We start from the raw sequence: 72,089 nt of genomic DNA on the forward strand, positions 1-72,089 counted from the left end.
AGTTAGAAAATGTATGGAAGTATATATGGAGATAGTTTAGTGCCTAAAATAAGGGGATAAATACATGTCCAAAAAAATATACATTGCCTTCAGAAAGTATTCAGACCCCTTCACTTTTTCCACATGTTGTTACGTTACAGCCTTACTCTAAAATGGATTAAATAAAAACAATTCCTCAGCAATCTACACACAATAACCCATAATGACAATGCAAAAACAGGTTTTTATGCAATTTTCAAATGTATTAAAAACCAAACAGAAATCCCTTATTTACTTAAGTATTCAGACCCATTGCTGTGAGACTCGAAATTGAGCTCAGGTGCATCCTGTTTCCATTGATCATCCTTGAGAATTTTCTACAACTTGATTGAAGTCCACACGGGAGATTCAATTGATTGGACATTATTTGGAAAGGCACACACCTGTCTATATAAGGTCCTACAGTTGACAGTGCATGTCAGAGCAAAAACCAAGCCTTGAGGTTGAAGGAATTGTCCGTAGAGCTCAGAGACAGGACTGTGTCAAGGCACAGATCTGGGGAAGGGTACCAAAAACTGTTTGCAGCATTGAAGGTCCCCAAGAACACAGTGGTCTCCATCATTCTTAAATGGAAGACATTTGGAACCACCAAGACTCTTCCTTGACCTGGCCGCCCGGCCAAACTGAGTAATTGGGGGGAAAGGCCTTGGTCAGAGAGGTGACCAATGACCCGATGGTCTCTCTGACAGAGCTCTAGATTTCATCTATGGAGATGGGAGAACCTTCCAGAAGTTCCAGAAGGACAACCATCTCTGCAGCACTCCACCAAACAGTCCTTTATGGTAGAGTGGCCAGACGGAAGCCACTCCTCAGTAAAAGGCACAGCCTGCTTGTAGTTTGCCAAAAGGCACCTAAAGACTCCCAGACCATGAGAAACAAGATTTTCTGGTCTGATGAAACCAAGATTGAATCCTTTGGCCTGAATGCCAAGTGTCACGTTTGGAGGAAACCTGGCACCATCCCTACGGTGAAGCATGGTGGTGGCAGCATAATGTTGGGGGGATGTTTTTCAGTGACAGACAAATTTCCTTTCGATAATTTTTTTTTTTACTATTTGTTGTTCCATGTAGTGAATCTGTTATTCAATGCGTTTCTATTGGCTAATAGCAGTAATGCCAAATTCAATGTTTCATCCAATAATTATATTATACATTTTTTTCTAAATCAAATAGCTAAAACAATTCCATATGTTATCTTAGAACCGCCATCCCCCGGCTTTGACAGGGCTTAGACTCTAGAGGGTTAACAACTGTGTTGTTATGAAATGTAACCCACCCATAACATGTCTCTAAAATACAATCAAACATAAAATTCCCCCCAGAAATATTCAGTTGTATATCAACAACTTCATATCTAATCCAGCCATCCAGCCAACTGTCTTACTGTACATAAAAACAACATTTCTGCAACATTTCCATCCCTTGCCTGCTCCCAGATCTGTTTGTGTTGTCTTGCCAACTTCTGTGATCATTGTGGCATAATAAGTGATGACAATCACTTATCACGAAACAAACAGATCTGGGACCTGGCTAGTTCATCTGGTGAATGACAAAGAACTCGGGATGACATTATCCACTGAAAATAAAAAGTCACTATTTTAACATGAAGGGAGAGAGACAACTCCTTGTATTGTAAGCTAGCTCCCATGATAGTGTCTTTTTAATGGCAAGCTCAGGTCACATTTTGTGGTTTGTGTAGAGTTCTGATCATGACTCCTTATTCCCTCTTACAACACCATGTTGACAACTCACGGGACACTGCTCTCCAAGTTAATAAAGATGGCTGTCTGGTGACCTACAGCTTGTCGTAAGTGACTGCCTACTAAATAACTCTACATCACCCCAGAGAGGTGGGAAGGGGATAGGCCTCATCACCCCAAAGAGATGGGAGAGGGATAGGCCTCCAGAGAGGTGGGAAGGGGATAGGCCTACCCCTCTCTGTTACAGTGATATCAGACTATGGTTATGTCCCAAATGGGTCAGGATGCTCTCGATGGTGTAGCTGTATAACTTTTTGAAGATGTATAACTTTGTAGAACTGTCACGTCCTGACCCTTGTAAGATGTCATTTTCTATAGTAGAGTAGGTCAGGGCGTGACAGGGATGTTTTTGGGTGGTTTTCTATGTTTAATTCTAGGTTTCTATTTCTATGTTGTTGTTTTTGGGGTTGATCTCCAATTGGAGGCAGCTGGTCCTCGTTGCGTCTAATTGGAGATCCTATTTAAGTAGGTTTTTTTTTCCACCTGTGTTTGTGGGCAGTTGTATTCTGTTTAGTCTCAGTTCCTGACAGAACTGTAAGTTGATCGTTTTCCGTTTGTTATTTTGCTTCAGTATTTTGAGTTATAATAGATTATCATAATGAGCACTCAACACGCTGTGCTTTGGTCCCCTCTATACGACAGCCGTTACAAGAACTTTGGAGAATGTATAACTTTTTGAGGTTCTGGGGACCCATGCCAAAATGTCTCCTGAGGGGGAAAAGGTGTTGTCGTGCCCTCTTCATGACTGTCTTGGTGTGTTTGGACCATGAGTTTGTTGGTGATGTGGACACCAAGGAACTTGAAACCCTCGACCCACTCCACTACAGCCCCGTTGATGTGAATGGGGGCGTGTTCGGTCCTCCTTTTGCTGAAGTCCACGATCATCTCCTTTGTCTTGCTCATGCTGAGGGAGAGGTTGTTGTCCTGGCACCACACTGCCAGGTCTCTGACCTCCTCCCTCCAGGCTGTCTCATCATTGTCAGTGATCAGGCCTACCGCTGTTGTGTCGTCAGCAAACTTAATGATGATGTTGGAGTCGTGCGTGGCTAAGCAGTCGTGGGTGAACAGGGAGTACAGGATGGGACTAAGCACGCACCCCTGAGGGGTCCCCATGTTCTGGATCAGCGTGGCAGATGTGTTGTTGCCTACCCTTACCACCTGGGGGCGGCCCTGTCAGGAAGTCCAGGATCCAGTTGCAGAGGGAGGTGTTTAGTCCCAGGGTCCTTAGCTTAGTGATGAGCTTTATGGGCACTATGGTGTTGAACGCTGAGCTGTAGTCAAAGAACAGCATTCTCAAATAGGTGTTAATTTTTCCTGGTGGGAAAGGGCAGTGTGGAGTGCGATTGAGATTGCGTCACTTGTGGATCTGTTGGGGCGGTATGCGAATTGGAGGGAGTCTAGGGTTTCCAGGATGATGGTGTTTAATGTGAGCCATGACTAGCTTTCAAAGCACTTCATGGCTACCAATGTGAGTGCTATGGGGCGGTAGTCATTTAAGGAGGTTACCTTCGCTTCCTTGGGCACAGGGACTATGGTGGTCTGCTTGAAACATGTAGGTATTACAGACTCGGCAGGGAGAGGATGAAAATGTCAGTGAAGACACTTGCCAGTTGGTCGCGCATGCTCTGAGTACACGTCCTGGTAATCCGTCTGGCCCTGCAGCCTTGTGAATGTTGACCTGTTTAAAGGTCTTGCTCACATCGGCTACGGAGAGTGTGATCCCACAGTCGTCCAGAACAGCTGGTGCTCTCATGCATGCTTCAGTGTTGCTTGCCTCGACGCGAGCATAAAAGGTATTTAGCTCGTCTGGTAGGCTTGTGTCACTGGACAGCTTGCGGCTGGGTTTCCCTTTGTAGTTCGTAATAGTTTGTAAGCCCTGCCACATCTGACGAGCATCAGAGCTCGAGTAGTAGGATTCAATCTTTGTTCTGTATTCACGCTTTGCCTGTTTGATGATTCATCTGAGGACATATCGGGATATCTTACAATTGTCCAGATTAGTGTTCCACTCCTTGAAAGCTCTAGCCTTTAGCTCAGTGCGGATGTTGCCTGTAATCCATGGCTTCTGGTTGGGATGTATACGGTCACTGTGGGGACACGACGTTGTCAATGCACTTATTGATGAAGCCGGTGACTGAAGTGGTATACTCGTCAATGCCATTGGATGAATCCTGGAACATATTCCAATCTTTGCTAGCAAAACAGTCATGTAGCATAGCATCCACGTCATCTGACCACTTCCATATTGAGCGAGTCACTGGTACTTCCTGTTTTAATTTTTGCTTGTAGGCAGGAATCACGGGGATAGAATTATGGTCATATTTGCCAAATGGCGGGCGATGGAGAGCTTTTTATGTGTCTCTGTGTGTGGAGTAAAGGTGGTCTAGATTTTTTCTCTGGTTGCACATGTGACATGCTGGTAGAAATAAGGTAAAACGGATTTAAATTTATCTGCATTAAAATCCCCTGCCATTAGGAGCGCCACTTCTTGGGGAGCATTTTTCTTGATTGCTTATGGCCTTATACACCTCATTGAGTGCGGTCTTAGTGCCAGCGTTGGTTTGTGGTGGTAAATAGACGGCTATGAAAATTATAGATTTTTCTATCTAGATAGTGTGGTCTACAGCTTCTTGGAAAGATAGTGTGGTCTACAGCTTATCATGAGGTACTCTACCTCAGGCGAGCAATACCTCGAGACTACCTTAATATTAGACACTGCGCAGCAGCTGTTATTGACAAATAGACACACACCCTGCCGATGCACGGAAAACCCAACCAACTGTATATTATCAGTGTCATCGTTCAGCCACCACTCATTGTAACATAAAGATAATGCAGATGTTAATATCCCATTGGTAGGATAGTCTAACACTGCGCTCATCCAGTTTATTCTCCAATGATTGCCCGTTGGCCAATAGAACGGATCGTAGAGGCGGGTTACCCACTCACCAACAAATTCTCACAATTTGATCTGTGCCCCCGGTATCTCCTTCTTTTCTTCATGTAAATGACGGGGATTTGGACCTTGTCTGGGAGCAACATTATATCCTTTGTATGAAACTCTTAAAGAAAAAATCGTTGTCCAGTTTCAGCTGACTAATCGCTGTTCTGATATCAAGAAGCTCTTTTTGGTCATAAGAGACGGTAGCATCAACATTATGTACAAAATAAGTTACAAACAATGCGAAAAAACACACAAAATAACACAATTGGTTAGGAGTCCGTAAAATGCCAGCCATCCCCTCCGTCGCCATGAACCCTAAGGTGCCATTTGGGATTGCACCCAGTGATATCACACCATGTTGCTCAGGAGAATGCAGCAAGTATAAAAAACATGTGTCCTGATAAAAAACGATTTCTGATTAATTTAGAAAATGTGATATACTACTGGGTATACAATGGCAGGTCAAAAATGAAGATATTTTGCAAAGCACAGCAAATCTTGCAAACTAAGCAATCTTATACATCATTGCGACTCATTGCCTCAGAATAATGATAAAACATTTTTGGATTATAAACGTCACATAAATGCCATCTTTCCAGCAGGGACTGGAAAATGGTTAAAGGGTATGTTTTACAGCACTAGCCATCCTCGCCAAATGTCATTTACTGGTGTGACTGAATCGCTGGCGTAGTCTGCATTAAGGAGCAATTCATCTAATATTATTGCATGGTTGTAGTCTTGCTTTTTGGGTTACTTCATATTTGATGACTATGAGTTGACCTAAATAATTCCATGTCATGTGTCTTCAGATGTCACTCATCCTCTCCAATAGCCTGGTTAAACCAAACTGAATGCTGCGCTCAATGTGGATTAAATGGTGAACTCAATGTTCTGTCTCATTTAACCAGACTACCTCTCCAATGATCTGAAGTGCAAAACGTCTACAGTAGGCAGTTTCTGTGAAAAACACACATGGACTCTTATGATGTTACTGTTTGGAAGGAGACAACAAAGTGACAGCCATCATCGAGGCCTTGCCATGAAGAGGGAGGGGGGAGAGAGAGAGAATGGGGAGAAAGAGAGACAGAGACAGAGACAGAAAGAGGGTGAGAGAGAGAAACTGCTGATGTGATGTTTGCTCAGATCACAGTTTCTCCATGTTTCCCAACTTTAAAATGTGTATCTCTGCGGTGCACTAAAAAGACATGTGACTAGTGGACTCCAGCTGTTAACTGGCTGTACCAAAGCGAGTTGTTTCTAAAAAGTAACTAGGGGAAAGATGAAAACCAAAGCCCAGCATGTCTATATGATCTGGGTCAGACAGACAATATCACCACCAGAACACTGCTAAGATTCCTGATTCTCTGTCTTTCTCTTTCATTTAGTTATTCTCTTCATGACACCAGTATAATAGTAAACTCAGCAAAAAAAGAAACGTCCCTTTTTCAGGACCCTGTCTTTCAAAGGTAATTCATAAAAATCAAAATAACTTCACAGATCTTCATTGTACAGGGTTTAACTCTTGCATCTAGACGTTCCGCTAGCGGAACGCCTCACCAATATCCAATGGTAGAGCGTGGCGTGAAATACAAAAACCTTAAAAATGCTATAACTTCAATTTCTCAAACATATGACTATTTTACACCATTTGAAAGATAAGACTCTCATTAATCCAACCTCATTGTCCGATTTCAAAAAGGCTTTACAGCGAAAGCAAAACATTAGATTATGTTAGGAGAGTACACAGCCAAAAATAATCACACAGCCATTTTCAAAGCAAGCATATATGTCACAAAAACCCAAACCACAGCTAAATGCAACACTGACCTTTGATGATCTTCATTAGATGACACTCCTAGGATATTATGTTATACAATACATGCATGTTTTGTTCAATCAAGTTCATATTTATATCAAAAAACAGCTTTTTACATTAGCATGTGATGTTCAGAACTAGCATACCCACCGAAAACTTCCGGTGAATTTACTAAATTACTCATCCTAAACGTTGACAAAATACATAACAATTATTTTAGGAATTATAGATACAGAACTCCTTTATGCAATCGCAATGTCAGATTTTAAAATAGCTTTTCGGCGAAAGCACATTTTGCAATATTCTGAGTACATAGCTCAGCCATCACAGGCTAGCTATTCAGACACCCGCCAACTTCGGGGCTCACTAAACTCAGAATTACTATTTGAAAAATGGTATTACCTTTGCTGTTCTTCGTCAGAATGCACTCCCAGGACTTCTACTTCAACAACAAATGTTGTTTTGGTTCCAAATAATCCATAGTGTCACAGAAGTTGTCATGGAGAGAAGAGGACCAAGGCGCAGCGGGATTGTGGACACTCATGTTAATTAAATAAAACACGTGAAGCATCCACTTGAAAACAACAATAAACAGTACTTCCAACAGCAACAGTCTTGCAGGCACATACAATGCAGTGCAAGGACAACCACCCACAACCCCAAAGAAAAACACACACACCTATATAGGACTTCCAATCAAAGGCAACTCAACACACCTGCCTTCAATTGGAAGTCCCAATCACCAACACAACATTTAACAAACACAAACCACCTGCCACATCCTGACCAAGATTAACACAATTACGCCCTCTGCTGGTCAGGACGTGACAGTACCCCCCCTCAAGGTGCAGACCCCGGGATGCACCTAAAAAAAGAAAAACACAAGAAAATCCCCAATACCCCAACAAAACCAACAAACAATAACCCCTAAACAATAAGGGAGGGAAGGGAGGGTGGCTGCCGTCACCGACGGCACTGTGCTACACCCTCCCTCCCCAACCCACCTATCCTGGAGGGGGCTCAGGTGCAGGACGTGGACCTTGCTCCACCTTCGGTGTCGCCCACTTCGGTGGCGCTGCTAGCTGCGCCAGGCAGACGGGCCACTTGGGCTGACCCTGGCAGACGGACCACTCGGGCTGGGCCAGAGGACAGGAGGGCCACTCGGGCTGGGCCGGAGGACAGGAGGGCCACTCGGGCTGGGCCGGAGGACAGGAGGGCCACTCGGGCTGGGCCAGAGGGCAGGAGGGCCACTCGGGCTGGACCGGAGGGCAGGAGGGCCACTCGGGCTGGACCGGAGGACAGGAGGGCCACTCGGGCTGGGCCGGAGGGCAGGAGGGCCACTCGGGCTGGGCCGGAGGACAGGAGGGCCACTCGGGCTGGGCCGGAGGGCAGGAGGGCCACTCGGGCTGGGCCGGAGGACAGGAGGGCCACTCGGGCTGGGCCGGAGGGCAGGAGGGCCACTCGGGCTGGGCCGGAGGACAGGAGGGCCACTCGGGCTGGACAGGAGGACCACTCGGGCTGATCTTGACTGACGGGCCACTCTGACAGCTCCGAACAGGCAGGGCACTCTGGCAGCCCCGAACAGGCGGGCCACTCTGGCAGATCCGGACTGTCGGGCCACTCTGGCAGATCCAGACAGGCAGGGCACTCTGGCAGCCCCGAACAGGAAGGCCACTCTGGCAGTTCCGGGCAGTCGGGCCACTCTGGCAGTTCCGGGCAGTCGGGCCACTCTGGCAGTTCCGGGCAGTCGGGCCACTCTGGCAGTTCCGGGCAGTCGGGCCACTCTGGCAGTTCCGGGCAGTCGGGTCACTCGGGCAGTTCCGGGCAGTCGGGCCCCTCGGGCAGATCCGGGCAGTCGGGCCACTCTGGCATCTCCGGGCAGACGGGCCACTCTGGCAGCTCCTGACTAGCGGGCGGCTCTGGCGGCTCCTGACTAGCGGGCGGCTCTGGCGGCTCCTGACTGGCGGGCAGCTCTGGTGACTCCTGACTGGCGGGCAGCTCTGGCGACTTACGACTGGCGGGCAGCTCTGGCGACTTACGACTGGCGGGCAGCTCTGGCGACTTACGACTGGCGGGCAGCTCTGGTGACTCTTGACTGGCGGGCAGCTCTGGTGACTCCTGACTGGCGGGCAGCTCTGGCGACTTACGACTGGCGGGCAGCTCTGGCGACTTACGACTGGTGGGCAGCTCTGGCGACTCTTGACTGGCGGGCAGCTCTGGTGACTCTTGACTGGCGGGCAGCTCTGGTGACTGTTGACTGGAGAGGCTGGGCTGACGCACTAGACTCCTGATGCGTGGGGCTGGTACTGGACGTGCCAGCCTGGAGACACGCACCTCAATGCTAGTGCGTTTAGCGGGAAACACCGGACCGTAGAGGCGCACTGGCGGTCTTGAGTGCAGGGTTGGCATCACCCCTTCAGGCTCGATGCTCACACTCCCCTGGCACATGCGGGGCGCTGGTACTGCGCTTACCGGCCTGAAAATGCCAGGCCTCACCACAGCACCTACCCCAAAGCATGGGACCTGTCCAGTGTGTTTTCTTCCAAAAAGGGTAAGGGGAGCTGGCCTGGGTCTCCCATCTCGCCCCGCCAAACAGCCCTTGTGCCCCCCCCAAAAAATTATTGGGGCTGCCTCTCGGGCTCTACCTGCCTCCCAGGCAGGTTGTCGCAGTGCACCCGCAATTGCTCCCATGTCCAGTCAATCCTCTCCTCCAGTATTTCCAGCGACCAGGAATCCATCACCTTCCGAGCGCTGCTTCACAATTTCCCTCATGTGTGGCTTTCCTCCTGCTACTTCGCTGCTTGGTCCTTTTGGTGGTGGAGTGGTTCTGTCACAGAAGTTGTCATGGAGAGAAGAGGACCAAGGCGCAGCGGATTGTGGATACTCATGTTTATTAAATAAAACACGTAAAGCATCCACTTGAAAACAACAATAAACAGTACTTATAACAGCAACAGTCTTGCAGGCACATACAATGCAGTGCAAGGACAACCACCCACAACCCCAAAGAAAAACACACACACCTATATAGGACTTCCAATCAAAGGCAACTCAACACACCTGCCTTCAATTGGAAGTCCCAATCACCAACACAACATTTAACAAACACAAACCACCTGCCACATCCTGACCAAGACTAACACAATTACGCCCTCTGCTGGTCAGGACGTGAAACATAGTTATATCCAAATACCTCCGTTTTGTTCGTGCGTTCAGGTCACTATCCGAAGGGTAACGCGCGAGCGCATTTCATAACAAAAAAATTCTAAATGTTCCATTACCGTACTTAGAAGCATGTCAAATGTTGTTTAAAATCAATTTTTATGCAATTTTTCTCTCAAAATAGCGATAATATTCCAACCGGACAACGTTGTATTCATTCAAAGAGGGAAAGAAAAAAATTGCGAGGTCTCGTGAATGCGCATCGCCAGTCTCTCTGTCACCAGGCAGACCACTGAGAAACTGCACTGCTGTTATCTGCCCAGAGACAGGAGACACGTCAATCCGGTTTCTGAAGGCTTTAGATAGCCAATGGAAGCCTTAGAAAATGTTACGTAACAGCACAGATACTGTAATTTCGATAGAGATGCAACAGAAGGACTACAAATTGTCAGACAGGCCACTCCCTGCTTGGAATCTTCTCAGGTTTTTGCCTGCCATATGAGTTCTGTTATACTCACAGACACCATTCAAACAGTTTTAGAAACGTTAGAGTGTTTTCTATCCAAATCTACTAATAATATGCATATTCTTGTTTCTGGGCAAGAGTAGTAACCAGTTTAAATCGGGTACGTTTTTTATCCGGCCGTGAAAATACTGCCCCCTATCCCAGACAGGTTAAACACTGTTTCCCATGCTTGTTCAATGAACCATAAACAATTAATGAACATGCACCTGTGGAACAGTCGTTAAGACACTAACAGCTTACAGACGGTAGGCAATTAAGGTCACAGTTATGAAAACTTAGGACACTAAAGAGGCCTTTCTACTGACTCTGAAAAACACCAAAAGAAAGATGCCCAGGGTCCCTGCTCATCTGCGTCAACATGCCTTAGGCATGCTGCAAGGAGGCATGAGGACTGCAGATGTGGCCAGGGCAATACATTGCAATGTCCGTACTGTGAGACGCCTAAGACAGCGCTAAAGTGAGACAGGACGGACAGCTGATCATCCTCGCAGTGGCAAACCACGTGTAACAACATCTTGCACAGGATCGGTACATCCGAAAATCACACCTGTGGGACATGTACAGGATGGCAACAACAACTGCCCAAGTTACACCAGGAACACACAATCCCTCCATCAGTGCTCAGACTTTCCGCAATAGGCTGAGAGAGGCTGGACTGAGGGCTTGTAGGCCTGTTGTAAGGCAGGTCCTCACCAGACATCACTGACAACAGTGCCTAACAGTGCCAGATGCCTATGGGCACAAACCCACTGTCGCTGGACCAGACTGGACTGGCAAAAAGTGCTCTTTACTGATGAGTCGCGGTTTTGTCTCACCAGGAGCGATGGTCGGATTCGCGTTTATCATCGAAGGAATGAGCATTACACTGAGGCCTGTACTCTGGAGCGGGATCAATTTGGAGGTGGAGGGTCCGTCATGGTCTGGGGCGGTGTGTCACAGCATCATCGGACTGAGCTTGTTGTCATTGCAGGTAATCTCAATGCTGTGCGTTGCAGGGAAGACATCTTCCTCCCTCATGTGGTACCCTTCCTGCAGGCTCATTCTGACATGACCCTCCAGCATGACAATGCCACCAGCCATACTGCTCGTTCTGTGCGTGATTTTCTGCAAGACAGGAATGTCAGTGTTCTGCCATGGCCAGTGCAGAGTCCGGATCTCAATCCCATTGAGCACGTCTGGGACCTGTTGGATCGGAGGGTGAGGGCTAGGGCCATTCCCCCCAGAAATGTCAGGGAACTTGCAGGTGCCTTGGTGGAAGAGTGGGGTAACGTCTCATAGCAAGAACTGGCAAATCTGGTGCAGTCCATGAGGAGGAGATGCACGGCAGTACTTAATGCAGCTGGTGGCCACACCAGATACTGACTGTTACTTTTAATTTTGACCCCCCCTTTGTTCAGGGACACATTATTCCATTTCTGTTAGTCACATGTCTGTGGAACATGTTCAGTTTATGTCTCAGTTGTTGAATCTTGTTATGTTCATAAAAATATTTACACATGTTAAGTTTGCTGAAAATAAACGCAGTTGACAGTGAGAGGACATTTCTTTTTTTGCTGAGTTTATAAACACATCTGCTATGGAGACAGTTAAAACAACATGCCAATCTTTCTTTGTGCTACCTTGCATGCCATCAGTTTGTGACTTACATCATAGGCAGGGGTCTGTCTATGACTATGATCTTGCATCTGGGCCCCTAAGAAAATGGTCCGCTGTGCATGTGCTAAGACCAGGGCCGGCTCCAGCCATAAGCGACACAAACGGGTGGGATGGTGTTCTGGGGAGTAAGGGGCGACTAGTTGCTAGGGAGGGGCATGGTTTTTGAGAGTTGGAGGTTGGATGGAGACATGTTGGCTGGGTGGGGTTGGGGGAATGGGATGAGAGATTGGGGGTGGAAACATGTTGGCTGGGTGGGGTTGGGGGAATGGGATGGGAGGTTGGGGTGGAGACATGTTGGCTGGGTGGGGCTGGGGGATGGGAGGTTGGGGTGGAGACATGTTGGCTGGGTGGGGTTGGGGGAATGGGATGGGGAGGGGAGGTTGGGGTGGAGACATGTTGGCTGGGTGGGGTTGGGGGTATGGGATGGGAGGTTGGGGTGGAGACATGTTGGCTGGGTGGGGTTGGGGGGAATGGGATGGGAGGTTGGGAGTAGAGACATGTTGGCTGGGTGGGGTTGGGGGAATGGGATTGGAGGTTGGGAGTGGAGACATGTTGGCTGGGTGGGGTTGGGGGATGGGAGGTTGGGGGTGGAGACATGTTGGCTGGGTGGGGCTGGGGGATGGGAGGTTGGGGGTGGAGACATGTTGGCTGGGTGGGGTTTGGGGGAATGGGATGGGAGGTTGGGGTGGAGACATGTTGGCTGGGTGGGGTTGGGGGAATGGGATGGGAGGTTGGGGTGGAGACATGTTGGCTGGGTGGGGTTGGGGGAATGGGATGGGAGGTTGGGGGTGGAGACATGTTGGCTGGGTGGGGTTGGGGGAATGGGATGGGAGGTTGGGGTGGAGACATGTTGGCTGGGTGGGGTTGGGGGAATGGGAGGTTGGGTGGAGACATGTTGGCTGGGTGGGGTTGGGGGAATGGGATGGGAGGTTGGGGGTGGAGACATGTTGGCTGGGTGGGGTTGGGATGGGAGGTTGGTGGAGGAGACCCACTTCTTTTTTTGTTTTATTTACCTGTATAGACAATGTATTTTTACTTCATCTTTATAATATGATCAAAATTATCAATACTGTAGTTATGTAACATTTTCTCTCCTCCCCATGACATAATTTGTTGAGCTGCAGAAAACTTGCTTTAAAACTGCTAAAATGTCTCTCTGCCCCATGGTAAAATGAGTAGAATTGTATGAAATGTGTTATAAAACTGCAACATTTTCATTTTCTCTCCACCCTGTGGCAAAATGTGTAGAACTGCAGGAAATTAAAACAAATGTTTTCTCTGCTGTCAAGAGGGGGCCACTAATAAGATTTGACCTGCTTGTTGAGGTCACCCCAACCAAGGGCCCCCAAAAGGCTATGGGTAAGACTAAGAGTAAGCTTCAACCTTTCTATAGCGCACCTGGCAACTGCAGGGGCATCAATCAATTTGTATTTACTGGCATTCTGTGTGGAAACGGTGGCATGCCAAAGACTGGCTGGATTCATATATCCTTTGATTGGAATAATATGCCTATAACTGACTAGTGTACTAAAATGCTAGAAACATGCTAGAAACCAACACCTCAAAAACATGACTAAGACTGACATACTTGGCTACTCTTTCCTTATTAGAACATTCCTCAGTTATTACTGCCCTATTGGCTATTTTGGTAAGCTACTGTCCGTTCTGTTTCCCTGCGTATTGTTCCTGTCAAAATAAGACAAGGACGTCTCTAAATGACGCGCGCTTCATCTATCTCCATCTATTGTTTGTTTTATGACCCCTCTCCATGAGCCAACCGAAACCCCAGGAACGAAGGAATGTCAGTGGAATATACGAGTCATTCCTATCTGACAACATAGAGGGGAGCAGAAGTAGAAGGGAACTACTTATTTCCAGACCAGATACAGTACTACTTGCCAGCAACGCGGGAGCATCCACATTCCTAAAAACACACAACAGCCAGTGAGTCGGTCGCGGTCGGGCGTTTTAACCCTCAAAATTGAAGTCAGTCTGAACAGTCAGTGTCCTAAATGACTTTGACTAAATGATCACGCGACACATCGCTAGAGGATCAGTATTCCCCCATCAGTAAGCAGCGCGTTGTGTCCCGCCCATGTACTGACCATAGTGGATCAGTGTGAATTGCTGACTTGATTTTGGTGCCTAAAGGTGATATTTAACGAATGAAAAATTATTAGGCTATAGGATACAGATATTATCTAAATTTGACAAACGAATGTTACAGAAGCCACATTAATTCACTGTACACTTGAACAGGCATCGGTGAACTATAGCCTAATATAATGAATGCTGGTGGTCTGGTCTGATTAAAAAGTAGAACAAATCCTATACTGTAGTTTGAATAGGTAGGCTGCAGTTGATGTGCTCGCTTTAAGAATTGTTAAAATTCCGAGCTATTAAATAAACTAACAGAAAAACTTGTGTGTAAAAGTTTTGGGAACGTTTTGAAAAATACTGCACTCCAAAGACTATATGTTATAGAGCGGATATATTTGTAATTTACAGCCACATGGAAACCGTGACCAAGCTTTGCGCTCCCAGACAGAGGAGTGTCCAGAACATGTTGAATGGGGTGCCGCTTTAAACATATATAAACAAATTACGCTATCAGAACGGAATTATGTAATTCCGCCTTAGAAATCTGATCCAAACATTGTTGAATGGGGTGGCAAGGTGGGGCACAGACCCAATTTAGGGGGGCCATAACATGTTTAACCTTAATCGATGCATGGTGGGTTTTTTCAAATATAATTATGATGGGTCAACGCATTAAATACTTCAGCTTAGGTCAGGTTAAAATAATTCATAAATCATTTCCAAAAGTCTTCTTACAAAATGGATTAACTTTTAATGTGTCATGAACACAACCAGTCATGATGTTTTCATCTGATTGTCAAACAAAGTAATTTCAAAATGTAGGTTAACTAGGTTACTTGCGCATGTTCTTCTACTCCAAAATATATCCAGCATCCAAACAGTGCACTCTGCACCCGCCATTTAAATGGAAAGAGACATCTATTACTAACACCATAAGTGTAATGACATTCAGCCTACAAAGTTTCGTGTATTCATGGGTGCCCAAAATGTTTAACCCCAAATATAAATAAACAAACGTATAAAATGATTTGTGATTTTCCTGAGTTACAGTTCATATAAGGAAATCAGTCAATTTAAGTAATTTCATTAGGCCCTTTTAGGCCAAACAGCATCAGATACTTGGGCTACACATATGAAAACAGAGAGCCGCTGTTTCGCTCACTCAGATGCTTTCTCTGGTGAGATTGATTAGTCTTGCTGTCTGTACAATAATTTCTGGGGGGGAGGGACTGGGGTGGCCAATCAGAATTCAGGGGGGCCGTCACACTGGGCCACCACCTGGACACACCACTGCTCCCAGACCTAAAAGCCAGCGCAAGCCTTACATCCGACCTCGCTGTTGCGTTTTCTCCATCAATAACTCCTCCCCGAAACCCGATTCCGTTGGAACATCGGTAATGAAGTGGGCTTGATAGAGAGGTTGGATTGGGGAACGAGAGACCGCGAGGGAGGGGCCCCGGGACCGGTAAATGCCGCTTTAAACAGATATAAGCAAATGACGCTATCAGAACGGAATTATGTAATTCCGATTTAGAAATTGAATCCAAACATTTCATACTTAAACTTGACTGACAGGGTCATAGTGAGGAGTATATAGGAGGGAGGGAGACTGGTGCCTAAGCCACTATCGCTCGAGTCCTCCTTACATAATGTAGATCTAGTGAAGTAAACCAGCGGGCTTTACATCTTACGCACCAGGTTACAGGAGTTATTCCGTTTTCATTACACTATTCATATTTGTTTGAAAATATATATTTGTTATTACCTTCTTTTTTATTATTGGACATCTAACGGATTTTTTTAAAGGGAATTTGCACTTTCACCCGGTAAATTGTTGCATTCCAATGTGCATGGGGAATTGTTTTGCATTTTCAAAAACAATCAGCAATGTTACCATAAGTTTCAAATTTACTGCTAGTCAGAATAATTTAGTTAAAGAATGTAGCACACATATTTTGTTATGTGATTGATTCGTTTTGTTAAACGTTATGCATTTGCAGAAATGTTGTTTTAGAAGTAGTGTATAATTGTTTCCCAATAGCCTATAACAGCCCACATACAGTATGTGCACGTTGTAAGGTGTAAGGTGTAAGGTGTATTGTATCTTCCTCGATAAACCTGTGTTAGTTTTGGAGACAGTTAGGCTCCTTCATAGCGTTGCTATTGTTGAAGCTTGTGGCATGACATGACTGAGAACTTCACTATTCACAGTTGCAATGAACTTGGTGTCGCTTTGTGACAGCTGAGCAGAGGGCGAATACAAAATAGATAGCCTACAAAGATTTTACTTATGAGATAGTCATTACAATCGTGATGAAGCTAACAACTTTCAATTTGCCGTTTCCCTGGATAATAATCAGCGTTTGTGTCTCTTGTGTTTTGAAGGAGATATGATACTCAGAAGTCTCAACTTGCTGCCGATTTTATTACTTTGCTCCTCAGCGCTACCTCAAGGTAAATCTACTCATGCATAAAGTTTATACGACTTTTCATCATCATTATCATAACCTCAATGCCATTTCATTTTTATTGTTAAATAATGATGTGATGTATGTTTCATACTAATTAGATTTTTGAAAAATGTATCATGAGTGAATATGATACTGTCACTTTTCCTTGTGCATGAAAGCATACCCAGTTAAGTTATAGCCAGCGCTCTCCAACCCTGTTCCTGGAGATTTTAATACCAACCCTGTTCATGGGGAGCTACCTTTCTGTTGGTTTTAACTCCAACCCTGTTCATGGAGAGCTACCTTTCTGTAGGTTTTAACTCCAACCCTGTCCTGGAGAACTACCTTTCTGTAGGTTTTAACTCCAACCCTGTCCTGGAGAGCTATCTTTCTGTAGGTTTTAACTCCAACCCTGTCCTGGAGAGCTACCTTTCTGTAGGTTTTAACGCCAACCCTGTCCGTTTGAGCTACCTTTCTGTAGGTTTTAACTCCAACCCTGTCCTGGAGAGCTACCTTTCTGTAGGTTTTAACTCCAACCCTGTCCTGGAGAGCTATCTTTCTGTAGGTTTTAACTCCAACCCTGTCCTGGAGAGCTACCTTTCTGTAGGTTTTAACTCCAACCCTGTCCTGGAGAGCTACCTTTCTGTAGGTTTTAACTCCAACTCTGTCCTGGAGAGCTACCTTTCTGTTGGTTTTAACTCCAACCCTGTCCCGGAGAGCTACCTTTCTGTAGGTTTTAACTCCAACCCTGTCCCGGAGAGCTACCTTTCTGTAGGTTTTAACTCCATCCCTGTCCTGGAGAGCTACCTTTTTGTAGGTTTTAACTCCAACCCTGTCCTGGAGAGCTACCTTTCTGTAGGTTTTAACTCCAACCCTGTCCTGGAGAGCTACCTTTCTGTTGGTTTTAAATCCAACCCTGTCCTGGAGAACTACCTTTCTGTAGGTTTTAACTCCAACCCTGTCCTGGAGAGCTACCTTTCTGTAGGTTTTAAATCCAACCCTGTCCTGGAGAGCTACCTTTCTGTAGGTTTTAACTCCAACCCTGTCCTGGAGAGCTACCTTTCTGTAGGTTTTAACTCCAACCCTGTCCTGGAGAGCTACCTTTCTGTAGGTTTTAACTCCAACCCTGTCCTGGAGAGCTACCTTTCTGTTGGTTTTAACTCCAACCCTGTCCTGGAGAGCTACCATCCTGTAGATTTTTTTGCTTCAAACCTAATCTAGCACACCTGATTCTAATAATTAGATGATTGATAAACCGAATCAAGTTAGTTACAACTGGGGTTGGAACAAAAACCTACAGGAGAGTCGCTCTCCAGGACAGCCAGGTCACCCATGATACAAGTCAGTATTCAACATCGTCCATCTATGTCTGAGGACGTTGGGAGACGATGTGGAAACCACCCACTAGGGGCGTTGTTACCTTCAAGAGGTTTCAGTTTTCCTAGGGTGTTGTGGAAGGCGACAGCGGATGGGTATAAGCATCTGTCTCTGATTCTAAAGGTTGCAAGTTTGAATCCAGTGACAGAAAGTTGTTTTTTATATTTTAGTTTTAAGCCTATCCCAACCTTAACCCTTACCATAACCATTTGGATTTTGGGGTTAATGCCCTAACCTTAAACATTCCTAAACTTAATCCTAACCTTAAAAATTCAGAGTTAATGCCTAAACTTAGACTTTTGAAAATTTGACATTTGCAACAACTTCGAAATTTGACTTTTGAGAAACATGGATGAACGTCTAATTCTGATGTGAGACTTTGACAGCTGGTTGCAGCAGGAACAGGGTAGGTGAGCCCCACTATAGACTTAGCTATAATCACTTGGTCAGATTTTCTTCGAATGCTTTGCTGTTTCATCAAGCTAATTGGCTGTACACGTTCTCCTCTCCCTATCTATCCCCTGTACGACTGATTGAAGATGGCGAGGTCACATCGGATGACGACACAACATTTGACCTGTTTGATATTAGCGGTATCACACGCAAGACTCTGGGCGCCAAGCAATTCCGCGGCCAAGACACAGACAACCCTGCTTACCGCTTCATCCGCTTCGACCATTTGCCCTCAGTGAGCGCGCCCGTGCTCAAACAGATACTTCAGCAAATCCAGAACAATGAGGGCTTCGTGTTCGTGGCCAGCATGCGCCAGGACCGCGGATCGCGAGGAACCCTCATCGCCATGGAAGACGCCAACGGCCAGCGGCAGTTTGAAATAGTCTCCAATGGTCGTGCCAACACGCTGGACCTTGTCTTCTGGGTGGACGGCTCCCAAAATGTTGTCTCCTTCGAGGATGTTGACCTGTCTGACTCGCAGTGGAAGAATATCACACTTCATGTTCATGGCGAAAACGCAAATCTGTTTGTGGGCTGCAGTCTCATCGACAGCTTCATCTTGGATGAGCCGTTCTACGAGCACCTGCAGGCGGAGGGGAGCCGAATGTTCGTCGCTAAGGGATCCATCCGTGAAAACCACTTCAGGGTAAGAATTACTTTTGTCCAGAAAAGTAGTGCACCAGATATAGGGAATAGGACACCATTTCAGATCTTGCCCCTTAAGTCATTCTGCATCTAATGTTAGCCAGTAAGACTAACTCATTCTGTATTTTTTTTACTTGACATACAAGCTCAAGGTAAGTGAATAGTAAAGAAGTTGTTCCTGGCTGCTAGTCCAATGTGACACATAAGAGCCTCTTGTCTTGTCACACAGGGGTTACTGCAGAACGTTCGCTTCATGTTCGACACACCCGTGGATGACGTTCTTAGGAACAAGGGCTGTGAAGTCACTAAGCCAGGTAAGAGACAGTTGGATTTTGGCTAACATTACTGTACTGGTCGTGTTTATTAGGCACCAAATGGAGAGAAAAAACTGTTTGAAACAAGGAGGGACTACCTGGACTTATCCATTGAGAGACACTTGTTTCTGTTAAACAGGAACGGACTACCTGGACTTGTCCAATGAGAAAGGATCATTTTAGTTTTCCATTGCAAAAAAATTATAGAATGTTTTCTGTTGTGTGCCCTAAGAACATGCCCCTGTAGTTTAGATAGACTGAGACCTACCAATAGGGGGCGATATGATATGAAGGCCTAAAGATATTTCAAGGACATAATCTCAAATCTAATGTTGTATTATGTTACAGCAACTGTCCTTTATTAACCTTTTCTCAAACCGGTGTGTGCTGTTAGCCAACTGTTATGGTCCTTGTCATCCCAAGTTTGGCAACATAGAATGATCATAGAAATGGCCAAGACAGCACAAACAGATCTGGGACCAAGCTGGTCCTTTTTGGGGATCTGTGCTATTGTTTTCATGCTCTAAATATCCTGATGACGTGACCTCAATTTGTCATTCCCGATCTGCTTCAAACTTACTTTTAAGCCCCATCCAAAGCAGATGCGACTGAACCAACCATCCTGCTGCCTTACTGGGTGCATCCCAACTGGCACCCTATTTCCTATTTAGTGTACTTCTTTGGTCACAAGTACTGCACTACATAGGGAATCAGCGGGAATACGGTGCCATTTGTGACGCAGTCACAGTCACATGCAACCTCTTACAGCTCTGTGGTTCTGCATTTAATTTAGATAAAACCATATCACATTTCCCCAACAGACCAAACCTCTTACAGCTCTGTGGTTCTGCATTTCATTTAGATAAAACCATATCACATTTCCCCAACAGACCCAACCACTTAAAAATATGGAGTTCTTCCTTATATCCATTGTGTCTGGTTCTATCACTTTTTTGGGTCTTTCATTTTAGTGGGTCATAGAAAGATTGCAGATGTGGAGATATCTGACAGTATTACATCATGTTAACGGAAATCACTGTGTCAGTGTGGTGGCGTGAGGTCAACCTGTGTGTGTGTGTGTGTGTGTGTGTGGTGTGTGTGCGTGCGTGCGCTGCGGTCAACAAACAAAAGGACATTTGTTTCCATTGACAGTGGACTGGCTGGGTAATGATGGTTGAGAAAAACAGAAGGCTAATGTTTGGGGAGGAAAATAAAAGAGTAATGATGGGGAGGAAAATAAAAGAGTAATGATGGAGGATAACAGAAGGGTAATGATGGGGGAGGATAACAGAAGGGTAATGATGGGGAGGATAACAGAAGGGTAATGATGGGGGAGGATAACAGAAGGGTAATGATGGGGGAGGAAACAGAAGGGTAATGATGGGGGAGGATAACAGAAGGGTAATGATGGGGGAGGATAACAGAAGGGTAATGATGGGGGAGGATAACAGAAGGGTAATGATGGGGGAGGATAACAGAAGGGTAATGATGGGGGAGGATAACAGAAGGGTAATGATGGGGGAGGATAACAGAAGGGTAATGATGGGGAGGATAACAGAAGGGTAATGATGGGGGAGGAAAACAGAAGGGTAATGATGGGGGAGGATAACAGAAGGGTAATGATGGGGGAGGATAACAGAAGGGTAATGATGGGGGGAGGATAACAGAAGGGTAATGATGGGGGAGGATTACAGAAGGGTAATGATGGGGGAGGATAACAGAAGGGTAATGATGGGGGAGGATAACAGAAGGGTAATGATGGGGAGGATAACAGAAGGGTAATGATGGGGAGGAAAATAAAAGAGTAGTGATGGGGAGGATAACAGAAGGGTAATGATGGGGAGGAAAATAAAAGAGTAGTGATGGCGGAGGATAACAGAAGGGTAATGATGGGGGAGGAATACAGAAGGGTAATGATGGGGAGGATAACAGAAGGGTAATGATGGGGAGGATAACAGAAGGGTAATGATGGGGAGGATAACAGAAGGGTAATGATGGGGAGGATAACAGAAGGGTAATGATGGGGAGGATAACAGAAGGGTAATGATGGGGGAGATAGATTGGTAATGATGGGGGAGGAAAATAGAAGGGTAATGATGGGGGAGGAAAATAAAAGAGTAATGATGGGGAGGAAAACAGAAGGGTAATGATGGGGGAGAAAAACAGAAGAGAAAGCCAAATGCTGTGCTGGAAGGAGTAGGGACTGGGAGTTGCCACTTTCCCTCATGGACACACACAGGATATTAGCCTCTCCGCTACTGAAGCTGGGTATGGGGCCCTGTAATCCTCAGTAGGGTCTTCTGAGAATGTCCAGAAACCCCAGTGTGTGTGTGTGTGTGTGTGTGTGTGTGTGTGTGTGTGTGTGTGTGTGTGTGTGTGTGTGTGTGTGTGTGTGTGTGTGTGTGTGTGTGTGTGTGTGTGTGTGTGTGTGTGTGTGTGTGTGTGTGTGTGTGTGTGTGTGTGTGTGTGTGTGTGTGTGTGTGTGTGTGTGTGTAGCTCCACTGTTGACACAAGTGTGTTTCCATTCTAACTGAGTGAGCAGATTTTATGTTTGACAAATGTCACCGAGGCTTCCCAGTGAGTCACTGGAAAAAGCCTAGATGCTCCTACCAGCGAAGGTCTGACCCTGGTTCAGAAAGCTCTAATGTTAGCTCAAAAGTCACTCATAAAATATAAAATTTTAAACTGCCACGTTGTTAAGTTAACGATAAGCATTTGGAATATCATATGTTTCTTCCCCCCTATCTCAATCAAAAAAAAGAGAGGAAAAAAGGGAAAGAGGAGAGGAAAGAAGAGAGGAACGAGGAGAGGAAAGAAGGGAAATAGGAGGGGAAAGAGGAGAGGAAAGAAGGGAAAGAGGAGAGGAAATGAGTCATGAATAAACCAGATCCACAGACATGTTTTAAAGGCATACACACACACACACACACACACACACACACACACACACACACACACACACACACACACACACACACACACACACACACACACACACACATAGCAACAGCTGGAAACATATTTGGAAGATTTGCATGAGTCCACCAGACTTTAGGGGGGGAAAGGAAGTAAAACATCTTTGTCCAATTTGGCCGCAGTGGGACACCTTGTGGTTAAACAGGGCCAGCCTGACTTGGACCTAGCCTGATTTACAGCCCCTAACCACCAATTCATCTCTGACCATTTACATGGCTGACCAAGAGACAACTACTGCACATGTCTAATGGCACACACACACACACACACACACACTCACGCACGCATACACACTCTCTCGCACACACACACACACACACACACACACACACACACACACACACACACACACACACACACACACACACACACACACACACACACACACACACACACACACACACACACACACACACACACACAAACACACACGCCTGGCTGGAGATGCTGCGTTCCTCAGGACTTTCCTCACCAGGACCCCCAATCTGACTCACCAGTCTGTGGCCACTCATCAATATAATGTTCTATCGAATTGATCATGTTTAAGTAGCACTACTGTTAAGCAGATATATGTCATATCTATGGACAGTTTATCATGTTGTAGGACTTCCTAATAGTCTGTCACTTGTAGTGAGACCTTTGTGATCCATTAAAACCAGAGGATTATGAGTGAGACAATGTGGATCATAGAAGAGATACATATTGCATAGTGATTGTAAACTGCAGGGACTGTTGACACAATACAAAAGAAAGCAAGTGGTCATAACAAAAGCATTATCTGTGTCTATGATACAATGGTCATGACAAAAGCATTATCTGTGGCTATGAAACAAACAAAGCATGCAACAAATAGAGCAGAAAAACCTAGCCTTGCCATAAGAGTTGGCAAGACAGCACAGACAGACATGAACATAGGAATTGGCATGACAGCACAGACATATCTGGGACAAGGCTAGGTTTCTCCCCTTCACGTGTTGGATGTTTTCCATCCCATCCTGACCTGGCCTGTGGGTGGTCTACTACCAACTGTGCTAGAGAAGAAAAGCTGGCATTGAACCCAGCATAGTGTAATTGTGTTGGACATGACCAGGCTAAGTGTCATTGTGTTGGACATGATGACCAGGATCAGTGTCAGTGTGCTGGACATGATGACCAAGATCAGTGTCAGTGTGTTGGACATGATGACCAGGATCAGTGTCAGTGTGTTGGACATGATGACCAGGATCAGTGTCAGTGTGTTGGACATGATGACCAGGATCAGTGTCCGTGTGTTGGACATGACCAGGCTCAGTGTCAGTGTGTTGGACATGATGACCATGATCAGTGTCCGTGTGTTGGACATGATCAGGCCCAGGGTCAGTGTGTTGGACATGATGACCAGGATCATTGTCAGTGTGTTGGACATGATGAGCAGGATCAGTGTCCGTGTGTTGGACATGACCAGGCTCAGTGTCAGTGTGTTGGACATGATGACCAGGATCAGTGTCAGTGTGTTGGACATGATGACCAGGATCAGTGTCAGTGTGTTGGACATGACCAGGCTCAATGTCAGTGTGTTGGACATGATGACCAGGATCAGTGTCAGTGTGTTGGACATGATGACCAGGCTCAGTGTTAGTGTGTTGGACATGACCAGAATCAGTGTCAGTGTGTTGGACATGATGACCAGGATCAGTGTCAGTGTGTTGGAAATGATGACCAGGATCAGTGTCAGTGTGTTGGACATGACCAGGCTCAGTGTCAGTGTGTTGGACGTGATGACCAGGATCAGTGTCAGTGTGTTGGACATGATGACCAGGATCAGTGTCAGTGTGTTGGACATGATGACCAGAATCAGTGTCAGTGTGTTGGACATGATGACCAGGCTCAGTGTCAGTGTGTTGGACTATGACCAGGCTCAGTGTCAGTGTGTTGGACATGACCAGGCCCAGTGTCAGTGTGTTGGACGTGATGACCAGGATCAGTGTCAGTGTGTTGGACATGATGACCAGGATCAGTGTCAGTGTGTTGGACATGACCAGGCTCAGTGTCAGTGTGTTGGACACGATGACCAGGATCAGTGTCAGTGTGTTGGACGTGACCAGGCTCAGTGTCAGTGTGTTGGACATGACCAGGCTCAGTGTCAGTGTGTTGGACATGACCAGGATCAGTGTAAGTGTGTTGGACATGATGACCAGGATCAGTGTCAGTGTGTTGGACATGATGACCAGGATCAGTGTCAGTGTGTTGGACATGACCAGGCTCAGTGTCAGTGTGTTCGACATGATGACCAGGATCAGTGTCAGTGTGTTGGACATGATGACCAAGCTCAGTGTTAATGTGTTGGATATGACCAGAATCTGTGTCAGTGTGTTGGACAAAATGACCAGGATCAGTGTCAGTGTGTTGGACATGACCAGGCTCAGTGTCAGTGTGTTGGACATGACCAGGCTCATTGTCAGTGTGTTGGACATGATGACCAGGATCATTGTCAGTGTGTTGGACATGATGACCAAGATCAGTGTCCGTGTGTTGGACATGATGACCAGGATCATTGTCAGTGTGTTGGACATGATGACCAGGATCAGTGTCAGTGTGTTGGACATGATGACCAGGATCAGTGTCAGTGTGTTGGACATGACCAGAATCAGTGTCAGTGTGTTGGACATGATGACCAGGATCAGTGTGTTGGACATGACCAGGCTCAGTGTCAATGTGTTGGACATGACCAGGCTCAGTGTCAGTGTGCTGGACATGATGACCAGGATCAGTGTAAGTGTGTTGGACATGATGACCAGGATCAGTGTCATTGTGTTGGACATGACCAGGCTCAGTGTCAGTGTGTTGGACACGATGACCAGGATCAGTGGCAGTGTGTTGGACGTGACCAGGCCTTAGTTTCAGTGTGTTGGACATGACCAGGCTCAGTGTCAGTGCGTTGGACATGATGACCAGGATCAGTGTAAGTGTGTTGGACATGATGACCAGGATCAGTGTCAGTGTGTTGGACATGACCAGGCTCAGTGTCAGTGTGTTGGACATGATGACCAGGATCAGTGTAAGTGTGTTGGACATGATGACCAGGATCAGTGTCAGTGTGTTGGACATGACCAGGCTCAGTGTCAGTGTGTTGGACATGATGACCAGGATCATTGTCAGTGTGTTGGACATGATGACCAGGATCAGTGTCAGTGTGTTGGACATGATGACCAGGATCAGTGTCGGTGTGTTGGACATGACCAGAATCAGTGTCAGTGTGTTGGACATTATGACCAGGATCAGTGTGTTGGACATGACCAGGCTCAGTGTCAATGTGTTGGACATGACCAGGCTCAGTGTCAGTGTGTTAGACATGATGACCAGGATCAGTGTAAGTGTGTTGGACATGATGACCAGGATCAGTGTCAGTGTGTTGGACATGACCAGGCTCAGTGTCAGTGTGTTGGACACGATGACCAGGCTCAGTGTCAGTGTGTTGGACATGATGACCAGGATCAGTGTAAGTGTGTTGGACATGATGACCAGGATCAGTGTCACTGTGTTGGACATGACCAGGCTCAGTGTCAGTGTGTTGGACATGATGACCAGGATCAGTGTAAGTGTGTTGGACATGATGACCAGGATCAGTGTCATTGTTTTGGACATGACCAGGCTCAGTATCAGTGTGTTGGACACGATGACCAGGATCATTGTCAGTGTGTTGGAAATGATGACCAGGATCAGTGTCCGTGTGTTGGACATGACCAGGCTCAGTGTGTTGGACATGATGACCAGGATCGGTGTCAGTGTGTTGGACATGATGACCAGGATCAGTGTCAGTGAGTTGGACATGACCAGGCTCAGTGTCAGTGTGTTGGACATGATGACCAGGATCAGTGTCAGTGTGTTGGACATGATGACCAGGCTCAGTGTTAATGTGTTGGACATGACCAGAATCCGTGTCAGTGTGTTGGACATGATGACCAGGATCATTGTCAGTGTGTTGGACATTATGACCAGGATCAGTGTCAGTGTGTTGGACATGACCAAATCAAATCAAATGTATTTATATAGCCCTTCGTACATCAGCTGATATCTCAAAGTGCTGTACAGAAACCCATCCTAAATCCCCAAACAGCAAGCAATGCATTGAAGACACGGTGGCTAGGAAAACTCCCAGGAAAAACTCCCTGAAAGGCCAAAAACGATGACCAGGATCAGTGTCAGTGTGTTGGACATGATGACCAGGATCAGTGTCAGTGTGTTGGACATGACCAGGATCAGTGTCAGTGTGTTGGAAATGATGACCAGGATCAGTGTCAGTGTGTTGGACATGATGACCAGGATCAGTGTCAGTGTGTTGGACATGACCAGGCTCAGTGTCAGTGTGTTGGACACGATGACCAGGATCAGTGTCAGTGTGTTGGATGTTTCCAGGCTCAGTGTCAGTGTGTTGGACATGACCAGGCTCAGTGTCAGTGTGTTGGACATGATGACCAGGATCAGTGTAAGTGTGTTGGACATGATGACCAGGATCAGTGTCAGTGTGTTGGACATGACCAGGCTCAGTGTCAGTGTGTTGGACACGATGACCAGGATCAGTGTCAGTGTGTTGGACGTGACCAGGCTCAGTGTCAGTGTGTTGGACATGACCAGGCTCAGTGTCAGTGTGTTGGACATGATGACCAGGATCAGTGTAAGTGTGTTGGACATGATGACCAGGATCAGTGTCAGTGTGTTGGACATGATGACCAGGATCAGTGTCAGTGTGTTGGACATGACCAGGCTCAGTGTCAGTGTGTTCGACATGATGACCAGGATCAGTGTCAGTGTGTTGGACATGATGACCAAGCTCAGTGTTAATGTGTTGGATATGACCAGAATCTGTGTCAGTGTGTTGGACAAAATGACCAGGATCAGTGTCAGTGTGTTGGACATGACCAGGCTCAGTGTCAGTGTGTTGGACATGACCAGGCTCATTGTCAGTGTGTTGGACATGATGACCAGGATCAGTGTCAGTGTGTTGGACATGATGACCAGGATCAGTGTCCGTGTGTTGGACATGATGACCAGGATCATTGTCAGTGTGTTGGACATGATGACCAGGATCAGTGTCAGTGTGTTGGACATGATGACCAGGATCAGTGTCGGTGTGTTGGACATGACCAGAATCAGTGTCAGTGTGTTGGACATTATGACCAGGATCAGTGTGTTGGACATGACCAGGCTCAGTGTCAATGTGTTGGACATGACCAGGCTCAGTGTCAGTGTGCTGGACATGATGACCAGGATCAGTGTAAGTGTGTTGGACATGATGACCAGGATCAGTGTCAGTGTGTTGGACATGACCAGGCTCAGTGTCAGTGTGTTGGACACGATGACCAGGATCAGTGGCAGTGTGTTGGACGTGACCAGGCCTTAGTGTCAGTGTGTTGGACATGACCAGGCTCAGTGTCAGTGCGTTGGACATGATGACCAGGATCAGTGTAAGTGTGTTGGACATGATGACCAGGATCAGTGTCACTGTGTTGGACATGACCAGGCTCAGTGTCAGTGTGTTGGACATGATGACCAGGATCAGTGTAAGTGTGTTGGACATGATGACCAGGATCAGTGTCAGTGTGTTGGACATGACCAGGCTCAGTGTCAGTGTGTTGGACATGATGACCAGGATCATTGTCAGTGTGTTGGACATGATGACCAGGATCAGTGTCAGTGTGTTGGACATGATGACCAGGATCAGTGTCGGTGTGTTGGACATGACCAGAATCAGTGTCAGTGTGTTGGACATTATGACCAGGATCAGTGTGTTGGACATGACCAGGCTCAGTGTCAATGTGTTGGACATGACCAGGCTCAGTGTCAGTGTGTTAGACATGATGACCAGGATCAGTGTAAGTGTGTTGGACATGATGACCAGGATCAGTGTCAGTGTGTTGGACATGACCAGGCTCAGTGTCAGTGTGTTGGACACGATGACCAGGCTCAGTGTCAGTGTGTTGGACATGATGACCAGGATCAGTGTAAGTGTGTTGGACATGATGACCAGGATCAGTGTCAGTGTGTTGGACATGACCAGGCTCAGTGTCAGTGTGTTGGACATGATGACCAGGATCAGTGTAAGTGTGTTGGACATGATGACCAGGATCAGTGTCATTGTTTTGGACATGACCAGGCTCAGTATCAGTGTGTTGGACACGATGACCAGGATCATTGTCAGTGTGTTGGAAATGATGACCAGGATCAGTGTCCGTGTGTTGGACATGACCAGGCTCAGTGTGTTGGACATGATGACCAGGATCGGTGTCAGTGTGTTGGACATGATGACCAGGATCAGTGTCAGTGAGTTGGACATGACCAGGCTCAGTGTCAGTGTGTTGGACATGATGACCAGGATCAGTGTCAGTGTGTTGGACATGATGACCAGGCTCAGTGTTAATGTGTTGGACATGACCAGAATCCGTGTCAGTGTGTTGGACATGATGACCAGGATCAGTGTCAGTGTGTTGGACATGACCAGGCTCAGTGTCAGTGTGTTGGACATGATCAAATCAAATCAAATGTATTTATAAAGCCCTTCGTACATCAGCTGATATCTCAAAGTGCTGTACAGAAACCCATCCTAAATCCCCAAACAGCAAGCAATGCATTTGAAAGAAGCACGGTGGCTAGGAAAAACTCCCTAGGAAAAACTCCCTAGAAAGGCCAAAAACCGATGACCAGGATCATTGTCAGTGTGTTGGACATGATGACCAGGATCAGTGTCCATGTGTTGGACATGACCAGGCTCAGTGTCAGTGTGTTGGAAATGATGACCAGGATCAGTGTCAGTGTGTTGGACATGATTACCAGGATCAGTGTCAGTGTGTTGGACATGACCAGGCTCAGTGTCAGTGTGTTGGACACGATGACCAGGATCAGTGTCAGTGTGTTGGATGTTTCCAGGCTCAGTGTCAGTGTGTTGGACATGACCAGGCTCAGTGTCAGTGTGTTGGACATGATGACCAGGATCAGTGTAAGTGTGTTGGACATGATGACCAGGATCAGTGTCACTGTGTTGGACATGACCAGGCTCAGTGTCAGTGTGTTGGACATGATGACCAGGATCAGTGTAAGTGTGTTGGACATGATGACCAGGATCAGTGTCAGTGTGTTGGACATGACCAGGCTCAGTGTCAGTGTGTTGGACACGATGACCAGGATCATTGTCAGTGTGTTGGACATGATGACCAGGATCAGTGTCAGTGTGTTGGACATGACCAGGCTCAGTGTGTTGGACATGATGACCAGCATCAGTGTCAGTGTGTTGGACATGATGACCAGGATCAGTGTCAGTGTGTTGGACATGACCAGGCTCAGTGTCAGTGTGTTGGACATGATGACCAGGATCAGTGTCAGTGTGTTGGACATGATGACCAGGCTCAGTGTCAGTGTGTTGGACATGACCAGGGTCATTGTCAGTGTGTTGGACACGATCAAATCAAATCAAATGTATTTATATAGCCCTTCGTACATCAGCTGATATCTCAAAGTGCTGTACAGAAACGCATCCTAAATCCCCAAACAGCAAGCAATGCATTTGAAAGAAGCACGGTGGCTAGGAAAAACTCCCTAGGAAAAACTCCCTAGAAAGGCCAAAAACCGATGACCAGGATCATTGTCAGTGTGTTGGACATGATGACCAGGATCAGTGTCCATGTGTTGGACATGACCAGGCTCTTTGTCAGTGTGTTGGAAATGATGACCAGGATCAGTGTCAGTGTGTTGGACATGATTACCAGGATCAGTGTCAGTGTGTTGGACATGACCAGGCTCAGTGTCAGTGTGTTGGACACGATGACCAGGATCAGTGTCAGTGTGTTGGATGTTTCCAGGCTCAGTGTCAGTGTGTTGGACATGACCAGGCTCAGTGTCAGTGTGTTGGACATGATGACCAGGATCAGTGTAAGTGTGTTGGACATGATGACCAGGATCAGTGTCACTGTGTTGGACATGACCAGGCTCAGTGTCAGTGTGTTGGACATGATGACCAGGATCAGTGTAAGTGTGTTGGACATGATGACCAGGATCAGTGTCAGTGTGTTGGACATGACCAGGCTCAGTGTCAGTGTGTTGGACTCGATGACCAGGATCATTGTCAGTGTGTTGGACATGATGACCAGGATCAGTGTCCGTGTGTTGGACATGACCAGTCTCAGTGTGTTGGACATGATGACCAGCATCAGTGTCAGTGTTTTGGACATGATGACCAGGATCAGTGTCAGTGTGTTGGACATGACCAGGCTCAGTGTCAGTGTGTTGGACATGATGACCAGGATCAGTGTCAGTGTGTTGGACATGATGACCAGGCTCAGTGTTAATGTGTTGGACATGACCAGAATCCGTGTCAGTGTGTTGGACATGATGACCAGGATCAGTGTCAGTGTGTTGGACATGACCAGGCTCAGTGTCAGTGTGTTGGACATGACCAGGCTCATTGTCAGTGTGTTGGACACGATCAAATCAAATCAAATGTATTTATATAGCCCTTCGTACATCAGCTGATATCTCAAAGTGCTGTACAGAAACCCATCCTAAATCCCCAAACAGCAAGCAATGCATTTGAAAGAAGCACGGTGGCTAGGAAAAACTCCCTAGGAAAAACTCCCTAGAAAGGCCAAAAACCGATGACCAGGATCATTGTCAGTGTGTTGGACATGATGACCAGGATCAGTGTCCATGTGTTGGACATGACCAGGATCAGTGTCAGTGTGTTGGACATGACCAGGCTCAGTGTCAGTGTGTTGGACACGATGACCAGGATCAGTGTCAGTGTGTTGGATGTTTCCAGGCTCAGTGTCAGTGTGTTGGACATGACCAGGCTCAGTGTCAGTGTGTTGGACATGATGACCAGGATCAGTGTAAGTGTGCTGGACATGATGACCAGGATCAGTGTCACTGTGTTGGACATGACCAGGCTCAGTGTCAGTGTGTTGGACATGATGACCAGGATCAGTGTAAGTGTGTTGGACATGATGACCAGGATCATTGTCAGTGTGTTGGACATGACCAGGCTCAGTGTCAGTGTGTTGGACACGATGACCAGGATCAGTGTCAGTGTGCTGGACATGATGACCAGGATCAGTGTCAGTGTGTTGGACTTGACCAAGGTCAGTCTCAGTGTATTGGACATAATGACCAGGATCAGTGTCAGTGTGTTGGACATGAACAGAATCAGTGTCAGTGTGTTGGACATGATGACCAGGATCAGTGTCAATGTGTTGGACATGACCAAGGTCAGTGTCAGTGTATTGGACATGATGACCAGGATCAGTGTCATTGTGTTGGACATGATGACCAGGCTCAGTGTCAGTGTGTTGGACATGATGACCAGGATCAGTGTCAGTATGTTGGACATGACCAGGCTCAGTGACATTGTGTTGGACATGATGACCAGGCTCAGTGTCAGTGTGTTGGACATGATGACCAGGATCAGTGTCAGTGTGTTGGACATGACCAGGCTCAGTGTCAGTGTGTTTGAGATGACCAGGATCATTGTCAGTGTGATGGACTTGATGACCAGGCTCTGTGTCAGTGTGTTGGACATGATGACCAGGCTCAGTGTCAGTGTGTTGGACATGACCAGAATCAGTGTCAGTGTGTTGGACATGATGACCAGGATCAGTGTCAGTGTGTTGGACATGACCAGGCTCAGTGTCAGTGTGTTGGACATGATGACCAGGCGCAGTGTCAGTGTGTCTGACATGACCAGGCTCAGTGTCAGTGTGTTGGACACGATGACCAGGATCAGTGTTGTGTTGGACATGAACAGAATCAGTGTTAGTGTGTGGGACATGATGACCAGGATCAGTGTCAGTGTGTTTGACATGACCAGGATCAGAGTCAGTGTGATGGACATGATGACCAGGATCAGTGTCAGTGTGTTGGACATGATGACCAGGATCAGTGTCAGTGTGTTGGACATGACCAGGCTCAGTGTCAGTGTGTTGGACATGATGACCAGGCGCAGTGTCAGTGTGTCTGACATGACCAGGCTCAGTGTCAGTGTGTTGGACATGATGACCAGGCTCAGTGTCAGTGTGTTGGACATGATGACCAGGCGCAGTGTCAGTGTGTCTGACATGACCAGGCTCAGTGTCAGTGTGTTGGAAATGACCAGGCTCAGTGTCAGTGTGTTGGAAATGACCAGGCTCAGTGTCAGTATGTTGGACATGATGACCAGGCTCAGTGTCAGTATGTTGGACATGATGACCAGGATCAGTGTCAGTATGTTGGACATGATGACCAGGCTCAGTGTCAGTGTGTTGGACATGATGACCAGGCTCAGTGTCAGTGTGTTGGACATGATGACCAGGCTCAGTGTCAGTGTGTTGGACATGATGATCAGGCTCAGTGTCAGTGTGTTGGATGTGATGACCAGGATCAGTGTCAGTGTGTTGGAACAACCAGGATTATTTTCAGTGTGTTGGACATGATGACCAGAATCAGTGTCAGTGCGTTGGACATGATGATCAGAATCTGTGTCAGTGTGTTTGACATGACCAGGATCAATGTCAGTGTGTTGACATGATGACCAGAATCTGTGTCAGTGTGTTGGACATGACCAGGCTGCTTTGGCTTCCTGCTGTAGATCAGTGCTCCGTCCATGAACAGAGAACACAGAGAGAGAAGATGGAGAAATCTAGGGACGCGTCCCAAAAGTCATCCTATTCCCTATATATTGCACCCTACGGGCCCTGGTCAAAGATTGTGCACTACAAAGGGGATACGGTGCCAGTTGGGACATACTCTGTTGCTAGACAGGCTGAGGCCCCATGTTAAAAATAAAATGGAAGTGGATGATGAAACAGAACAATGTGCTTCACATTGAGGACTCTACTGAGTGCCCTCAATCTCTGGGGTCATGAAGATTTAAGAGGCATCACGTTGTGAGCAGACAGCTCTATTAGGAGTTGTTTTCTACACCTCCTCAGATTCTGTGTGCTCTCTGATGATATAGTTCACATAGATGGAAGACTTCATTTCCTAAAGTGAAACATGTGCAATCCCTCAATCTCCATGCTGTTTCTGCTCAATGACATCTGCTTTAAGGACTCATTAAGACGATTTAACAGATAGGAAAGACTGAAAATAATTGAATTATGTGATGAAGTTCTTTGTGCTTTCCTCTTCATTATGCTCTTGCATCAGCAGGGTTCATCACATGTAATGATCATCAATTCTTCATCCATTCTCTCTCTCTCTCTGTCCATCTGTACCCCCCGTCCACATCCCTGTCCCCGTCCTCCTGTCAGAAGAGGCCAACACGGTGGTGAGTGAGAGCACAGACATGGTGGATGTGAGTTCCTCCACCGCCATCACCACTAACTTCATTGGCCAGAAGACAGAGAATCTGGGAGCAGATATGTGTGAACGATCCTGTGAGGAACTCAGCACCATGTTTCAGGAGCTCAAAGGACTGCGGGTTGTAGTGGGGAACCTCATTGACGGCCTGCAGAAAGTGGTATGTACAGATGTCCTCTGATCATGGGGGGGTGCTCCATACTTTCTGTCTTGTCTACTATCAGTTTGTCTTGTCTACTATCAGTTGGTCTTGTCTACTATCAGTTTGTCTTGTCTACTATCAGTTGGTCTTGTCTACTATCAGTTGGTCTTGTCTACTATCAGTTGGTCTTGTCTACGATCAGTTGGTCTTGTCTACTATCAGCTGGTCTTGTCTACTATCAGTTGGTCTTGTCTACTATCAGTTGGTCTTATCTACTATCAGTTTGTCTTGTCTACTATCAGTTGGTCTTATCTACTATCAGTTGGTCTTGCCTAGATCAGTTGGTCTTGTCTACTATCAGTTGGTCTTGTCTACTATCAGTTGGTCTTGTCTACTATCAGTTTGTCTTGTCTACTATCAGTTTGTCTTGTCTTCTATCAGTTTGTCTTATTTACTATCAGTTTGTCTTGTTTACTATCAGCTGGTCTTGTCTACTATCAGCTGGTCTTGTCTACTATCAGTTTGTCTTGTCTACTATCAGTTGGTCTTGTCTACTATCAGTTGGTCTTGTCTACTATCAGTTGGTCTTGTCTACTATCAGTTGGTCTTGTCTACTATCAGTTGGTCTTGCCTAGATCAGTTGGTCTTGTCTACTATCAGTTGGTCTTGTCTACTATCAGTTGGTCTTGTCTACTATCAGTTGGTCTTGTCTACTATCAGTTGGTCTTGTCTACTATCAGTGTGTCTTGTCTACTATCAGTTTGTCTTGTCTACTATCAGTTGGTCTTGTTTACTATCAGTTTGTCTTGTCTACTATCAGTTTGTCTTGTCTACTATCAGTTGGTCTTGTCTACTATCAGTTGGTCTTGTCTACTATCAGTTTGTCTTGTCTATCAGTTGGTCTTGTCTACTATCAGTTGGTCTTGTCTACTATCAGGTGGTCTTGCCTATCAGTTGGTCTTGTCTACTATCAGTTGGTCTTGTCTACTATCAGTTGGTCTTGTCTACTATCAGTTGGTCTTGTCTACTATCAGTTTGTCTTGTCTACTATCAGTTTGTCTTGTTTACTATCAGCTGGTCTTGTCTACTATCAGCTGGTCTTGTCTACTATCAGTTTGTCTTGTCTACTATCAGTTTGTCTTGTCTACTATCAGTTTGTCTTGTTTAGTATCAGTTTGTCTTGTTTAGTATCAGTTTGTCTTGTCTACTATCAGTTTGTCTTGTCTACTATCAGTTGGTCTTGTCTACAACCAGTTTTCTATGGAACTGTGTTTGTGAACAAATTAGTGCACTCCATGAACTAATGTTACCAGTTACCTTGATTCTTTAAAATAATGTTTATGGAATGATAGACTGTTGTTAGGTGTAACCGAGAAAATTAGGGAACATTTGGGAGTCGGTATAAATAGTTTGAAGTCTTCTTTGGGGGTTAACATGAGAGACTTTCTAGAGAGATGCTGGTAAAGCAAACCAAAGACCCTGTTGAAGTCATGAAGCAAGGCATGGTAGAACTACTAAAGCAGTGGAGCTAACTGTGTGGTCAGAGTCAGAGTGTGAATCAATGAGGCTGGTTTTATGGCACGTAACATGTGGATATAGGAAGTGTTCCCAACTTCCCTTGGCTGTGATTGGCTTCAGCTAGCGGCTCCTCTCAAGCCTGATATCTGGCTGGGTTTAAACAGACCATGTGCTTCATTCTCCTTCCTCTGTGTGTGTGTGTGTGTGTGTGTGTGTGTGTGTGTGTGTGTGTGTGTGTGTGTGTGTGTGTGTGTGTGTGTGTGTGTGTGTGTGTTCGACTGCTCACTGTGAACAGCTATGGTCCCCAAGGCTCTTCCAGACCAAGTGGTGTCTCATAACACTGAAGTGGAGCTACACTACCCTCTGTGGTATCACACACACAATCTCACACACAAACACATAATCACACACACAACTTAATAAAGTGACCTCACGTGTTGCCTTCCTTGAAGCAGTAAGATTGTCAGGAGCAACATGTACTGTAGCTCCCTATGGCTTCCTCCCAGATGGAGGGAGGTATGAAGTTATTCTATGTGTCTGTCTGTTGGGGTCTCCTCAGACAAAGAAAACAGGCTAGCTCCATGCGTCTTCCTTTCATATGGATGGAGTTATGCATCCTATGTGCTTTTATTGCCATTTTATTTGCTTTAAGAAAGCTTTTTGACTGTAGGCTATGTCTTTCTGGCTGTCGTATCCTCAGACAGGCTTTTACTCTAGAGCAGGGGTGTCAAGCTCGTTTTGCCCCGGGGCCGCATTCGCTCTTCAATGAGGTCCAGAGGGTTTTACTGAAAATGTGTTGTATCTCCTCACTGTCAACATTTTGACTCAAACCAACCCTGCTGTAGAGTCTAGACTATGTGTATCTGTCTGTCTGTATCCTCTCTCCTCAGGCTGAGTAAAAACCCATGATGAACTTGTCTGTCTGTCTGTCTGACTATATCTGTCTGTCTGTCTGACTATATCTGTCTGTCTGTCTGACTATATCTGTCTGTCTGTCTGTCTGTCTGTCTGTCTGTCTGTCTGTCTGTCTGTCTGTCTGTCTGTCTGTCTGTCTGTCTGTCTGTCTGTCTGTCTGTCTGTCTGTCTGTCTGTCTGTCTGTCTGTCTGTCTGTCTGACAATGTCTATGTGTCTGTCTCCTCTCTCCAGACCGAGGAGAACACAATGATGAAGGACACTCTGGGAAAGATAAAGACCTCCAAGGAGAAACACATGTGCTGGCAGGATGGACGGATGTTTGAAGATAAGGAGGACTGGGTGGTGGACAGCTGCACCACGTGTACCTGCCAGGTAGGAGACATACAAACCTCCTTAAATGGAGAGACATGACAGACACAGAATGTCATAGGGTGGATATGGTTTTGATTGATTGATAGATTTGTTTGGTTAATTGGTTGGTTGGTTGATTAATTGATCCCAAATTAATCAGTCATAAACCTTTGAGAAGTGCCCAGATCCTGAGGTCTTACAAGAAACTAATTCATTCATAGGTCACCTATAGCAACTAATGTCCCCAAAAAATGTTTTTTGGCGCATGACAGGACTCAAAGATCGTGTGTCACCAAATCACCTGTCCCCCTGTAGCCTGTGCTAGCCCCTCCTTCATCGACGGAGAGTGTTGCCCTGTGTGTCTGCGTAAGTAGCCACTCATTCTATACACCATTCTATCATTAAACCCTTGCAACAGCCTAATCCTGACTCATAACCATTGAACGGAAGGAAAAATAGCAGAATGTGGCTTTAATAACTGTTTCCATAATCTTTACAGGAGGTATCGCAATTAGGAAACGTACTGAAGTGAAAACGAGACTCCTGAGCCCTGTAAAAACAATGGCATCACATTGATCAATAAACAATTGCTTACCTCGCTTAATTTCACATCTAGCTGAAGATTAACAATTACTATAACACGTATTCTCTCGCAAACACACTTCGCTTCATTTCACATCTGGCTAAAGTCCTTTCTAGAGCCAAGGCCTCTGATGCCAGATCTGAGTACCAGAGAAACAACGTTTCCATGCATATTAAGTTTGAATAATAGAGCCGTGTTATTGTTGTACAGCTGGTTGGTCTGTAAAGGGACGACCACGTTTTAATGTTCTACATGAAAACAGCAGCACTACAGGCTGCCATACTCTGAAGTGCTGAAGTGGTCTCTGTGAACCATGACGTCATATAAAACCTAAGCATCAAAACAGACTGCTCTCCAGAGCTTTGTTTCTCTGCATCTTTTGAAGCGTTCCTAGTTCCAACAATGACACAGAGCAACTGTAGACGAGATGGTGTGGTGGGGAAACATGCAATAATGCAATGAGTTGACTTCATCGTAGAAAGATAGCTTTGCGCGTTTATTTTGTTTAAGGTTTGTTACATTTTATTTACATTTAATTGAAATAATATACATTCATCTAGATAGCAGGGTTTTCACTTTTCAGAGGCAGCACATGATGATTTGTCATTAATAACCCTTTGAGTTTCCCCCAGCCAAGGACAGTGAGGACGGCTGGTCCCCCTGGTCAGAGTGGACAGAGTGTACTGTCACCTGTGGGACAGGTACTCAACAGAGAGGACGCTCATGTGATGCCACCAGTAACCCCTGCTCTGGACCATCCATCCAGACCAGGAAATGCAGCCTAGGAAAATGTGACAGCCGAGGTGAGTCAACGTGTCTGCTACAGTCTACTTTGTGTCAACCTACCTTGACCTCTATTGGTTAGACTGTTTCCACTCTGAAGCTTGTTGCCATTTTAAATACACTTTATAGAAAGTTTGATTTAATATGATTTGATTAGACCAACTAAGGACCTTTGGGTGAACATGATGGTACCTCTCTCCCATCTCATGATGGTACCTCTCTCCCATACCATTACCACTGAGAAAGAGAGTAGTTTTAGCCAAAACAGCAGTGTGATGTTTTTACAGACAAAAGACAACCACATCATAAATGTAGTATTTTCCTGCAACTGCCAAGTGAGAGTGTGTGTGTTTCTGTGTGTGTGTGTGTGTGTGTGTGTGTTTCTGTGTGTGTGTGTGTGTGTGTGTGTGTGTGTGTGTGTGTGTGTGTGTGTGTGTGTGTGTGTGTGTGTGTGTGTGTGTGTTTTTGCATGTGAGGGTTTGTGCGAGTGTATGTTTGTGAAAGGATCAAGAGAGAGGATGATGTCGTTAGAAGCAGCTGTGTAATGATGGAACAGGGGACAAAGTGACTGAATAGACATATAGTGTACTGCTCTGCTAGGCTGGAGATGGCTGGACAGGGACCTCATCCCACTCTGACTCAAAATACTTCTCTTACTCTCTCTCTCTCTCTCTCTCTCTCTGTCTGTCTGTTTGTTTCTGTCTGTCTCTGTCTGCTGTGGGAAATAGGTCACGTACATGGCTGTAGAGGGTGTGTCCATCCTGTTAGCCTAAAGGACTCACTAGTACCCACCAAACAACGTCACCCATAGCGACCTACATATTAGTGGTTTATTATACTGTAACCAAATTACCCAGAAATGGATAATAAAGACATTTAAATCTGAAAAAATAATATATGCCATTTAGCAGAAGCATTTATCCAAAGCCACTTGCAGTCCTATGTGCATACTGTACATTGTTTACGTATGGGTGATCCCCGGGATCAAACCCACTATTCTGGCGTTACAAGCGGCATGTTCTACTGCACTAAAAAGGACTACCATATTACATGTATGTATTTTCCTATACACTGCCTTGACTGACCTGTGTGTATTCAGTTCGTCAGGATGGTAGGTGGAGCCTGTGGTCTCCATGGTCATCATGTTCGGTGACGTGTGGCGAGGGTCAGATCACCAGGATACGCCACTGCAACGCCCCCACACCACAACTGGGGGGCAAAGACTGTGAGGGCCAGGGGAGAGAGACACAGCGCTGTGAGGCCAAGCCCTGTCCCAGTGAGTATGGTGGCCCAAGAGGAACAACACAGACAGACAGGCACATTGTCCATACCAGACCTGGGTTCAACATTTTAGCTGTGCACTGATTGAGCTTGCCTCTTTCTTTAGAAAGAGAACTACTTTGAACCCGGGAGTTTGATCTGATTAATAACCACTAACCTGGATTTAAAAACAGGCAGAATGAGACGTTTTATAGCTCGTTCCACTCACATAGGATGGGGCACCATTCACATGCTAAACATTCTGTCTGTCTTTTATAAAACTACTGCGGTTAAAGCTTCCAGACCGCAACAGGGCTGAGAATTGAATGACCCCTAGGAGATGTGTAGAGTGGTTTGTGTGTGACTGTAGGCCTTCAACTACTACTGTAATTCACTTTCTTACAGTAAAAGAGACTTGATAAGGCAGTAATGTAAAGTAGTAAAACCTCCCCAATGTGGAGGTAGCCCCCAATGTGATCTAAAAGAGATCCTAACAAACAGTGTGATGGTCCACTAACTGCTTATTTGTTGTCCATGTGCAGTTGACGGTGGTTGGGGACCGTGGTCGCCATGGGCGATCTGCTCGGCAACCTGTGGGGGTGGAGTTAAGGGTCGGACCCGTGTCTGTAACAGCCCCAAACCCCAGTACGGAGGCAAGAAGTGCCCCGGGGAGACCAACGACAGTAACGCCTGCAACAAACAGGACTGCCCTATTGGTGAGTGAGTGTGCACGTGTGTGTGTGTGTGTGTGGACTGTGTGTGTTTGTGTGCGTGCGTATGTGTCGCACCCAGCACCTCCACCAGGTGCTGGGTGCGACAGTTCATTCTAGCATTCCTGTTTAGTTATTATACCTCATTTCAACATTCCTGTGATAGGTGCTCTTAGAATGGCTAATTTATTCACATATTTGTGCTGATAACAAAGTCTGGGAGGATGTGTTTGGCCTATTATGAGAAGGAAGACATTAGCTAATGCTAACATTGCTCTGAAAGCACTGAAACCTGCTAACTTGGAGAGAAATGAAGGAAATGAAGGAAGCAACCTGAAGGGAGCAACCTGAGCAACCTGGAGAAGCTAAATGTCAATATCGAAATATCAATACACAAATGTCCAAACGTAGCTGCATTAGGCATGTCCTGGTTCTCTTCATTATCATAACCGGTCGCCATGTTTCTTTCACATGGCTGTTTTAGTTATAGCTCTTTTATATTTCTGCTAACCATGCTAATCCCTGTCAGATGGCTGTCTGTCTAACCCATGCTAACACCTGTCAGATGTCTGTCTGCTAACCATGCTAATCCCTGTCAGATGGCTGTTTGTCTAACCCATGCTAACACCTGTCAGATGGCTGTCTGTCTCACCCATGTTTTATTGTTCCCTGTCAGACGTCTGTCTGTCTAACCCATGCTAATCCCTGTCAGATGGCTGTCTGTCTAACTCATGCTAATCCCTGTCAGACGGCTGTCTGTCTAACCATGTTTTATTGTTCCCTGTCAGACGGCTGTCTGTCTAACCCATGCTAATCCCTGTCAGACGGCTGTCTGTCTAACCATGTTTTATTGTTCCCTGTCAGACGGCTGTCTGTCTAACCCATGCTTTGGGGGAGTGGACTGTAACAGCGGCTCTGACGGATCCTGGGAGTGTGGACCATGCCCCCTTGGTTTCCGTGGCAACGGCACCCACTGTGAAGATGTCAACGAGGTAAATTAGGGTTAAAGAAGGTTACACAAGTTAGATACTTTAACTAATGATTAACCCTAACCTTAACTTTAGCTCTAATCATAGCCCTAAATTAATGTAGATCACCAGGCTATGCCTAACCCTAACCATTAGTTCATCCTGAACTCATTCATAGTCTTGACCTGTTACCCTTTTATAATCTGACCCTACTTCTGATCCTCTTCTTCCTCAGTGTGACATGGGCTCTGATAGATCAATATGATCGATTGATTTGACCTGATCCTCTTCCTCCTCAGTGTGACATGGGCTCTGATAGATCAATATGATCGATTGATTTGACCTAATCCTCTTCTTCCTCAGTGTGACATGGGCTCTGATAGATCAATATGATTGATTGATTGTTTGATTTGATTTGATCTGATCCTCTTCCTCCTCAGTGTGACATGGGCTCTGATAGATCAATATGATTGATTGATTGTTTGATTTGATTTGATCTGATCCTCTTCCTCCTCAGTGTGACATGGGCTCTGCTTTCTGACTGATGAGTTGAATTAATTTATTTGATATGTTTTTTTCCCCTTCTCAGTGTGACATTGTGTCAGATGTCTGCTTTAAAGCAGGTGGAGCATTGCGTTGCGTCAACACAGACCCAGGGTTCCACTGTCTGGCCTGTCCACCCCGCTACAATGGAACACAACCCTTCGGTGTGGGGGTGGAGGCTGCCAGCAAGAACAAACAGGTACGTCTGTGCCGGTTTTAGACCTAGTGTATTCTTTAGACAGCGTATTAGTGGAGGTTGTATGAGGCTTGGTTTACAGTATTAGTAGAGGTGGTAGGAGGCTTGGTTTACAGTATTAGTAGAGGTGGTAGGAGGCTTGGTTTACAGTATTAGTAGAGGTGGTAGGAGGCTTGGTTTACAGTATTAGTAGAGGTGGTAGGAGGCTTGGTTTACAGTATTAGTAGAGGTGGTATGAGGCTTGGTTTACAGTATTAGTAGAGGTGGTAGGAGGCTTGGTTTACAGTATTAGTAGAGGTGGTAGGAGGCTTGGTTTACAGTATTAGTAGAGGTGGTAGGAGGCTTGGTTTACAGTATTAGTAGAGGTGGTAGGAGGCTTGGTTTACAGTATTAGTGTAGGTTGTATGAGGCTTGGTTTACAGTATTAGTAGAGGTGGTAGGTGCTTTGAGGCTTGGTTTACAGTATTAGTAGAGAAGGTAGGTGGTATGAGGCTTGCTTTACAGTATTAGTAGAGGTGGTAGGTGGTATGATGCTTGGTTTACAGTATTAGTAGAGGTGGTATGAGGCTTGGTTTACAGTTTTTTACATTTTATTTTATTTCACCTTTATTTAACCAGGTAGGCTAGTTGAGAACAAGTTATCATTTACAACTGTGACCTGGCCACGATAAAGCAAAGCAGTGCGACACAAACAACAACACAGAGTTACACATGGAATAAACAAACGTACAGTCAATAACACAATAGAAAAGTCTATATACAGTGTGTGCAAATGAAGTAAGATTAGGGAGGTAAGGCAATAAATAGGCCATAGAGGCAAAATAATTACAATATAACAATTAAACACTGGAGTGATAGATGTGCAGAAGATGAATGTGCAAGTAGAGATACTGGGGTGCAAAGGAGCAAAAAAATAAATAATAATAACAACATGGGGATGAGGTAGTTGGGTGGGCTATTTACAGATCGGCTATGTACAGATGCAATGATCTGTAAGCTGCTCTGACAGCTGATGCTTAAAGTTGGTGAGGGAGATATGAGTCTCCAGCTTCAGTGACTTTTGCAGTTCGTTTCAATCATTGTCAACAGAAAACATGAAGGAAACGCGGTCAAAGGAGGAATTGGCTTTGGGGGTGACCAGTGAAATATACCTGCTGGAGCGCATGCTACGGGTGGGTCCTGCTATGGTGACCAGTAAGCTGAGATAAGGCGGGGCTTTACCTAGGAAAGACTTGTAGATGACCTGGAGCCAGTGGGTTTGGCGATGAATATGAAGCGAGGGCCAGCCAACGAGAGCATACAGGTCGCAGTGGTGGGTAGTATATGGGGCTTTGGTGGTCACTGTGATAGACTGCATCCAATTTGCTGAGTACAGTGTTGGAGGCTATTTTGTTAATTACATCGCCGAAGTCAAGGATCGGTAGGATAGTCAGTTTTACGAGGGTATGTTTGGCAGCATGAGTGAAGGATGCTTTGTTGCAAAATAGGAAGCCGATTCTAGATTTAATTTTGGATTGGAGATGCTTATTGTGAGTCTGGAAGGAGAGTATACAGTCTAACCAGACACCTAGGTATTTAAGTCAGAACTGGCCAGAGTAGTGATGCTAGAGGGGCGGGCAGGTGCGGGCAGCAATCGGTTGAAGAGCATGCATTTACTTTTACTTGCATTTAAGAGCAGTTGGAGGCCACGGAAGGAGTGTTGTATGGCATTGAAGCTCGTCTGGAGGTTAGTTAAAAACCTCTTACATCTAGACGTTCCGCTAGCGGAACACCTGCTCCAATATCCAATGATGGGCGTGGCGCGAAATACAAACTCCTCGAAAATCCGAAAACTTCCATTTTTCAAACATATGACTATTTTACACCATTTTAAAGACAAGACTCTCCTTTATCTAACCACACTGTCCGATTTCAAAAAGGCTTTACAACGAAAGCAAAACATTAGATTATGACAGGAGAGTACCCAGCCAGAAATAATCAGACACCCATTTTTCAAGCTAGCATATAATGTCACAAAAACCAAAACCACAGCTAAATGCAGCACTAACCTTTGATGATCTTCATCAGATGACACTCCTAGGACATTATGTTATACAATACATGCATGTTTTGTTCAATCAAGTTCATATTTATATCAAAAACCAGCTTTTTACATTAGCATGTGACATTCAGAACTAGCATTCCCACCGAACACTTCCGGTGAATTTACTAAATTACTCACGATAAACGTTCACAAGAAACATAACAATTATTTTAAGAATTATAGATACAGAACTCCTTTATGCAATCGCGGTGTCCGATTTTAAAATAGCTTTTCGGTGAAAGCACATTTTGCAATATTCTGAGTAGATAGCCCGGCCATCACAGGCTAGCTATTTTGACACCCACCAAGTTTGGCACTCACCAAACTCAGATTTACTATAAGAAAAATTGGATTACCTTTGCTGTTCTTCGTCAGAATGCACTCCCAGGACTTCTACTTCAACAACAAATGTTGGTTTGGTTCCAAATAATCCATAGTTATATCCAAATAGCGGCGTTTTGTTCGTGCGTTCAAGACACTATCGGAAGAGGAAACGAAGGGTGACGCGCCTGCGCGTATCGTGACCAAAAAAATCAAAATATTCCAATACCGTACTTCAAAGCATGTCAAACGTAAAATAGCGATAATATTCTGACCGGGAGTCATTGTTTTCGTTCAAAGACTGAAAATGTAAAATGGACTCTTTACGTGCACCCGCACACCCGTCTCATTGTTCTCAGATCGACCACTATCCAAATGCGCTACTGTTTTTCAGCCATGGACTGCAGAGTCATCATTCAACGTTCTGGCGCCTTCTGAGAGCCTATGGGAGCCTTAGAAAGTGTCACGTTACAGCAGAGATCCTCTGTTTTCAATAAAGAGACTAAAGAAGGCCAAGAAATGGTCAGAGAGGGCACTTCCTGTTTGGAATCTTCTCAGGTTTTGGCCTGCCATATGAGTTCTGTTATACTCACAGACACCATTCAAACAGTTTTAGAAACTTTAGAGTGTGTTCTATCCAAATCAAACAATTATATGCATATTCTAGTTTCTGGGCAGGAGTAATAAACAGATTAACCCCTGTGCGGCCATACGGGACGGACATCCAGCGAAAAATCATATCGCCATTAGCATAACAAAATTTAATAATTAAAATAAAAAAATAAAAAATTCTAATTATATCATTTTATAGATACACCTCTCCTGAATCGAACCACGTCGTCCGATTTCAAAAAGGCTTTACAGCAAAAGCAAAACATTAGATTATGTTAGAGGAGTATATCGTAAAAGTAGCCACATAGCCATTTTCCGACCAACCACATGCATCACAAATAACCAAAAAACAGCTAAATGCAGCACTAACCTTTGACAATCTTCATCAGATGACACACCTAGGACATCATGTTACACAATACATGCATTCTTTTGTTCGATAAAGTTCATATTTATATATAAAAACAGCATTTTACATCGGTGCGTAACGTTGACTAACTATTTTCCCTCAAATGCATCCGATGAAACAGAGCTACAATTTACTAAATTACTATTCGAAAACATTTTTAAAATGTAATATTGTCATTCTAAGATTTATAGATGAATATCTCTTGAAAGCACCTGTAATGCCAGATTTAAAATTAACTTTACTGGGTAATCATACTTTGCGATGAAAGGGGATGCAATACTCTGAAAAATAGGCTAACGTTACAGGTCAGCACCATCTTGGAACAATCGCATATCACATCTAGTCTTGTATACTATTGTCAATAATCCCTTACCTTTGGTTGTCTTCATCAGAAAGCACTTCCAGGATCCCAGGTCCACAACAAATGTATTTTCGTTCGAAAAAAATACTCCTTTATGTTCCAAGAGCTTGTTCTTGTTAGCGCGTCTGAAGGCTGCTCCAAAACTTCCGTCTGCCACGGGACAGCCATTTCGAGAAAATGCATTTTTGTCCCATTTAGGTTCGTTCAAACATGTCAAACGTTGTATAACATAAATCTTCAGGGCGTTTTTCAACAAGAGAGCCAATAAGATTCGAGGGGGACGATTGCATTGTGTTTCAAAACGTTTCGAAAGGGGAGGGTAACCAGGGGCGTCGGCGTCATAATGGTGATGGCCCTCTCCGTGTGACCACGTTCCACAGCGTCTCATTCATTCAGTTTTAACAGTAGGAGACTCAAACCACTTTGTAAAGACTGGGGACATCTAGTGGAAGCAATAGGAAGTGCTCAATGAACCATAGCTCACGGTGTGATTAATAGGCAACGTGATGAAGTTCAGTTCGCAATTCAGCATTCCACTTCCTGTTTCGATCTGTCTTGGGGTTTTGACTGCCATATGAGTTCTGTTATACTCACAGACACCATTCAAACAGTTTTAGAAACTTTCAGGTGTTTTCTATCCACAAGTATTAATTATATGCATATCCTAGCTTCTGAGTTTGAGTAGGAGGCACGAATTCTTTTCAAAAATCGCTTTAGCGCCCCCTATCCTAGGGGAACGCCAAGAGGTTAAATCGGGTACGTTTTTTTTATCCGGCCGTGAAAATACTGCCCCCTATCCATAACAGGTTAACACAGTGTCCAAAGAAGGGCCAGAAGTATACAAAATGGTGTCGTCTGCGTAGAGGTCGATCAAAGAATCACCAGCAGCAAGAGCGACATCATTGAGGTATACAGAGAAAAGAGTTGGCCTGAGAATTGAACCCTGTGGCACCCCCATAGAGACTAACAGAGGTCCGGACAACAGGCCCTCCGATTTGACACACTGAACTCTATCTGAGAAGTAGTTGGTGAACCAGGCGAGGCAGTCATTTGAGAAACCAAGGCTGTTGAGTCTGCCGATAAGAATGCGGTGATTGACAGAGTCGAAAGCCTTGGCCAGGTTGATGAAGACGGCTGCACAGTATTGTCTTTTATCGATGGCGGTTATGATCTCGTTTAGGACCTTGAGCGTAGCTGAGGTGCACCCGTGACCAGCTCGGAAACCAGATTGCATAGCGGAGAAGGTACGGTGGGATTCGAAATGGTCGGTGATCGGTTTGTTAACCTGTTTCGAAGACCTTGGAAAGGCAGGGTAGGTTAGATATAGGTCTGTAACAGTTTGGGTCTAGGGTGTCTCCCCCTCTGAAGAGGGGGATGACCGCAGCAGCTTTCCAATCTTTGGGGATCTCAGACGATAAGAAAGAGAGGTTGAACAGGCTAGTAATAGGGATTGCAACAATTGCGGATGATAATTCTAGAAAGAGAGGGTCCAGATTGTCTAGCAAAGCTGATTTGTAGTCGTCTAGATTTTGCAGCTCTTTCAGAACATCAGCTATCTGGATTTGGGTGAAGGAGAAATGGGGGAGGCTTGGGAAAGTTGCTATGGGAGGTGCAGAGCTGTTGACCGGGGTAGGGGTAGCCAGGTGGAAAGCATGGCCAGCCGTAGAAAAATGCTTTTTGAAATTGTAAATTATCGTGGATTTATCAGTGGTGAGAGTGTTTCCTAGCCTCAGTGCAGTGGGTTTTATAGTGTCCCAGACATTTTTGGAGTTTGTGCTACAGGATGCAATTTTCTGTTTGAAAAAGCTAGCCTTTGCTTTCCTAACTGCCTGTGTATATTGGTTCCTAACTTCCCTGAAAAGTTGAATATTGCGGGGACTATTCAATGCTAATGCAGGACGCCACAGGATGTTTTTGTGCTGGTCAAGGGCAGTCAGGTCTGGAGTGAACTAATTGCTATATCTGTTCCAGGTTCTTTATTTTTTGAATGGGGCATGCTTATTTAAGATGGTGAGGAAAGCACATTTAAAGAATAACCAGGCATCTTCTACTGGCGGAATGAGGTCAATATCCTTCCAGTATACCTGGGCCAGGTCGATTAGAAAGGCCTGCTCGCTGAAGTGTTTTAGGGAGCGTTTGACAGTGATGGGGGTGGTCGTTTGACCGTGGACCCATTACGGACGCAGGAAATGAGGCAGTGATTGCTGAGATCCTGGTTGAAGACAGCAAATGTGAATTTAGAGGGCAGGTTGGTCAGGATGATATCTATGAGGGTGCCCGTGTTTACGGATTTGGGGTTGTACCTGGTAGGTTCCATGATAATTTGGGTGAGATTGAGGGCATCAAGCTTAGATTGTAGGACGGCCGGGGTGGCATATCCCAGTTTAGGTCACCTAACAGTACAAACTCTGAAGATAGATGGGGGGCAATTAATTCATATATGGTGTCTAGGGCACAGCTGGGGGCAGAGGTGGGTCTGTAACAAGCGGCAACAGTGAGAGACTTAGTAGAGGTAGAGGTAGAGGAATGGTAGAGGTATTAGTAGAGGTGGTATGAGGCTAGGTTTACAGTATTAGTAGAGGTGGTAGTTGCTATGAGAGCTATAAAGTGTGTGGAACTTTACAAAGTAATGTGTATGTGTATTTGATGGTGTATATGTTAGCACTCAGTTTCCACTCTAACCACACATATCTGATGTTTTAATGATGCTTTGTTAGGTCATTAACTACTGGCACCACATCTGTTGTGGTATACATACATTGTTTCTCCTTTAAAACTGTGATAACTGTTGGGAAGTTGAATCATTTCGTTACATAGCTCGCTTTCCAATAGACCTGGGTTCAAATAATATTTGAAATCATTTAAAATACTATCAGGGCTTGATTGAGCTTACCTGGCACAATGGAACCAATAGAATAGTCACAAAACTACAAACCCTGCCCATTTGGCACTCCAGACAGGCAAAAACAAACACTCAAAAGTATTTGAATGATCTCAAATAGTATTTGAACCCAGATCTGCTCTGCCCTAATGTTGCATAACATACCTAGTAAATCACTACTTTGTCACTGGCCTTTAAAAACTGGGCCTGCTCTGATCCGAGGCTAACATCGTACGAATTGATTTGAGGGAAGGGGAAAGGGAATTGTCTCATAGCTGGCATTGAGCGCCTCTGTATCCCAGAGCTGATTAAAAGAATAAATGTTTTCTTATTGGTCATCACGCAACACTGTTGTAGCGTTATGGTATGAGCTCATGGACTGGCATCCACTCACTTCCTATAGATGGACAGCTGTAGCCATAGAGATATAACAACTGTAGCCATAGAGATATAACAGTGTTCTCTTGCTATAGCTACAGAATACACTGTAGCAGAATCCACAGGGCACAGGGGTCAGGGCAGAGCAGGGGGCATATAGATTCAGAAGTACAGCCCTCACATATGACATAACATGAAAAGACATGACATAACATCACATAACATGGCATAACATCACATAGCGTGACAAGACATGACATAACATGACATAACATGACATCTGAGAACACAGTTCACAATGAGATTGAGACCCTGATTTACTGCACTTTTACCATGCTCTTCCTTAGGAAATGAAAATATGTCAAATTAGACAAAACAAAATGGTTTATTTAAGCAATAAGATCAGAGGGGGTGTGGTATATGGCCAATATACCCCGGCTGAAGTGTCTTCTTAGGCTGTTCTCTTTCTTTCTTTCTCTCTATCTCATCTCTATCTCTCTAGGTTTGTGAGCCAGAGAACCCCTGCAAAGACAAGACCCACAACTGTCACCGTTCAGCTGAGTGTATCTACCTTAGCCACTTCAGTGACCCCATGTATAAGTGTGAGTGTAGGATAGGCTATGCCGGGGATGGCTTCATCTGTGGAGAGGACTCTGACCTAGACGGATGGCCCAATCAGAACCTGGTGTGTGGCGCCAACGCCACCTATCATTGCAGGAAGGTAACGGACCCTAACATTATGTTTCCTGGGCCACATTAAGCCTAGTCCATAGTCCTTGATTAAACCTAGACCTTCCTGGACAAGTCCTGGAATAAAAATTAGTTTCAATTCAGATTTTCCATTGAGCATGCACTTTAGTCTAGGACTAGACTTAATCTAGGTCCAGGAAACTTTTATCCTCAATGTCAGACCTGCAGATTTTCCAAATGTTTCCAATCTTACAGTGTGTCACTCGTTGATAGTTCTTCCTGTGGCTATTTCTAAAACTGTTTCCATTTCTTTATCAATCTTTAACAGGATAACTGCCCCAACCTGCCTAACTCTGGACAAGAGGACTTTGACAAAGACGGCCAGGGAGATGCTTGCGACAAGGATGATGACAATGATGCAATTGTGGATGAGAGAGTAGGAGACCTTTTTTAAAGGCCCTGTGAAGTCCAAAACATTATTGTCCTTTGTTTTTATATATATATATTTCCACACTATGAGGTTGGAATAATAGTGTGAAATTCTGAAAATGATGATAATGCCCTTTTAGTGTAAGAGCTGTTTAAAAATACCTCCTGAAATGTTGACTTGTTTGCATGGGTGGACTTTTGACCTGCCTGGCGATATAAGCTGATAGACCAATAACAAAGGTAGTTTCAAACCTAGCTACTTATGCCTCCCATTAGGCTCCTCCAATTAGGCCTCTCACTCAGACCACTCCCAGACACTCCTAGCAAAATTATTGCTTGAGAAATTGCTCTTTGCTAAGAAGGTATTTTTGTTCATTTTCAACCATTTTAAATGAAAACAATCACAGTTAGGTACTTGATTGTTGCCCAGAAATGATTTAATATTGAGATAAAAATGGCTGTGTTGGACCTTTAAGGCAAATGTATTAAATAGATGAAAAGATATTCAGTAACTCTTGGTAGGACAATAGAAGTTTGCTTCAAAGGTCAATGTTTTATTGTTAAAACCAACGCATTTCGGCAAATGCCTTCATCAGGGTATTTAGATGAATTCAATAGGAAATCAAATGCCCTCTTCAAGCAACGGACGCTTTAATAATTCCCATTTTGATGCTCTCTCTCTCTCCTCAGGACAACTGTCCTCTCCTGTATAACCCCAGACAGTTTGACTTTGATAAAGATGATGTGGGTGACCGATGTGATAACTGCCCCTACGAACACAACCCTGCCCAGATTGACACTGACCACAACGGCGAAGGAGATGCCTGTGCTGTCGACATTGATGGAGATGGTACTAGTTATTTCTGACCAAATTACTAAAGAATATGCAACACTGTTATATTATAGTCAGGGGGAAGGCTCCTTCAACTCTTAACTTTTATATTCCTCTAATGTATTATTTAAAGGGATCGTTTATCTCCTTCCCCAGAGTCAGATGAACTCGTCGACACCATTTTTATGTCTCTGCGTGCAGTTTGCAGGAAGTTGCTAACTAGCACTAGCGCAATTGCTAACTAGTGTTAGCGCAATGGCTGGACGTCTATGGGTATCTGCTAGCATTCTAGTCATTCTGCTAATGCTAGTTAGCATTGGCTCGTGAAACTTCCTCTAACTTCCTTCATACTGGAAACAAAAACATAAAAATGGTATCCACAAGTTCATATGACTCTGGGAGGTAGATAAAGGGCCTCATTGCCAAAATCCCCAAGTATCTCTTTAACAGTACTTAAGAAAATGGTTAATGGGTACTAAGAAGATATTTAATGGATTATTGCGGGATAGTAAATCATGCAAAGGAATTACTAGCTGGCAGATTTGCGATTCATCTTTCCACCCTCAACTATCAACTGATTGATTAGCATTAGCAATTTATATGGCACGGAATGTGATATGCCACATGCAAGCACAGGCAAGCAAATATCTAAGATTATGACTCAAGATAAGTCCTGCACACACAATATTACAATTTTCCACTTCATTATCCATTTCCCCTTTCCTTTAGAAATCCCAAATGAGCAAGACAACTGTCCGTACGTGTACAACAATGACCAAAAGGACACTGACATGGATAGAGTGGGTGACCAGTGTGACAACTGTCCTCTACTACACAACCCTGACCAGGTAGGACAAAGAAACAGTCACTATTACACTACTTGTATAATTACAAAAGCTACCCCATTGCTATTAGGGGTGCTAAATTCCAGAAACATTACCAAAATTCCCAGAAATCCCAGTTGTAGTTGGAGGATTCACTCCCTCCTTGTTCCTCATTCCAGGAATCTTCCAACCGGGAATTCTGGAAAACGTTTAGAAAAATCAAGCTGGTATCTGTAACCCTCCCCTCTCCTCTCTAACAGGCTGACACAGACAATGACCTTGTAGGAGACCAGTGTGACAACAACCAGGACATTGATGAAGACGGTCACCAGAACAACCTGGACAACTGTCCTTATGTGGCCAACTCCAACCAGGCAGACCACGATAAGGACGGCAAAGGGGACGCCTGTGACTTTGACGATGACAATGACGGTATCCCTGACGATAGAGACAACTGTAGATTGACGCCCAACAAAGATCAACTGGACTCTGATGGTAAGGAGGAAAACACGTGTGCATGGAAGTATGCATACCTGCGTGCGCACGCACACACACACACACACAACGTGCATCAGCATGTTGAATACCCTCACACCTGTGAACAGTGCTGTGGCTGTAGCTGTCTGAATTAGCCACTAGGTAGACTCTGTAATAGCCCTATATAGTATACTGTAGATACTATCTGTATCCTAGCCGTGTACCTGGGAACCCTAACCCTGCACCGGGGAACCCTAACCCTGTACCAGGGAACCCTAACCCTGTACCTGGGAACCCTAACCCTGTACTGGGGAAACCTAACCCTGCACCTGGGAACCCTAACCCTGTACTGGGGAAACCTAACCCTGCACCTGGGAACCCTAACCCTGTACTGGGGAAACCTAACCCTGCACCTGGGAACCCTAACCCTGCACCTGGGAACCCTAACCCTGCACCTGGGAACCCTAACCCTGCACCTGGGAACCCTAACCCTGCACCTGGGAACCCTAACCCTGTACTGGGGAAACCTAACCCTGCACCTGGGAACCCTAACCCTGCACCTGGGAACCCTAACCCTGCACCTGGGAACCCTAACCCTGCACCTGGGAACCCTAACCCTGCACCTGGGAACCCTAACCCTGTACTGGGGAAACCTAACCCTGCATCGGGGAACCCTAACCCTGCACCTGGGAACCCTAACCCTGCACCTGGGAACCCTAACCCTGCAAACCCTAACCCTGCACCTGTGCACCATAAACACACATGAGATTCCTTTTATCCCCTCCTTTTCACTCATCTTTTTACAGTTCAATATGCCATGTTCTATTTCCCCTCTCTCTCTATAAAAAGGCAGGTGTATAGTGAAGTATGGTTAGAGGTTTAGAAGTACATCCAGTAACTGTTGTTGAATGCTCCACAGTTTTATTGTGCAAGTATGGTGGGTGGGTCAGACAGGAAAGAGTTAATAAAAATGACTATTTCTGGGTCAGGGTTGATGATGTCATTAGCGTATGACTTCATCGTGCCCATGACTTCATCGTACCCATGAGGGTATCATAAGCCAGCTAGCCACCCTGCGGCCAGGACAGTTTTATTTCCGAAAGGGGCATCTGGGCTCGCTTGCTCTCGATTAATCCACAGTGCCCAATTTCAGTTTCATCATGCAGGGTTACCTGGAAAGTGTTTAGTTGGCTTTAACTAGAAACAGTCTGTCTGGAGATGGGGGAGAGGGAGGGAGGGAGATATGGGAAAAGATGGAGGGAGAGGGAGAAAGAGAGAGGGAGAAACAGAGAGGGAGAAAGAGAGAGGGAGAAACAAAGAGGGAGAAAGAGGGAGAGAGAGGGAGAAAGAGAGAGAGAGGGAGAAAGAGAGAGAGGGAGAGAGAGGGAGAAAGAGAGTGTGCCAGATCCCTTCATCCTCTTCACATCTCATCAGAAGGTTTTTATTTGATAGAATCAAGTCAGCCCCCTGTGCAATAACAAAAGAGTAGAGAAGAAAGTGGAGAAAATGCAGCTACTTCACCGTAGCACAGGCTTTAATCTCGCTGGCCACTTCCCTTCACTCTGTATTATGCCCTGAGTCGATTTCGAACTATTGCCTCTAAGACAGTTACACGTATCAATGGAAGTTTTCATGGTATGCAGAGATGGCTGAGACTCCTTATTGGACTTGGTGGACATACGGTATTAAAAGCTAAAAGTTCTTGGGAAAGAATTGCGGTTATTTTCTGTTCAGTTTTTTTAATGAAAACTTAGTTCACTGAGTGAAACATCTGCCTTCCCTGGGGTGGGAATTTTGCAACATTACTGATAGTGTGGAGACTAGAGAGTTATATATAGTAGGCCTACTGTAGTCGCCAGAAATTATGGACATTTGAGGTAAAGTTACAGGTTAGCATGGATCATTTTCACTTATCGTGCACCCCAAGAGGAGTAACTGCTGCTTCAGCAAAAACTAATGAGGATCCTAATAATAAATAAATAAAAGCTTCCATTAAAAGGGAATAGGAGAGCAACAACCAAAGATGGACTGCAACATTGTATTATGAATTCATGGTTCTCTGTTATTCATTTAAAAAGCAGACCGCATTATGACCATAGTCATTGTCAAAGTTGTCACACTAGGACATTGTATTTTATCCCAACATCTTCTGTTCTTCTATCAACAGGCGACGGTAGAGGAGACGCCTGCAAAGACGACTTTGACAACGACAACATCCCAGACATCCTTGATGTGTGTCCTGAGAACAACGCCGTCACCGTCACAAACTTCCAGAAGTTTCAGATGGTCCACCTGGACCCCAAGGGAACCACGCAGATCGACCCCAACTGGGTGGTTAGGCATCAGGGCAAGGAGCTGGTGCAGACCGTCAACTCTGACCCGGGCATCGCTGTTGGTGAGTAGGTCATAACATCAATATGTAGTCCCTATACTGCCGTAAAATATATAATTATTAGAGATAAATTAGAGATTTAATTCACTACAGTTTAGAGATGTGCAGACTGTCAACTCTGACCTTGCATCACAGTGGGTGAGTAGAGCAGGACAACCTTACCTCAGATACTTTTGTATATATAGTGTACATGAAAGTATGTGGACACCACTTCAAATGAGTGGATTCTGCTATTTCAGCCATACCTGTTGCTGACAGATGTATAAAATCAAGCACACAGCCGTGCAATCTCCATAGACAAACATTGGCAGTAGAATAGCCTTACTGAGCTCAGTTACTTTCAACGTGGCACCGTTATAGGATGCCACCTTTCTAACAAGTCAGTTAGTCAAATTTTTGCCCCGGTCAACTGTAAGTGCTGTTATTGTAAGTGGAAATGTCTTGGAGCAACAACAGCTCAGCCGCGAAGTGGTTGGTCACATAAGCCCACAAAACGAGAACGCCGAGTGCTGAAGCGCGAAGCACGTGAAAATCGTCTGTCCTTGGTTGCAACACTCACTACCAAGTTCCAAACTGCCGCTGGAAGCAACGTCAGCACAATAACTGTTTGCCTACACTTAACCCTGACCTCAACCCCATCCAACACCTTTGGGATTAATTAGAATGCCGACTGAGATTCAGGCCTAATCACCAAACATCAGTGCCCAACCTCACTAATGCTCTTGTGGCTGAATGGAAGCAAGTCCCTGCGGCAATGTTCCAACATCTAGTGGAAAGGCTTCCCAGAAGAGTGGAGGCTGTTATAGCAGCAAAGGTGGGGACCAACGTCATATTAATGCCCATGATTTTGGAATGAGATGTTCGACGAGCAGGTGTCCGCATTCTTTTGGCCATGTAGTGTACAGTATATGCATTTTAATTCTGAATCCCTGATTCATTTTTAATAACCAACCATCCTTAGTATTCACATGTTCTGTCCCACCATCCATCCTTAGCATTTACATGTTCTGTCCCACCATCCATCCTTAGTATTCACATGTTCTGTCCCACCATCCATCCTTAGCATTTACATGTTCTGTCCCACCATCCATCCTTAGTATTCACATGTTCTGTCCCACCATCCATCCTTAGTATTCACATGTTCTGTCCCACCATCCATCCTTAGCATTCACATGTTCTGTCCCACCATCCATCCTTAGTATTCACATGTTCTGTCCCACCATCCATCCTTAGTATTCACATGTTCTGTCCCACCATCCATCCTTAGTATTCACATGTTCTGTCCCACCATCCATCCTTAGTATTCACATGTTCTGTCCCACCATCCATCCTTAGTATTCACATGTTCTGTCCTACCATTCTAGGCTTTGATGAGTTCAACGCGGTGGACTTCAGTGGTACGTTCTATGTGAACACGGACCGGGATGACGACTACGCTGGTTTCGTGTTCGGCTACCAGTCGAGCGGCCGCTTCTACGTGGTGATGTGGAAGCAGATCACTCAGACCTACTGGGAAGACAAACCCTCCAAGGCCTTCGGTATCTCTGGTGTCTCCCTGAAGGTGGTCAATTCAACCACAGGCACAGGGGAGAACCTGAGAAACGCCCTGTGGCACACAGGCAACACTAAAGATCAGGTATGCTAAGATCCAAGATTCCATCCAAAGTGGACACTCACCCTGACACAGCTAAGTCATCCAAAGTGGCACGACACAGCTAAGTCATATAAGCCAACATATCATACAGTGTCTCTGGTGTGGTCATACCCTCTATTGAGCAATCTTTCAGTCAATCAATCAAATGTATAAAGTAATCATAGATCATAGCTCTTTAGTAATTCATTTTTCTCCTTCTCTGTTGTCCACAGGTGCGCACTCTTTGGCACGATCCCAAAAACATTGGCTGGAAGGATTACACAGCCTACAGGTGGCACCTCATCCACAGACCCAAGACTGGTTTCATCAGGTGATCAAGTCCAGCCTAATACCTAGAATTTAGCTCAGTGGGCTAAAACAGTCTTGTGGCATGTAGGAGACCTGGGATCGAATCCAGTCGATCACACCCATCACTCTTTCCTCAGTAACAGTCTGAAAATTCTTTGTATAGTAGAAGCACAAATGATATACAATAGGCTAAGCTGTTATCCAGGGTGTTTTGTCCATAGTGTGTTTTATGCGATTATTTTCAATCATTCATGTATTGTCTTGTTGCGTTTTGTAGGGTTGTGGTTTATGAAGGGAAACAGATCTTGGCAGACTCAGGACCAGTGTACGACAAGACGTTTGCTGGAGGACGGTTAGGCCTGTTTGTGTTCTCCCAGGAACTGGTCTTCTTCTCCGATCTCAAATACGAGTGCAGAGGTGAGTCCTGTAGATAGCAGCACCATTCTAGCTTGGTCACAGATCTGTTTGTGCTGTGTTGAATGGTTGGTTGGTGAGAGATCTCACCTTTTTGGGAGACAAAATGCAGCTGAAGGGGGGGAAAGTGTTGTTAAAACCTTCTAAATCTTTTCCAATACTCAGATGAGCTGGAGTTTCCAACTGTGTTGTCCATCAGGTAACAATCATAAAGAGGTCTCTGTTTTGTGTCGGCTGTAAAAAAGAAATAAAAAAATCATGCTTTGTTAAAAAGAAAACAGCAGTCATGCTTTTGTTTCTGCTTGTCACCTTGCCTGGTTCCAATGACTCAGACTAGTGTGTGTGTGTGTGTGTGTGTGTGTGTGTGTGTGTGTGTGTGTGTGTGCGACACTGCGGGAGGTCTGGTGTGTGGTCTTAAATGTTTCACGTGCTACTTTGATCACAAATATGATAATACTGCTTGTTCACTGTCACAATGAAATAGTTGTTGTCTTGCTTTCCGGAATGATACAGCTAATGCTCCACCTTTTGCTCTATTCAGTGTTCTACATTCCCAGAACCATACTGCCATACTGTATAGGTATACAGCTGTATACTGTATATAGACTTAATCTACATACTGTATGACTCTGGATATGCTGTTATTCCTTAGCTTTGTTGTTATAAATAATCATACTTTTTCTTCTTTTTTATCTAGATAACTGAACAGCGTTGGATGTGAAGACTTTAAATGGCTAAAGACACTAAACCTCATAACCTGTTCACCAGCCTATTGCTGAGTCGCTCATCATTTCAACCAAAAAAATGGAGCTTCAACTTCAGCCCTCCCAAGTCTTTTTGCCTCTAACTTTCCATTGAAGGGGCAGCCATGGCCCTTTGCAGTTGTTCTGAGTGCCTTATGTGAAAAGACATTTCCTTGAGAAGTGAAAACAGATGACAAGTGGACAAATGAAAAAAAACGAAGTAACTGATGTTGACAACATATTATAGGGATTCTTTGAACAACCACTTTTGTGCTTTTCTCCTAACTTTCTACAGCTTTACATTAACAAAAGTAAATATAAAATGATTGTTACTCGATAAATATTGATATTCTTGCTGGAATAGAGAGCAACTTGGTACAGTAAAGGTGTCTAGGTCGCCCAGCAACTAGAGGTCTTTGTATTGACCTCAGCAGTTTCAGCCATACAGTGAAAAATGTGATCAAATGTAATATTAACTGCCAAATATCTGCCAAACTCTTAATTGATACCAAAGCATACTGATGTATGTTGCTGACTTAAACAAAGTTATATTTTGTATTGTTTCTTATGCCATCCTGAACTAAGGGTCTTCAGTTACCCATTTAAAATGTTTGTCAAACTCTAAGAAGGTTGACCTTGAGACCGTTTTATAGCATTTTAAAGTACTTTGGGATGTTTATACTAAGTTTGTACTATACTTTCTTCTGTAAATTATTATCGTGAGTTTATGTCTTGTTTGTTTTGTTTGTTAGAGATTGTAAATAATTAATTTATTTGTTTACACTGACGAAATTTCACAATTGAAGTACAACAGAAAAATCGTTGGATATCAACATCAAAATGTCTCAAACATCAAGATAAAATAGACTATCACAAGCTTTGTGCACTATGCAGTGTTATGTCATGTATTACTTGATTCATATGTTCACTAATTCCCCAAGAGAGGCCCTATCCTCACTCAAAACAATGCAGTGGTTTCAAGAGGAGCAGTTGTAGTAGTTTGGGTTCGTTGTAACTCCCTATTCCAATACCCCTCTAGCATCCCACTTCGAGAGAATCAAGCAATATATTGTACATGCATTCTAAGTAGTATGCTAGTATGGACATTGGAACATAGCCTTAAGTGTTGATGTAAGAGTGCTACATTCATGTAAGGGCAAATGTCATGTTTGGGGTTAGTTGTAGTAGTAGTAGTATGTGTGAGAGAGCAACAATGATTATTATGTTAACGGTTCACAGCATCCTTGACCACGACAGCTGCTGGTCTGAGGTTTGAGTGTGTATGCCTGGTGTGACGGGGCATTTCAGATGGGACACAATGAAAACACTTGACTTTATGTCAATGTAAATGTGTCGTTCACGTGGAAACAGGTGGTCATGAGAAGAGAACTTTCTGTTTTGAATGAGTGAAACGTTTAACCAGATGAATCTATTCAAACATTTAACCATTCTAGAATCTATTCAAAAATCAAGTAAAAATGTTTCTTGTAACTTTTGGTTGAATTATATGTATCAAGGATATTTGCAATGTATAGCTTTTAAGTTGTCATCAGTCTGCATAGCATTAATTGTTGTCAAATTTAGTTTTCGTTGTTAATAACTAGCTTTGTTATATTTTGTGAGGGATATTTCAATGCACAAATGTAAAAAAAAAAAAAGAAAAAAAAAAGGTATTTGTTGTTAAATTTACCATTATTAGTTGTGGAGGAGTCGTCATGTATGTGTTCCACTTAAAAGAGATGATCTTATTTCCTAAATAAATTGTTTGTACACCATGTCTTCTTCATTGTGATAATGGAAATGATGGATTGTTATAAATATGTCATAAAATGGAAATAGATTTATATTTAACATTAAACTGATTGATTGATTAATAAATACATCAGATCCTTTAAATATTGTCAAGTGAAGATCAAATATATAGTCCCTCTATTTGAATCTATCGTATGCAAAGAGAAATATGGATACAATCATTTCAAAGCTATTTTTTTTATTTAACCTTTATTTAACTAGGCAAGTCAGTTAAGAACAAATTCTTATTTTCAATGACGGCCTAGGAACAGTGGGTTAACTGCCTTGTTCAGGAGCAGAACGACAGATTTTTAACCTTGTCAGCTCAGGGATTCAATATTGCAATCTTTCGGTTACTAGTCCAACACTCTAACCACTCGACTACCTGCCGCTCGGCTACCTGCCGCTCGTCTACCTGCCGCTCGGCTACCTGCCGCTCGTCTACCTGCCGCTCGGCTACCTGCCGCTCGGCTACCTGCCGCTCGGCTACCTGCCACTCGGCTACCTGCCACTCGGCTACCTGCCACACGTCTACCTGCCACTCGTCTACCTGCCACTCGTCTACCTGCCACTCGGCTACCTGCCACTCTCCGCCCCTATTATGTAAAGCATTTCCCAAAGTAGCAGTCGGTGTTGATAGAAAGGCGTTTACCCTGGCTAGATGGTAAATAACATGTTGCTAATGTAACATACCTTTACCCTGGCTAGATGGTAAATAACATGTTGCTAATGTAACATACCTTTACCCTGGCTAGATGGTAAATAACATGTTGCTAATGTAACATACCTTTACCCTGGCTAGATGGTAAATAACATGTTGCTAATGTAACATACCTTTACCCTGGCTAGATGGTAGATAACATGTTGCTAATGTAACATACTTTCACATTCCATGAAATTGCATTGACAATAAACAATATATCTGAGGGACAGGTTTCTTCTCTGACCTTGCTGTGAGAATCCGAAGATATGTTTGAGAAGTTTTAGCTCTAAGATCACACACACTCACACACACCCACACACACAGACACACACACAAATCATTGTCAAATTCAACGCTAATGAAAGCCAACGTAACCATTTACAAGATAATTATACAGTCACAAAATGAAACGTACATCCATTTGCACTAGCAATTCTGTTCCATGGAATGCACTGCAGCAAATAGGATTCAGATGGCTTTCCTTGTCACGTTGCTGCTCAGGCCTTCGCTACAGATCGGCAGTATAAAAACACAATGACTGACTCATGCACTCAGTAGCATGGTAGCAGCATAGGAAACACTAAAGGATGGTGCTGAAGATTCTGCACTCTGTACCACCTGTCCATAAGGTATGTAGAGAGCAAGGACACTAAAGGGTTTTAACTACAGTAATAAAGGGGAGGAGACAAAGGGAAGGACAGGATTGATATGAAGGAGTTTGGGAGATTAAAGGCCTACTCTTTGATACTTACACGTTTTCGATGAGAGTAGTTACATTTCTCCAGGTCCATCCCAGATAATAAGCTGAGCTGTGGTTGTGTGGCTGGGTGGCTGGGCCCTTAAGGCTGAAGCCCAATGAATAAGCTCACGTGGCATTCACCGCAGCCTGGGTATGGGCCCAGAGAGCGGGCCCAGAGAGCGTTCCTGGTGGTTCATGAGGCAACGCTAGAAGATGGAGCCATGTGGCACAGATAGGATACAACTGCTTTTCTGCTAGATCTAATGTGGGTCATTCAGTATAACCACTAGAACTCTCTGAGACGTTCAGTCGAACGTAGAATTGGAATTAGTCATTCTAATTCTACAAGGTTTGGAGTATGCACAATTTGAAGTCACCCAAATCAGTATTTACTTAAGCATTCAGTTTGAAATATGATCTCATATCTGCTTGTAATTTAGAGCCCTTTAAGCAAATGACTCATTCAAAGTCCATTTGCGTACTGTAACCCTAGCTTCGTGCGCACGCACGTGTGCCGCGCAGCGTGCAGCGTGCGTGTGCGTGTGTGCGTGTGTGTGTGTGTGTGTGTGTCCTGTCTGGTTAAGTTGGCTACAATGAGACAGATATGGAGCTTGGCACCACAACTTCAGTCTAACTAAGCCCAGGTCAGGGAGACAGACATGGACCTTGGCACCACAACGTCAGTCTAAATAAGCCCAGGTCAGGGAGACAGACATGGACCTTGGCACCACCAAGTCGGTGAAATAAGCCCAGGTCAGGGAGACAGACACAGCAGTCAGAGAGAGCAGAGAGCCCTGGGCTGTTTCCCAAATAGAACCCTATTACCTACACAGAGGACTACTTTTGACCAGAGTCGTATGGGTCCTTGTCAAAATGACACTGCATAAGGAATAGGGTGCCATTTTGGACGCATAGAGAGCTCTGGACCCGGACTGGGCCGCTTATCCCCAGGCTCTCTCTCTCTCTCTCTCCACCTCTCTCTGACCACCTCCTTCTCTTTCCACCTCTCTCTCTCCACTTCCCTCTCTCTCCACCATTCTCTCTCCACCTCTCTCACCACCTCCCTCTCTTTCCACCTCTCTCCACTTCCCTCTCTCTCCACCATTCTCTCTCCACCTCTCTCTGACCACCTCCCTCTCTTTCCACCTCTCTCTCTCCACTTCCCTCTCTCTCCACCATTCTCTCTCCACCTCTCTCACCACCTCCCTCTCTTTCCACCTCTCTCTCCACTTCCCACTTTCTCCACCATTCTCTCTCCAACTCTCTCACCGCCTCCCTCTCTTTCCACCTCTCTCTCTCCACTTCCCTCTCTCTCCACCTCCCTCTCTTTCCACCTCTCTCTCTCCACTTCCCTCTCTCTCTCCACCATTCTCTCTCCACCTCTCTCTGACCACCTCCCTCTCTTTCCACCTCTCTCTCTCCACTTCCCTCTCTCTCCACCATTCTCTCTCCACCTCTCTCACTGCCTCCCTCTCTTTCCACCTCTCTCTCTCCACTTCCCTCTCTCTCCACCATTCTCTCTCCACCTCTCTCTCTCCACCTCCCTCTCTCTCCACCATTCTCTCTCCACCTCCCTCTCTTTCCACCTCTCTCTCTCCACCTCCCTCTCTCTCTCTCTTCACCACTCTCTCCACCTCCCTCTCTCTCCACCATTCTCTCTCTCCACCATTCTCTCTCCACCTCCCTCTCTCCACCTCCCTCTCTCCACCTCCCTCTCTCTCTACCGCCCTCTCTCCACATCTCTCCTTTTCTCACCATCTTTCTCTTAATCTCTCTTTCTTTCTCGCTTTCTCTTACCTTCCATCGCTTCTCTCTCTTCACCACTCTCCACACACGGCTGCTCTCTTCCTCTTCTCCCATTCTCTCCCTGCTTCGTCTCTTATCTGATCCAGTCAAAATATCAAAACCTCTATTCCCTTTTCTCCCTGCTCTGTCTCTTATCTGATCCAGTCAAGATATAATACATTTAGGTGGTGGGTGGTTGATGCTTGACAGCATAACAGGGATGAAACAAGAGGATTCCAAATAGAGGAAAAATGTAATGATCTCAACAGGACATGACTCCTCCACAACCATCTGTGCATGACTCCTCCTCCACAACCATCTGTGCATGACTCCTCCTCCACAACCATCTGTGCATGACTCCTCCTCCACAACCATCTGTGCATGACTCCTCCTCCCCAACCATCTGTGCATGACGACTCCTCCACAACCATCTGTGCATGACTCCTCCTCCACAAACCAACCATCTGTGCATGACTCCTCCTGCACAACCAACTGTGCATGACTCCTCCTCCCTAACCATCTGTGCATGACGACTCCTCCACAACCATCTGTGCATGACTCCTCCTCCCTAACCATCTGTGCATGACGACTCCTCCACAACCATCTGTGCATGACTCCTCCTCCCTAACCATCTGTGCATGACGACTCCTCCACAACCATCTGTGCATTGGGGATCCCGAGTGGCGCAGTGGTCTAAGGCACTGCATTTCAATACTAGCAGGAGTCACTACAGACCCTGGTTCAATTCCAGGTTGAATCACAACTGGCCATGATTGGGAGTCCCATAGCGCGGCACACAATTGGTCCAACGATGTCTGGGTTTGGCCGGGGTAGGCCGTCATTGTAAATAAGAATTTGTTCTAACTAACTGGCCTAGTTAAATAAAGGTGTGTATATATATAAAAATCAGCTCAACAACTCCTCCACACAACCATCTGTACAGTACCTTTTTGGGGGTCTTTTTCATTTACTTTATGTAAAAAGTCCCAGGTAACATAATACTTACAGAAAATAAAAGTCTGGGTGAATGGAATATGGATGACAGTCATAATAATGTAATAGAAATAAGGCCATGCTCATAAAAAAACATCTTTAAACGGCACTGACCGCCACTGACTCTGTTACACCATGCTAACTCTGCTACACCATGCTAACTCTGCTACACCATGCTAACTCTGCTACACCATGCTAAATATGTTACACCATGCTAACTCTGCTACACCATGCTAACTCTGCTACACCATGCTAACTCTGCTACACCATGCTAAATATGTTACACCATGCTGACTCTGTTACACTATGCTGACTCTGCTACACCATACTAACTCTGCTACACCATACTAACTCTGCTACTCCATACTAACTCTGCTACACCATGCTAATGAACAAAAACTAACTCTGCTACACCATGCTAACTCTGTTACACCATGCTAACTCTGCTATACCATGTTAACTCTGCTACACCATGCTAATGAACAGAACCTACCTCTGCTACACCATGCTAATGAACAGAAATGAACTCTGCTACACCATGCTAATGAACAGAACCTACCTCTGCTATACCATGCTAATGAACAGAACCTACCTCTGCTATACCATGCTAATGAACAGAAATGAACTCTGCTACACCATGCTAATGAACAGAACCTACCTCTGCTATACCATGCTAATGAACAGAACCTACCTCTGCTATACCATGCTAATGAACAGAACCTACCTCTGCTACACCATGCTAATGAACAGAACCTACCTCTGCTATACCATGCTAATGAACAGAACCTACCTCTGCTATACCATGCTAATGAACAGAACCTACCTCTGCTATACCATGCTAATAAACAAACCCTAACATTAATTGCGGACTCATTGTTTGCAGAGAAGGAAGGCAAGAGAGAGCTTGAGAGAGAGAGAGAGAGAGAGAGAGAGAGAGAGAGAGAGAGAGAGAGAGAGAGAGAAAGAGAGAGAGAGAGGGGGGGCAGAGAGCAAGAGAGAGCTTGCTAAGCCAGAAACATTAGTTCTGTAAGTGTGCTACACTACAGCTACATTAACTCTTCTCTGTGATGCTGGGTTTGATGTTGGGTTTGGGGTGGTGGGGTAGTCTGGCTGCTAGTAGCAGTGCTGCCACAGTCCAGGTTAGTGCTAAAATGTCATGGAGTAGAATTGAGGAGCATGGTAGTAAACAAGCATGCTATTGGACTTCAAAATCCGGGTCTTCTGCACACCATCAAGACTGTGTAAGCCCACTGAGCTAAAGCTGCTGTCCTATAAATCAAGTGCCTCACTGCCTTGCTGATAGGTTCGTGTTAATTCTGATGCCATTTTTCATACATAGCTTACGTACAATCTTTCATTTAACCCAGCATAATATGTACAAATCACAAAAACAGATATTACAGTCTTGTCTCCTCTGAGGGTCTCTGAGTTTGACAGCTTTGGTGTGAAACTGGGAACAGATGCACGAAGTCAGGCTTCACAGCCCCAGTCTCTGTAAATCAGTCCTGGAGGGTTGACCTTACCACAACCTTGCACGGAGTAAAACCAGACATCACAGGTATAGCTAGCGATGTGTTCTATAAAAATGTGATTTAGATTTATCTCTCCCACAACAAAGAATGTAGGACAAATATCGAACATGGACACAATGAGGAGCCTCATATTGTGTTGGCAAGCCAAGTCAAGGCTCTTATCAAAATCACTTATCTTCCTCTGTTTTCGTTTATAGGCTTTTTATGCCTTTAATCTGTGAGGTATTAGCGAAATATGCAGCCTTCTTTGCACTCGGAAAATATGTATTGGCTGCAGGCTGCCTCAGATGTGGGAGGGGGTGGAGACCTGAGGAGTGTGTCTGTGGTGGCGAAGCAGAGAGTGTGTGTGTGCGGTGGGGAAGTCACAGTCACAAAGCAGAAGTAGGAATCCTCTGTGCAACAGTGACCACATTTACATGAGCACAGTATTCTGTATAGTAGCTCATATCCCGCTTAAGGTCTTATTCTGGATATGCTGTTTACATGCACTTTTGATATCCCGCTAACAAGTATCCATGAATACACAGTATTCCTCATTTAAGTTAATGTGGGTTAAATGGAATAGTAACTGAAATCTGGACACTGACTGTAGGCGTATAACCTCTCTGTAACCTCTATATATCTCTCTATAACCTCTCTCTATAAACTCTCTATAACCCCTCTATAACCTATTTCTATAACCTCTCTATTACCTCTCTATAACCTCCCTATAACCTCTCTATAACCTCTCTGTATTACCTTTCTATTACCTCTAAAAATTCTCTATAACCTCCCTCTATAACCACTCTATAACCTCTCTCCATAACCTCTCTATAACCTCTCTCTATAACTTCTTTCTATAACCTCTCTCTATTACCTCACTATAACCTCCCTATAACCTCTCTATTACCTCTCGATAACCTCTTTATTACCTCTCTAAAACCTCTCTATACCTTACGTCTATAACCTCTCTCCATAATCTCTCTATAACCTCTCTATAACCTCTCTCTATAATCTCTCTATTATCTCTCACATGCAGCGTCATATAATAGTAACTCCTGCAGAGTTATGTATTTATTGCAGTACGATACAGCAAATATAAATCATGTCTCGGGAAAAGGATTGGAGAAATATTATTTCTTTCTTTCAGCATCTCTTTTTTTATTTAACCTTTATTAAACTATGCAAGTCAGTAAAGAACAAATTCTTAATAACAATAACAGCCTACCAGGGAACAGTGGGTTAATTGCCTTGTTCAGCATGACAGATTTTTACCTTGTCAGCTCAGGGATTTGACCCAGCAACCTTTCGGTTACTGGCCCAATGCTCTAACCACTAGGCTTTCTGCCGCCCTGCTCTTAATGTGTTATCTTTGGCACTGTTATGTAAGCAGACAGTATTTCAGCTAATATAAATTATGCAACCAAGATGAACTGAAGTCTTATCAGAAACGTGTTTAGTCATTTTCTCAGCTTTTCATTTCCTTAAAACTGGTCAAACTGCTGCGTTTGGACATTTTGCACGGGAGAAATCTTTCCACTGTTTTGGAGTTATTTCATTTTGTCCCCGGCCCGGTCCCTAAACCTCCTTGCTCCGGGAGGTTAGGCCCTAGCTGAAGTGAAACAGACAACTTTACCGGTGTTGACTATACTGAACAAAAATATAAACGCAACATATAAAGTTTTGGCCCATTGTTTCATGAGCTGAAATAAAAGATCCCAGAAATGTTCCAGATGCACAAAAATCGTATTTCTCTAAAATGTTGTACACAAATTTGTTTACATCCCTGTTAGTGAGCATTTCTCCTTGGCCAAGATAATCCATCCACCTGACAAGTGTGGCATATCAAGAAGTTGATTAAACAGCATGATCATTACACAGGTGCACCTTGTGCTGAGGACAATTAAAGGCCACTCTAAAATGTGCAGTTTTGTCTCAAGGTTTGAGGGAGCGTGCAATTGGCATGCTGACGGCAGGAATGTCCACCAGAGCTGTTGCCAGAGAATTGAAAGTTCATTTCTCCATCGAAAGCCGCCTCCAACATAGTTTTAAAGAATTTGGCAGTACGTCCAACCGGCCTCACAACCGCAGACCACGTGTAACCACGCCCACCCAGGACCTCCACATCCGGAATCTTCACTTGCAGGATCGTCTGAAACCAGCCACCCGGACAGCTGATGATTATACAAGATTATACAAGCCATTTATCTCTTATGGAACTCTGCAGCAATCTGTTAGCAGCTTAAGTAAAACCCAGTTAAACCCAGTTACCAAATAGTGCTGTAAAACATAGGACAGACTAGAAACATTGACCATTCATTTGGCTACCTCTATCCTGTTTCCTAAATGTTTTCCATTCCTCTTCAACCATGTTAGTCTGTCAGATGGTCATTTCAGATGCCAGAGATAACAGGTGTTTCAGCCTTGGAATCAATGGCACCAAGGAAGGAAGGAAGTGTAGGACACTTGTGTGACTGATCAGTGTGTGTGTGATGGATGAATCAATGTTGGGCCAGACAGATACGAAAAGGCTGTTAAACGCAACTCTCCCTTGAGCAATCCGACACGGATGGATGAGGGACATTGAGAGATTTAGACGTTTGTTCCATTCAGACACACACACACACACACACACACACACACACACACACACACACACACACACACACACACACACACACACACACAGCTGGAGAACAGACAATGGTATAATTGCATTGTTAAGTTTCAGATGAAGAAACAGGACTGTCATGTGTTATCTCCATGTATTTGAATTCTCGTAGCTCATATCAGAGAAAATATCATTGAGGCGATGACTTGAAAAAGACTTGAATCAAAATGTTAATCATGGAGGATTTACAAACTCAATTTATATGCAAGAATAATTTTTAGAACGTCATGATGAATATAGTCAATATAATCTAAGTTACCGTAACTTGTGTTAGTCAAGTGATTTCCAGCTCAGTAACTGGACTGGCTCCATTTTAACATTGAATATTGAAATTTACAATCAAGAGTTCTAAAAGGCACTGTAAGTGGATTGTTTCAGACATTGATGCAAGTGTTGAGTTGAGAGAGAGAGAGAATCATATCTTATTCATATCTAAGAAAGTAAGTAAGAAGCCTTGTACCAGCCAAAACAGCCCATATTTGCAGGAGCCTATAACCTGTTTCTGTAGCGTGAGGCAGCTTGATATACAAGTACAATCCCTGGACATGAGAAAGTACACTCCAAATCACCATAAAAGTCCACAATGAGACAAGAGACTCTTTTTAGTTCACATGAAACCTCCTTTAGTTGGACGTGCACAGTGAAGGAGCAAGAAAAACCACAAACAGTGCATGCGCCAGGCGTGTGTATGTGAGTGTAGTGTCCTAATTGGATTCAGCTGTGGCTCTGAAAACACTTCCACCAATATCGTGTGTGAGTCCAGACACTTGGAACCCAGGCCTGGAAAAATAAAAAACCTGACACGGAAGTCGGCAGGAGGACTAATTTATGCATGCTGAAGTAACACTAGACTTTTCCTCCCCACTGATAAAATAGCTTCTAGTCCACTTCTGATTTATTCATATAGTATACAGTATATTCTACTGGACCTCAACTGATTTATTCATATAGTATACAGTATATTCTACTGGACCTCCACTGGTAGTGAATCTGATATTGGCTAATAGCTACATGTGAGGCCATGGGGGAAGACTCCAATAGGAGAGAACCACACTTCCAGAATCCAGGACCACACTTCCAGAACCCAGGATCACACTTACTTCCAGAAACCAGGACCACACTTCCAGAACCCAGGACCACACTTCCAGAAACCAAGACCACATTTCCAGAACCCAGGATCACACTTCCTTCCAGAACCCAGGACCACACTTCTTTCCAGAACCCAGGATCACACTTCTTTCCAGAACCCAGGACTACACATCCAAAACCCAGGCCCATACTTCCAGAATCCAGGACCACACTTCCTTCCAGACCACAGGACTTTCTAAAACCCAGGACCACACTTCCAGAATCCAGGACCACATTTCCATCCATTGTTCCCCTCTTCTCCCCCTTCCATTCCACAGGCATGGTCTTACAAGCTTTACACTACCTGTGATAGTTTCTGGTATATAAAAACCTCCTTTCCTTCACACTGCCTGTATCACTGTCTGTCTGTGTGTCTCACAGGAGCCCAAGCCAAGACAATGGGATATTTATCACAGCAAACTGACACTTGACAAACACAGTCCTGATGCTGGCTGCTCTGCTCTACTACCCAACAAGAAGGATGGATCTACTAACGTTGTGAGGAGGGTCGTGTCCTCGATTAAATTATGTTTCTGATTCGTTTTTGATTAGAGACTGTTGTTAATCATGTATAATTATTACAATGTTTGTGTGGTGAGAAAGAATCATACGGTTACATTCGGTTTTCATTTGTCATGGTTTCAAAACAAACGATTGAATAGATTAATTAAAAAACTTCTTCAGGCTAGGGTCCTTTTTTTCTCAATTTCCGCCTGACTGACATGCCCAATGTAAACTGCCTGTTGCTCAGGCCCTTAAGCCAGGATATGCATATAATTGGTACCATTGGAAAGAAGACACTTTGAAGTTTGTAGAAATGTTAAAATAATGTAGGAGACAATAACACAATAGATATGGTAGGAGGAAATCCAAAGAAAAACCAACTGGATTTCTTGGGGGGAGAGCCCATGCTCTTACAATGGAATGTATAGGGAAATAATGTAATCTAGCTCCCAGTATGCAATTCCTATGGCTTCCACTGGGTGTCAGTAGTCTTTGTTTAAGGTTTAAGGCTTGTTTCTTCCAAAATGAGTAAGAATAATGAGTTTTAGTACAAGGATACCTGCTTGGAAATTCGTGTGTGTGCGCGCCATGAAGACAACGCGCACCTGCTAAAATCGGATTCCTATTGAACATACTTCTTTCCGTATGAAATATAGTTTGATTACATTTTAGGGTATCTGAGGATTAAATATAAACATATTTTGACTTGTTGAAACAAAGTTTAGGGGTAGATTGTCGAATTCCTATCTTGGCATGTTGAACGAGTGGATTACTCAAATCGATGGCGCCAACTAAACAGACTTTTTGGGATATAAAGAAGGATTTTATCTAACAAAACAACACTACATGTTATAGCTGGGACCCTTTGGATGACACATCAGAGGAAAATTTTCTAAAAGTAAGTGAATATTTAATCGTTGTTTGTGAATGTATGAAACCTCTGCCGGTGGAAAAATATTTTGATTTGGAGTGCCGTCCTCAAACAATCGCATGGCATGTTTTCGCTGTAATAGCTACTGTAAATTGGACAGTGCAGTTAGATTAACAATATTTTAAACTTTCTGTCACATCCTGACCAGCAGAGGGAGCAATTGGATTAGTTTTGGTCAGGATGTGGCAGGGTTTTTGTGTGTGTGAATGGTTGTGTTGGTGATTAGGACTCCCAATTGAAGGCAGGTGTGTTGAGTTGCCTTTGATTGGGAGTCCTATATAGGAGTGTGTGTTTTTCTTTGGGGTTGTGGGTAATTGTTTCTTGTTTAGTGTGGTTGCACCTGACAGGACTGTTGGCTGTCAGTTTCCTTGTTTTTTGTTTTTGTAGAGTGTTCTTTCTAATTAAATTGAAGGATGAATACTAACTCTGCTGCATTTTGGTCCATTTCTGAAGACATTTGTGACAGAATTATCCACCAAACCAGGACCAAGCAGCAGAAGAACGAGGAGGAAGGATGGACGTGGGCAGAGATAAGGAGGAGCGTTTCCAGGGCTATGGAAAAGTTTAGTAAACTCAAGAGGCAGCCCCAATAATTTTTTTTGGGGGGGGCACAAGGGCAGTTTTGCGGGGCAAGAATGGAGCCCCAGGCCAGCTCCCCGCACTAGCATGGAGGTGCGTGTCTCCAGGCTGGCACGTCCAGTACCAGCCCCACGCATCAGGTGTCTAGTGTGTCAGCCCAGCCTCGCCAGTCAGGAGCCGCCAGAGCCGCCCGCTAGTCAGGAGCTGCCAGAGCGGCCCGACTGCCCGGAGCTGCCAGAGCGGCCCGACTGCCCGGAGCTGCCAGAGCGGCCCGACTGCCCGGGTCTGCCAGAGTGGCCCGACTGCCCGGGTCTGCCAGAGTGGCCCGACTGCCCGTGTCTGCCAGAGTGGCCACCTGTCCTCCGGCCCAGCCCGAGTGGCCCGCCTGTCCTCCGGCCCAGCCCGAGTGGCCCGCCTGTCCTCCGGCCCAGCCCGAGTGGCCCGCCTGTCCTCCGGCCCAGCCCGAGTGGCCCGCCTGTCCTCCGGGCCAGCCCGAGTGGCCCGCCTGTCCTCCGGCCCAGCCCGAGTGGTCCGTCTGCCAGGGTCAGCCCGAATGGCCCGTCTGCCCGGCGCAGCTATCGGCACCACCGAAGTGGGCGACGCCGAAGTTGGAGAGAGGTCCACGTCCCGCACCTGAGCCACCTCCAGGATAGGTGGGTTGGGGAGGGAGGGTGTAGCACAGTGCCGTCGTTGACGGCAGCCACCCTCCCTTCCCTCCCTTATTGTTTAGGGGTTATTGTTTATTGGTTTTGTTGGGGTATTGGGGATTTTTTGTTGTGTTTTCTTTTTTAAGGTGCATTACGGGGTCTGCACCTTGAGGGGGGGTACTGTCACATCCTGACCAGCAGAGGGAGCAATTGGATTAGTTTTGGTCAGGATGTGGCAGGGTTTTTGTGTGTGTGAATGGTTGGGTTGGTGATTAGGACTCCCAATTGAAGGCAGGTGTGTTGAGTTGCCTTTGATTGGGAGTCCTATATAGGAGTGTGTGTTTTTCTTTGGGGTTGTGGGTAATTGTTTCTTGTTTAGTGTGGTTGCACCTGACAGGACTGTTGGCTGTCAGTTTCCTTGTTTTTTGTTTTTGTAGAGTGTTCTTTCTAATTAAATTGAAGGATGAATACTAACTCTGCTGCATTTTGGTCCATTTCTGAAGACAGTTGTGACACTTTCAACCGATATAAGACACTTGTATGTACCTAAATGTTTTTATATTCATAATTTTTATGATTATTTATTTGAATTGCCGCCCTCCAGTTTCACCGGAAGTTGTCCGCTAGCGGGACCCCTATCCCAGAGAGGTTTTAATCATAATCTCATCCTCTGACTCAAGAGTCTGCTGCTCTTCACTAAGGAATGTAAACATACTTACAATATCAGTGAGGAGAAGAAGAAGACAGGATCCATGGAAACAGAAGCAATTACATATTATTTCACATAAAAAAAGAGGATATTCACATGTTTTCAGACATGACCGTGTCTAT

At 44.9% G+C, this 72,089-nt stretch overlaps 1 protein-coding gene across 6 annotated transcripts; it reads left to right on the top strand.

Annotated features, from left to right (window-relative positions):
• The first annotated feature begins 15,321 nt into the window (after nt 1–15,321).
• Nucleotides 15,322–59,051, top strand: LOC106611257 (thrombospondin-2). 6 transcript variants are annotated; one of them, XM_014211281.2, is made up of 23 exons: nt 15,322–15,467; nt 16,388–16,456; nt 18,369–18,928; nt 19,157–19,241; nt 33,470–33,678; nt 36,326–36,466; nt 36,718–36,811; nt 37,661–37,831; nt 38,911–39,087; nt 39,614–39,787; nt 40,646–40,773; nt 41,339–41,491; nt 49,036–49,254; nt 49,552–49,659; nt 50,343–50,502; nt 51,214–51,332; nt 51,569–51,803; nt 53,953–54,180; nt 55,542–55,813; nt 56,044–56,141; nt 56,397–56,536; nt 56,699–56,732; nt 57,231–59,051. In XM_014211281.2, exons 2-23 carry the CDS (start codon nt 16,393–16,395, stop codon nt 57,232–57,234), a joined length of 3,573 nt encoding a protein of 1,190 aa, XP_014066756.1. In that variant the 5' UTR covers nt 15,322–15,467; nt 16,388–16,392; the 3' UTR covers nt 57,235–59,051. The 6 variants fall into 6 exon arrangements, with proteins under 6 accessions (XP_014066756.1, XP_045542949.1, XP_014066750.1 ...); XM_045686993.1 differs by lacking the exon at nt 15,322–15,467 and adding an exon at nt 15,520–15,828 and having other exon boundaries at nt 56,699–56,749; XM_014211275.2 differs by lacking the exon at nt 15,322–15,467 and adding an exon at nt 15,520–15,828.
• Nucleotides 59,052–72,089: the final 13,038 nt, after the last annotated feature.

This window comes from Salmo salar, chromosome ssa01 (genome assembly GCF_905237065.1).
Source record: "Salmo salar chromosome ssa01, Ssal_v3.1, whole genome shotgun sequence".
Lineage (NCBI taxonomy): Eukaryota > Metazoa > Chordata > Actinopteri > Salmoniformes > Salmonidae > Salmo > Salmo salar.

What these genes read in the sequence shown, in the direction of transcription:
- LOC106611257 (XM_014211281.2), top strand. Translation starts at nt 16,393, where the DNA reads ATGATACTCAGAAGTCTCAACTTGCTGCCGATTTTATTACTTTGCTCC. An exon ending in TCCGTGAAAACCACTTCAGG is followed by an intron (nt 18,929 to 19,156) that starts GTAAGAATTACT and finishes CTTGTCACACAG; the next exon opens with GGGTTACTGCAGAACGTTCG. An exon ending in TACTACACAACCCTGACCAG is followed by an intron (nt 51,333 to 51,568) that starts GTAGGACAAAGA and finishes CCTCTCTAACAG; the next exon opens with GCTGACACAGACAATGACCT.